This window comes from Melopsittacus undulatus, chromosome 7 (genome assembly GCF_012275295.1).
Source record: "Melopsittacus undulatus isolate bMelUnd1 chromosome 7, bMelUnd1.mat.Z, whole genome shotgun sequence".
Lineage (NCBI taxonomy): Eukaryota > Metazoa > Chordata > Aves > Psittaciformes > Psittaculidae > Melopsittacus > Melopsittacus undulatus.
The window spans coordinates 37,928,746-38,000,834 of record NC_047533.1 but is presented as its reverse complement, the minus strand read 5'-3'; the positions used below and the strand labels follow the sequence as shown (position 1 = coordinate 38,000,834).

The following is a 72,089-nucleotide window of genomic DNA, read 5'->3' as shown; positions in this document are numbered from 1 at the left end:
TTCATTTGGAAATTTGAAGTACATTAGTCAGTTACTAATTATTTATTAAACAGAATACTTGGCAGTGCAAGTTATTTTGGAAGTTTGCATTTCTGTGCTGGCTGGCAGTGTATCTCATAATAAATGTGAGCTGTTTCTCTTTGTGAGCACTTGGTGGCCTCTGTCTTCACTGTCCTTCTTCTTTTGCGCCCAGCTGTGACATGACCTTCATCTCTGTCCTGATATTGATTATTAGGTCAGAAAAGTGAAAGAAAAACAACAGATAAAAAAGAAAACAAACATCAGCTTGTACTTGCTTATGTTTTTCATGTGCAGATACAAAGAATAAGAGGAATTATTTAGTATAATCCACTTAACTAGTAGCCAATACAACAGGATGAAATCTGTAAAATAAAATTAGGACTTGAACACGTGAAAGCTTCTTAAGAGTGAAATTATGAAGAAAGACACATTTGATAGAAACTGTGAAAATTCCAGCATGGTTCATTTTATAGAACAAACTACATCAAGTCCTTTCTGTAAAGAGCAGCCTGTATTGAGGTATGCTGGATGATCTAAGGCAGCAGGTCTGTCTAGGTGTTTTGAGTTTTTTTGAATGACATAGAATGACTGGATGCCAAGGATAAAGAAAGAAAGTTACCTTTGAAATCCTAAACTATTGCTCTAATTATCTGATGTGATAATACGCTGCAACAAGAGGAACAGAAGCTGGTATTAAGGTGAACTGCAAAATGAAAAATCATTCACAGGTTTCATCTCAATCCTTCTACTAGGTCACTTAATTCCCACTCAATACAAAAACATATTTTCATTGTAACTTTTCGTTATCTTTAGAAACTAGGTATTTTCTACACAAGAAATTTTACTTCTGTGACCTCAGTTGTCAGAGAATAACATTTTTGAAGCTTTTGATAGAGAAATTTAAATGAGTTTACAAAGGATAATATTATTATAAAGCTTCTTTAAACTTATTTTATGCTGAATTTTCTTTGCAGTTTGCCCAGTGGGAACATCCAACATTCATATTGAAGAAGGTCCTTTTTCCATCTTGTTTTTCCATTCACATTTGAAATTACTTTGAAGAAGATATGACTTCTTAAAGGTAAAGAGACTATCAGAGCTGTGGAAAAAAAAAGAAATAATTTCTTAGACAGGTTTCACAGGATGCCTTAAAAATTAGAGGCATTTTAGGAAGGTCAGAATGACTTTACCAAATTATGATGTTGTCCTGAGAAGCAGGATTAGGTTCACTGAAGTTCTGTAGGCAGTTACTGTTAAAGTAGATAATATAAGGGAAACTACTTTGATATCGCTAGTACATTTCTGTAGAAAGTTGTGTAATACTTTATCCTGAATTTTATGGTGACCAAACACACTACATAATTCAAACCTCATTGACAGAGCTTGAGGGTGGTTGTAGAGTAGAAACATTGTACAATTTGTTTCTATTTGCTACCATTGGCAATCTTGCATTAGAAGTGTGTGTGTCTTGGCTAGGGAAAAGAGCGGTCTTCTTTCGTTAGGCAATAGAATTGAGCAAGAGACGGGATCTTGGTCTGTGATGGAGAAATTAGATGTTTTTTTGGAAATACACCAAAAGGTCAAGAATTTTTATGTAGCATCAAAGCCAAAGGAGTAAAGAACAGACTGATCCTTTGTAGAGGTAGCAAGATTATTCTTGGTTTTTACAGTTATTTTCAGGATGGTTATCTTCTAGGCAGGAATGAGTGTTAGATAGGGGGAAGAGCTTTCCAGGATAGGGATATCTTGTTACTGCTGCCTGCATTCTTCTGACAGTTTGACAGTTTCTGTGTACTCTGTAATACCTTAACTGTTCACACAAAGCAAAGGGAAATATTTTCACTGTACATTGCTTTTACTTTAAATGGAGAAGAGAGACCCAAAATGACTAAATGAAAAGTCTGTATGCCAAAGTACTTTGTAAAACATGCAAGAGAAGCTGCATGCATTTCAGATATGAACTTTTTAACCGAGTTTTCTTTTCTTACCCTGTAGGCAGAAGGAACAAAAAAGACTGTGCTGTCCCAGTTGTTGGGATTTCATAACAATTTTGATCCTTCTGTTTAGAAAAAAAAAAAGTCTGTAACCAGCTACAGAATGTTCCCATGCATGTCATCTGCCTGACTGTAGTCAGTTCTGGGGGTCAGGATCTGCCCTGTTTACAGTGACTGAAATTAATAGATTTTCCCAGTTTATTTGGTTTGCTTCTCGCAGAGTAAATTAATTATTCTTACTCATTTTCTTTTTTTTTTTCAATGTGGAACAAAAAAGAACAGAATTAGAATAATTATTACACAAAGAGTTCCCAGAAAGCGCAGCAAACAAAAGAAAGCCAAGATTGCAACAGATAAAATATGTCATTAGGAACATAGCTCAGAGCTATTGTGACTTTTGGCCATAAACACAGGAAATAATTTTCCTCCTGGATCCTTTTTAACTATAGCAACAAAAAAAAAATAAAAATGGAAGTCTGGTGATTGCAGGTATGGTGTGTGGGAGATACTGAAAGGCCATATACATGTCTGAGCAAAAGGATGGAGGTATCCCTGTGTTTGGGCATAGTAAAAGCTTTTGAAAAGATGAATGACTTTTGTTTGTATATGAATTAATAACTCCGAATTGTTATTTTTTTTTTAGGATGCTATCACTAATAGACCAGCATCTGAGATGGAATTACTTAACTTCTTAACAGAACTTCTTGTCTTAACAGTCAAATAACATGGAATACTGTTCTTAAGCCCTGAACAATTTGTTCACAGAATTGCTTAAAAAAATTTTCTGTTTCCTTATGTCAACATCCAGAAGTACATGCACAACCTGTAGGCATTTTAATAATGAACTGTCTAGACTGATTAAAAACCGGAGACAAGCACCATGTATATGAAAAAACCCTGCTGAGTTAATAAATCAAAACAATTTTATCTCCAGAACTTTACCTTTTTCTTCAATACCAATCAAATAGTGTATACGTATATCTCTATATGCATAGTGTATGTATTTATCTCTGCATGTGTTATTTTCTATGATTAATAGGTAATTTTCAGTTTTTATTCAGAGTTCAACCAACAGAACTTTCACTGTTTTCTCAGGAGACTTTATTAACATTTATGTTTGTATATTATATACATGCTCTTTAATCCCTCTGTAAATATACTCCTTATAAGGACTGATTTTTTGGTGCTAAAGTTTAGCTAAGTAGCTTTCTAGTGGGTTTTTGACTCAACTCCATGTTTTTCGTGTTGTATTTCACAGTTAATTTTTGCAAATTCAAACTGGCAAATGTTCAGCAAAAAATACATATTTATCACTTACTGGCCATCTCACTTTCCAGTTGCATCTTTCCTGCAGTTCACTGATTTTTCCTAAATGTTTTGAAGAAATTATATTTTATCTGCAAATATTCTCTCTTTACTATTTATTCTGCATTTAAATTAATTCATCTCCAAATCTTTGTTTGCACTACACCCTGAGGGAAAACCAGTTGCTTTCGTTTTAGATTCATACAAGCAGCTTCCGGAACAAACAGAAATGAAGTTTTCGTGAGATAAGCAGAGTTTGCACATTACAGGAACTCTTTCAATCTAGAAATCAAAGCTCCTAGAATATGAAATTACCACACTTGGAGTGAAATAGTTGTCTGTGTGGTATCTGGGAAAGGCGTTGTGGTTGGTGGTAGTCTTGCAGGTTGTTTATTTGTTTTAGTGTTTCCCAGACAAAAGGTTGTTTTTCTTTCCTCCACTAATTAACTGCTTGCTAGATGCAAAGCACAGCACTGTTTTCTTTAAAAAGGACAGGTGACTGAAGAGCTACCCGGAAGTTTGTTTTAATGCCCCATGGATATCAAGTGCCCATATGAATCTTGCCATACAAAATATCTCCATTCAAGAAAATAGTAAAAGCTCATAGACTTCTTGAAGGTAGGACTTTATCTTTAATGTCTCCCTCTTTCAGGTCCTCCCCTATATATTGCAATCATTCTTTATGGCACAATCAGGCATATAAAATAAAGAATATGCTTCAGTAATGTAAGGATGGTAACTGTAGTAAAACATAAGATAGCGGTGCAGAACGTGATGATTGCAAGAGTGAGCTTTCTATAATTTATTCAATTTTACTTATTTATCTCTTTATGGATCCCCAGCAGGATTATGGATAGTGCAAAGAAAAAGTCTGAAGTAATCAGCATTCCAGAAATCATACAGTGGACTCTGGAGGAAAGCATGCAAGTAAATTAAATAATGCATATTTAATTTCATTAGTGGTTAGACATTATGTTGATCAGAATATAAACAAAAGTTGGCAAATTTTGTCTCAAGGGAAAAAATACTGAAGCTGAAGCATTTAAATTAAAAGCAATCTACTTGGGCTTGTTGAAAGGAAAAGTTTTAAAACTTACATTTGTGATATTTCATGTCAATTTTTTTCATAATTATAAATAGTTTTTCAAAGAAATAAGTGGCAAATTTTATGCATATTTTTCATAAATTTTTAGTGACAGTATACTGGAACTTTAATCCTATTAGATTCTATGGGGAAAATGTAATTGAGATCTTGATGTTAAAAGAAGATAAAGTAGCTTACAACACAGCCTTAATTCAAGCTTGACTATTACTAGCTCTTATAATGTAAGTTTAAAGTTAAGATATTGAAGGTCTTGTTGGAAGCAGTGGGGAGTCTTCTAAACTAGCCCAAGATGCTACCTTTGACAAACTTCCCAAAGGAGTGTAAAATCATCACTGCAAGTTTCATCATGATTCTTGTGAAAAACCTTGTTTTTTTTTCCTTTAGGCTGCTTTTCCTAGAAAAGGCTCATCTACGTAACCCCTATTCAGCAAAAGCTGTATTTTTGAGGGAGAGGTTCTTGGTAAGAGTTTTGAGAAAGATTTTTGGTTTTGCTGCAGTATTAGTCATGTAAATGTTTAGGGGCTATGTCCAAACAAGAGCTGAGTAAGAGATGAAAACAGAAAACATTGCGTAATATTTCTATTGGTTTTTTTTTTTCTGTTATTTGGAATTTCAGGTTTATTTCTTGAAACCTTTGTTATTCAGTATTTGTTTTCTGTTTTGATTTCTAAATCCCTTTGCTAATTGCAGCCAGAAGCTGCTGCGTACTGTTAGCTTTTGAGAGTTCCTTTTCTTCAGTGTGGGCAGTTTGAGAGAAAGGTTTAGGATCAAGGTCAGCGGTTTGATAGACCAAGGACAGAGTAAAGGACTCCAACGAACTCCTGAATGAAAGATGTACTTGTGTACAGTCTAGCAAAGATGAGAAGGTGTGTGATTCAAAATTACCTGTCCCATTTTTCATGTTCTTGTTCTGTCTCTTGCTGAGAAGAGCTTGATGGGAGAAGACAAAAGAAAGGGCAATCTGCCTCTGCTTAATCAGCCACTTAATACTTCATCGGTTTTCCCTATCTTCAAACACATACACACACAGCTCTAGGAAGGCAGTGTCTGCAAACCTTGTAGCAGGAAGTCAGGTCTTGTAATGAATGTATTTTTTCTGCATCAATCTTTTTTACTTAAATTGAGGCTACTGATTTTATGCTGTACTATTTTTGCTGAGAATAAATTTCACATGGAAATGCCCCAGGAAGTAGGAATTTCACAAGACATTTTACTTACAATGTTTTTCTCCTGGTGTTTGGTCCACAGACCTTTCATGTTCTTCTGTAGCCCGGGCTGGTGCAAGGTTTCTAATGAGAGAAAGGATGGTCATATTTATTAAAAAATGGTTTCATAGCATGCCAGAAATCACAAATTGTTTGGAAACAAAGGATACATGGAATCCTATGATTCAAATCGTACAAGTGTAGAGAAATTGAAGAGTTTTTTATAACAAACTAGCAGCAGACAGCTAAGTCAGAGGAAAAACCTGAAGGCAAATAGAGAAAACTATAAATGTACCATTTAATTCCCCCCAAATTCCAGCAGCTCTACATTGGCAAGCACCCTTTGTGGTTTGGAAATTAAATATTATTAAAAGTTAAGCCAGTAGGCTTTTCTCCTCAGGCCAAGTGTAAGAAAGAAAAGCCAAACATGCAAGCCTGGTCATATACTTATAAATATCTTCCTGCATGGTCAGGATGTGGGCTCCTCATGCCTCCATGATCCAGTTCTAGTGCTGATGCTGGTGCTCCCTAGTTGTATGAACTGGCTCAGCCTTCTGAAAGCTGAGTCACACATATTGCGAGGTGCAAAAAAACTGTGTAGAAGCTCTTGGATTATTTGTGCCACTTTATCAGCAGCTGGCTTGTTTACAGGAACAGCTCATTGAGAAAACCTGTAATGTGACCATGATGAACTGGCAGTGAAGGAACAGGGACAATATGGTTATAGTCAGGTTCTTGGTTCGCTTTTCGCTTTTTACCTGCCATCCTAAATTTCAGCCCTATCTGTGCATTTAACCATGACCACCAAAGCTGTAGCTTTTCAGTAACCTTACTTGTGTTACTCCTGTTTTACACAAGAAACAGAAGGCAGAATATATCTGTTCCATTTCTTCTCATGGAGCCTGTATAGTTAAAAGTTATTAGATGTAAGCTGGAAAAAAGAAACCCCAAACCAATAAGCAAACACATGGAGCTATCTAAAGTATATTTCTTTTTTCAAAAACTTATGAATTACACAATCTGTGGTATAGGGGTCACATGGTTGTTACTATGTGGTTGCACATATGATAGCAGAAATTCAGCCTTTTTTCTGAATTATAATACAATGTGACCTTCAAAAACCTGCCTGGCTACTTTAAGTGTTTACAAGAGAGTAAGGAAGATAAGGTGTGCTCTGTTACATAGGTGTTTTTAAATATTAGTAGAATGAAATATTTTTTAACTCTTTCCTCAACCTTCTTGCCTTCTAAAATATATTTTCTTTCCTTCTAAAATATGTTGTACCTTGAAGCCTAATCTGTTTGCAATGCAATATGATAAATGTATGACAACTAGTGTTCATGAGAAAATAGAAATCTTATTTGAGTATCAGTTAAAAAATAGAGTTGCTACACCTACACAGTAGGGTAGTCACAGCACTTAGTTATGGAGGTCAAAGTGAGTTTCAGTTCCAAACAGGTCACGGATTCTTAAGAATAAATGATATGAGCTGAGGCAAGTAATGCTGGAAATGATGTAACAGCACAAATTATCTCTGAAATAGAAGTGTTTTGCCTTGAGCTTCCATACCTGCCAAAAAAAAATAATGTGTTTCTAGTACTCCTAGTCTCAAATAGACAAAAAAAAAAAGTCAGGATTGTGTTTATCACTGAAAATAAAATACCATACATGAAGCATTTTTTATCTTTTGGAAAAAATGAAACTCTTACTTTTCCCTTTAATGCTTAAAAATTTAAAAGCCTTTTTAATGTGATGCTAGCACAGCCAACAGCATCTTCTGAGAAGTAAAAGATTAAAGAGAAATCAGAGATATAAGAATATTTTACTAATAAAGAATTTGATCTTTTTATGTGAGGAAGCTTGCCTTATTAAAGTAATCCTTTTTAATTTGACTTCCATCTTGAAAACTGTCTGCTTTGGCAAAGCCAAAAATATTGTCTCAGAAAATGCTTCAGCATTTCAGTCCATTTTCCTGCTTGCTTTCTAAGCTTGCAGCTCTGTTTTTGCCATGATTTGTTTGCAATAGAATTAAGACCAGCCAAGGATGTACTTGTTGCATACTCTACGTTTGCTGATGGATTCCTGCCAGTACACAGGCCAAGAAAGGGAAAGGCAGACAGGTACAATAATGTCCCCAGATCTCCTAGGTAAAGTTGATATTGGAGAGTATACAGGCATTCAGGTTATGCTACTTCATTCCAGTCTGTCAAGTCTGCAGTTTCCTTAATGTAGGAATGTATTGCTGCTTAGGAAGCCCTTTGAAATGTCAGATACCTCCTTAATGACTACTACCCCTTCTCATCCTTGACCATTACACACCCTACCTCAAAGTGTAAAGACATGAAGTTGTAAGTGTGGAGGTCTCAAATATATTAAAAATAATATAATTTTTATTTTTAAAATAAAATATTTTACAAATATTTTAAAAATATCTTTAAAATATTTTAAAAGTTCAGCCTATCACTAACAGCACATGAAATTAAAAACAATGCTTTACTAGATAAGGAAGAACTGATTGTACATAGAGAGGCCCCAGTCCTCAACTATCAAATGTTTTATCTGACTCTAACCCACATCATTTAGAACAGGAAACCCAGAAAAATCTGTTTCCTCCAGATCATGTAGACATAATGGTATACAAGCTAATTAATATTCTGGATTTCAAACTGGCCTACTGGAATCCTCAAAGGCAAAATAAGACAAGAAAGCCAACGAAGCATTTCCTTTATTTTCCAGAGAAAGATAAATAGGAACAACTAAGCAAGCTCTGACAAGCTTTAAAATCTGATATGAAATTGGATGGTATTATACCACCTAAGGAGGATGCCAAAGTCATCAAATTGATAAGAGTTGGTTGTTCCACTAAATAAACCCCTGTTTTAGGAGGGAAAAAGTAACAGTGACAAGAAACTCTTTTAATCCAGAGTTTATATGCTGTCTATGAAACTATAAGATGATGGTTTAAAAAGCCTAACAACCATTTGCTTGATATTAAAGGAAGCAAAACAAATCAACTCTCAAAACTTTTTTCTTTTTTGATCTTGAGCCATTTAGTTAAGAAACAACTCCCCGAGGTGTGAAATCTGCAGGAAAACAGTGGAACAGGTCTCTGAATGTTGGAGACCAAGTACTTTGGTATTACTTCCAACTTTGGCTTAAAAAGCAAACAAACGTGCTTGAAGTTTACTACCCTTTCCCCTGTCTTTTTCCTAATTCAGCTAAGTACTTGGAGAGAATGTGCAAGACAGGTAGAATGTGTTTCCTCTCTGCATAGAGGTGGCTGTTGGTACGCAGCTTGCTAAAGCCAATGATATTTATGATGAATTGATTTTGTTATTTTAGTATATCTACCAACTTCTGCTATCAGACAAGATGCAGGATCCTGGTGGATTTTAATGCTTTTCTTTTAATAAAAAGAGTGATATATGGCAAGAGTTTGCTTTTTACCAACTTCAAGTTTTCCCCCTTTCATTGGCCATTATGTAGAAGGGTGGTTCAGGATGTAAAAAAACTACACTGATCTCTGCTCAATTCAGTGAGTACAGTTTTAAAAGTAATTTAACACAAATTTATCACTCCATTTAATTTTTGTGATATGTGAGTAGAGTTATGTATCAAACAACAGATATTCAAAACCCTCAAATACTGCCAAAGAACACAAGTTATGCAAGCGGGCATGTCACAGGCTGACTTTGTGACTCAAATCTTGGCAGCTGCCCTATAAACAAAGCTACTGAATTAGTCTGAATCTGTCTCAGCTTCTTATGCAGCTCACTTTCAATGATATGCTTTAAAGAATTACTAGAGAGTGAAAACTTGATCAAAATGCATGAATTACTACTCAGTTGAAAAATTAGAGTAGGCTTTAGAAATCCATTCATATTGGTTATATTTCAGTCTCTGAGTTTCAATCAGACAAGAATGCATGCTAAATCAAAATGCATTCCTTCTGTATTACTGTAATTTGCAGTTCTACTTTGGGACTCAGGCTGCAACTCCTGTACCACTGTTAGAATTTCTGATCAGCTATAAAAACTGATTTTGAATATCAAGCAAACATTGAGGATCCAGGATCTAATGGAGTAAGTTGCTTTGTGGATGATTAGAGGGGTGTTCACACATTCTGAGTCTTAAATTTACAAAAAATAATAGTGTGCAAGGGAAAAAGGTAAATAATTAGAAACCAGTCACTGGGAATTTTCAGGTTAGATCTTTCATCAAAGTTATAGTGTTATAGAAGTAGTTGAGTTCCAAGAAAGGGTAGTCATGCTGATTATTGTTATTTGCCAGCTTATAGAAGTGTATATCCAGAGTGTATGGAGTGTATACTCCATTTATACTCCAGAGTGCAATACCACTGAGTGTTAAGTATTCATATTTGTTGAGGATACCTCTGCAAGCATAAAATTTCCTACTTGATTGATGGCAAGCCGTCTTAAGTAGATACCTATAAACATTAAACATTTAGAATGATTGGTATACTATAGTGCTGGAGTCTTTTTAGGCAGATTTGTGCTAAACTGCACCTCTGACTATAGGCTCATTTTATGACAGTTTTTATTTTCTGTTTTCATTTCTTCTAGCATGTTGTGTGTTGGCTTCCAGAACTGGGGATTCAATCACCTCTCCCTGGACACAAGGGAAAGGGTATTTGTGGTATGTTTGGCATTTCATTTAGAAATTGAACATGAGATCTCAGTTTATGTGTATTTTCAACTACCATTAGTGAAACTTGCTGGTTTGTCATATGCTCTGGAGCAGGATTTACTTTTTGTTAGTGCCCAAGTCAATGCAAGTTAACACTTTTGCATTTTTTTTAAAGTTGTGCAGGTCAGAATCTGTGGCCCAATACATTTGGAGATGAACTTCAGTTTTCTGGGATATGCCAAAAATTAGTTTTAACTGAATGTTTATCTGGATATCCAGAATTTAAGGGAAGCTGGAGGCGAAGATCTAAGACTAAGAGAGCTAACAAAGCTGCTTTTCTCAAGAAGGCAGAGAGCCATGTCATGCAGGAGGAGTTGGAGGCAATGAGAAAATTCCAGCTTGTTTCTCTGGGGATTCTTATATAGTTCTTGCCTTCCCTGACTACAAGTTCTGTACAAAATGCTTAGTCCTCACAGGAGGATCTGGCAAAGCAGGAAAGCTCCACACCTTTAGGACCTGTATGCAGTTAATGCCTCACTGCTCTCTCACAACTTTTTGTCTATAGCACAGAGGTAGGATCTGATTCTGTTGACTTGTACACTGGTTTCAGTCTCACTGAAGTTGATGGGATCTAAGAATTTCCATGAAGCTGAGTGTGCATTTTCAAATATTGTTTTACATACAGATATTTCTGCAAAATGACTAATGCTTCAGTGCTGGAGTTCCATTTAATTTTAGAACAAAAATATTTTGTTGTAAACGTAGCACCAAGGTTTGAAATTTACAGAAATTAAATACATTTAGTTTATTTAAACAACTGTGATTGCTTTGCAAATTATCATTAATTGAAAATTCAATTTAAAAAGTCCAGTATGTTTTTAGTCCCTGTATCTGTCAAATAGACACCACAGATCTTTGTTGGCACCCTGTAATATTTTAATTTATACTCTAATGTATTTTCATGGTCGAATGTTCTAAGAAACTCTCATTGGAAGCAAAGTAACTCTCCTAAATCAAAACAACAGCAATAGTTTTGATAAGTGTCAGCTAATTTGTAAGCATTGCTTAGGGCAGTGTATTTAAAAAGCCTTACAAATGCAGAGCAGAAAAAAAACTCCATAAAGGAACAAAATATCTGTTTGAAGTGAAATTGCCAGAAGGATTTTTTACAAGGAAGCTGATTCACTTTTGTAAGAGCTGTTCCAGAATAATTTGCAGAGATTTCAGTATTCTCTGCCCATCTGTGGGTCTTTCTTGAGAACTGCAGCATTCATGTGTATGCGAGGTTAATTTTTTGTGGTCTTAATTGCAGAAATATGCCTTCAAGGTCAAACACTGTACAGGATTCTGAAATGTTAGTCATTTATGTAAATAGGAATGGCTAGATGAGCTGAAATACAACTATTTTTCTGAAGATTGTTACATTCCTATGTTCCAAAAATATCTTTATTTCCTCTTCTGTGGGTTTTGTTTGCAGCTGTGGGAAAGTGCGCTCAAAGTTCTCTTTGTGCTTTTTTTTTTTGAAAGCAAGCAGAAGTGTGCTTAGTCTCATGTCCTATAGTGAAGGGTTCAAACTGAGTAACTGAGAGCCTTATTTCCTATTCTTCTTTCTTCAGTTTCTCATGATTGTGGCTGCTAGAAAAAGCTCACACTAAAAAGACAAAAATGCTACTGAGGTACCTGGAGCCACTTCTGCAGAGCAGAGCATCATGTGAGCTAATAGACTGGCCTTACAGTTTGTCTGAAGTCAGTGAAATGAGTAATGTCTTAAGTGAGTATGTTCTTGGTGACTGCTGAAGAGGTGTAGGTGTGTTTTTGTGCAGACTGGAGTGTAGTTCACTGCTGAAATTCTTGTGTTTAAGGTGGTCCAAAGGAAAGATGCAGAGAAGGCAGTGGCAAGATCAGGGTGATATGTAAGAGATTCAATAGATATTTTGATAGATTCTGGGCTGTCACTACAATACATTGTCTGCTTCATGAGGCTAAATCTAGAGCCTTAAACCATCCTGAGCTAGATAACAGACCAGTCACCAGGTTGTCATCCTTTCCTCTTTGGCCTCTCTTCTATGTGAAAGCAAGAGGGCTAGGAACCCTATGATGAAAGTGAAAGCTGAAAAAGTGCAGTTCAGTAGCAAGAAATTAATTCTGACTCTGTAGTGGTAATAGTCTGTAAGATTTGCCCAGGAGATGCCAGTAGTGAATTAGCACAGAGATTGTGAAAGAATAAAAAGAGCTAAATAAATAACTGCTTAAAGGATGACTAAATTAAATATTTTTTATTAAGGTTAATTTTTGCTCTGAAGATCCTTTTTTTTAATCCTCTGAATTTCCGAGACTGTCTCTACATAAGTCAGAGAACATTCAAGTTTAAGTTTCATCCAGTTCATAATAATGGCCTTCCACATAAACCATGGGGTTAAGTTACTTATTTTAAAGATGTTTTAGGTTTTACCTTTTTGCATCTTATATATTTTTACTTGACCTGTTCTATTCCTGTTTATTGTCCCCTTGTATGAGCATAACTTTTCTTATTTACTGTCCTCTCAGTCTGAATTATAAATTTGACCTGACATTAAGCTGTTGCTTTTTGTACTGGAGGGATAAAAATTAATAATCTAAGTCATGTGATATGATCCTTCACTTTCATTCAACCATCTGGACTTCTGGAGCTGAAAACTGTCAACATCTCTTGACACAAAGCAAATAGACTTAGTTAAAGGGAAGTTCAAGCTGGAGAATCATCCTGTAGAAAGTTTAGAACAGTTCCAACACTGGAGGAAGGAAATCATTATCCGTCAGAAGATCCCTATCCTGCCTCAAAGCCATAGCATTAGATAAATAATGTTGTTCCTTTAAAGATTAGTCTCACATTCAAGTTTTCAGTGGAAACTAGCTTTTGATTTCATTATTTTTGGTTTGCTGTTTGAAAAGCTTATGTTCCAAGCAAGAATAAGAAATCTAGGCTTTCATATCAGGACTTTCTTAATTTAAGGAAACTACAAGAAGGACTTGTTATGGCATGGATCACCCCCTCAATAATAAAATTGATACACATATGATTTTGTAATACATGTAATACAAGTAAATTCCAGATCCTTCTGAACTGTACAGGATATAGTGTGTTATCCACATAATTATGTTGATGACTGTGGTCGTGTATTTTTTAAAAAAGATTTCCTTAAATCAAGGGGTTAAATAATACAAATAAAGTAACACTGTCACATCTCAAAGTGGTTGAAATGCTTTATGATTTGGGCCCTATGATTTTATGTAGGATCATAAACACTGAAAAAATGGAGGTCACTGGTAATATTTGTTCTTTACTCGTAAGATTCCAATTTGAAACTGTAAGGATCCAGTGAAAAGTAAACTTGTGTCACATGAGATTGAATGTTCATTACAAATAGTGATCATTATATAAGTCTAGATTATTACTTGTCATTTTCTGTTCTTGGCAATTACTGTATCTCATTTAAAATATTTATTTTTTCCTTTTGGCTGAGTTTCTCTACAAAACTGGAACAGTCATCTTAAAAGCATTGATCTCCCAGGCAAAATAAATTAAATCTTGGAAATATGTCAAGACTTTTAACTGAAGAGAAAATTTCAGAATAATCTTTGTGCAAAAATGAAACTCGCTTTCTCCCTTTAACTTGTCTTTCTACCTACTGCTTGTCTGGGTGTTTCTGCCTGTAAATCAAACATATGCTCTTGTTTTCTGGAAGACTTCCAAAGGTTGGGGGGAAGTCTTACAGGAAACCTTTCCAAAACATATTTAGGACTTGTTCTTCCGGTGCAGATAAAACCCACAGATGTGTTTTAGTACAGACTAAATGAAACTGAAAAACTGTAATACTTGGTTTGGGGCATTTTTTAATTTTATTTTTTAAATTAAAAGGTAGAAATTTGATGGCTATTTTTCCTATTAGAATTTGCATCAAGAGTTTTGCTTCATTGTAATGTCCTTGCTTCTTTCAGTGAGTTCCACATGTGTTAATAATTTGAGATTTATCTTGGTATAAATGCTTATTTGATCGAGCAAGCATGTATTGCATTCTAAGACTTCGTTATCGGATTATCATATAGAAGAGAATGGAGTATCTGCCTTTTATGAAATTTTCTGTAATGCTTTGATTTGAAAATGTGGCTTTGAGTTACAAAACTAATCCAGAAGGCCTATATATACAAGAAAGATATGGACTTAATTTTTTCCCAGATATAGCCTTAGATTTTCCAGGTGTCCTGGATTCTAATTGCATATTTTATTAATTTGATTTTGTCTTGTGTAATTATTGATATACCACATAAATGAAATCCATTATTAGAATACTGCCAATTCAAGAATTAGATTTTTGTACTAGTGCAACACCATGAGTCATTTGTGCAATGTCTAAAGTGATTGGCTGTAATTAATTCTAAATGTATTTGTTTTTGTTCCTTCAGAGAGCATACATGAGACTTTTAGTCTATTATTACTGGCATTATTATATATTTTTTCATTGATCCCTTGGAAAACTCAACTCTCCCTATTTACCAGATATTTCTTTTGGGGCATCAAGGAGTAATAACCAACAAGCATTCAAGGCAACAATGTATCATCAGTATACGTACTGACATTTAAAATATTCTCATTGTTATTTGAAGTATGTTATTAAGAGATGCTTCAGAGTTACTATCTAAATTAGTGAGGTGCTTGCTAGTTACCATAGTTTGCATATATTGTTGTCATTATGAAACCTTCCCTTGTTTATAAACTATATTGAAATGCTGCCTAACAGAGAGAGAAGAGGTAGAGGGGGGTGGCTTGAGAAAGGACGTTTGTGGCACCGGAGCTGAGCCAGGAGAGATCAGCGTCCAGAAATCTCACCACAGAGCGACAAGAGCCACTGAGGAGGGAGCCTCAAGTCCTTGACAGGACTTGCAAAGAGCTCAGCTACAGCGAGGAGGTGACTCACCGGGGGCGGAGACAGGAGGAGGGGCACCAACTGTGAGTGGTTAAAAATCTACCCAGGGAGCGCGGCGACCAGGAGCGTGGTGAACAGAGCAGGCAAACAGAGCAGGTCGAGGCAGTTTGTGCGGCAGTTCGCGTGGGCAGGCGAGTGGGATGGTGAACACTCGCTGTATGACCAGGGTCCGGACTGAGAGCTCTGCCTTGGCCCCCCCGGTGGTGGCCAGCGTAGGCACCCAGACAGAGCCGGTAAGTGGGGAGGTTGCGTTACAGAGCTTGGAGTGTAGAGAGTGCCTGCACTGGTCTGGTGAGGGAAAGGTGCAGAATGGGCAGGGCTGCGCTCGCTGCTCCCTGATGGAGGTCCTCCTGCAGCAGGTGGCTGAGCTATGGCATGCTTTCAGTAAGCTTCAAGATGCCAGGGAAGCTGAGAGGAAGCAGGACTGCTTGCTCCAGGACCAAACAACACAGGGGCATCAAGATTCCCCTCTAACTCATGGAGGAGAAAAGGAGGCTGTTGATCAGGGAAGCTGGGAATTAGTAACAAAAAAAAACAACAAAAGGAGGAAGAGAGCAATTAAAAGCAAGGGGCTTCCTCCTAAATCTGCTGTACCCACCCAGAACCGCTTTGCTGTCCTGCAGGGTGCTGATGAGGAAATGCACTTGCATCAGAAACAGTCGGCTGGTGCACTGGTACAGAAGATCTCTACTGGTGCAGCCAGGAAAAAGCGGCGGGTTGTAGTAGTAGGGGACTCTGCCTTGAAAGGGACAGAAGTGCTCATCTGTTGGCCTGACCCGGTCGCAAGGGAGGTGTGTTGCCTACCTGGGGCACAGATCAGGGATGTTGCGGAGAGGCTGCCTGCTCTAGTAAGTCCCACGGACTATTACCCGCTTCTAGTGATACATGTGGGTGCTAAGGATATAGACAGTAGTATCCTGAGGAGTATAAAGAAGGACTACAGAGCTCTGGGAGAAGTGGTCAGGGGTTCTGGAGCTCAGATAGTCTTTTCGACAGTTCTCCAAGACACAGGGGAGGACCTTCCAAAGGCAAGGAGGATTGGACAGGTTAATAAATGGTTAAAAGGGTGGTGTCATAGTCAAGGGTTTGGGTGTCTTGGACATGGGGCCCACATTTGTAGGCTAGGCCTACTGGGGGCTGGTGGAACTGCTCTGATAAAGAAAGGGAAGAGTGGTTTTGCTGGGAGGCTTGCCAGACTTGTCAAGGATGCTTTAAACTAGTTGTGTTGGGGGAGGGGGGCATCATTCCATCCCAACACACCCAGTCAGTTGCCAGCACCTCTAATAAATACTCTGAGCAATGTAGTGATATCCTAGCCACTCCAGCCACTGAGCTGGCTTCATTTGGAGCTCGGATCAGATGCCTCTATACAAATGCCCATAGCATGGGGAATAAACAAGAGGAATTAGAGATGTGGGCACATCTACGGGGCTATGATATAATAGGCATCACCGAAACATGGTGGGATGCTCCAACACTGGAGTGTTGGAATGGAGGATTATAGGCTTTTTAGAAAAGACAGGCCCGGTGGGAGGGGAGGGGGAGTTGCCCTTTATGTTAGGGATAGGCTGGAGAGTATGGAACTCTGTCTGGGGACAGGTGATCAGTTAACAGAAAGTTTGTGGGTCAGGGTTAAGGGGAAATTGGTGCTGAGACACATTACTGTGGGGATATGTTACAGAGTGTGCAGTAAGCTCACTGCCCTGGATTTCAAGAGAGCAGACTTTGGCCTCTTCAGGAACCTGCTTAGCAAGGTTCCATGGGATATAGCCCTAGAGGGCAGGGGGGCCCAAGACTCTTGGTTAATATTCAAGGATCACCTGCTACAGGCTCAGGATTGTTGCATCCTGACCAGAAGGAAGTGCAGCAGGAGGGCCAGGAGACCTCCTTGGATGGATAAGGAGCTGCTGAGAAAAATTCACAAGAAAAAAGAGGCTTATAAAAGGTGGAAACAAGGACAGGTGGCCTGGGATGAATACAGGGATGTTGTCAGGGTAGTTAGGGACCAAGTTAGGAAAGCTAAGGCCCAATTGGAGCTAAACTTGGCAAGGGATGTTAAAGATAATAGGAAGGGAATTTATAGGTATGTAGCAGCTAAAAAACAGACTAAGGACAATGTAGGCCCCTCCGGAAACTTTCTGGAGAACTGGATACACAGGACTTGGAGAAGGCTGAGGTTCTGAATGGCTTCTTTGTCTCGGTCTTCACTGGCAAATGCTCTGACCACACCAGCCAAATCTTGGAAGGTGGATGCAGGGACTGTGAAAACTTAGACCTTGGGCCCACTGTACAAGGGGATCTGGTTCGAGACCATCTTAAGAACCTGAATGTACACAAGTCCATGGGCCCTGATGAAATCCATCCACGGGTCCTGAAGGAGCTGGAGAATGAAGTTGCAAAGCCACTGGCCATCATATTTGAAAAATCATGGCAGACAGGTGAAGTTCCTGATGACTGGAAAAAAGGAAATATAACCCCCATTTACAAGAAGGGGAAAATGGATGACCCAGGGAATTACAGACCAGTCAGTCTCACCTCTGTGCCTGGCAAAATCTTGGAGCAGATTCTCTTGGAAGGCATGCTGGGGCACATGAAAAAGAGAAATGTGCTTGGTGACAGCCAGCATGGCTTCACTAGGGGAAAATCCTGCCTGACCAATTTGGTGGCCTTCTATGATGGGGCTACAAAAGTGATGGACAGGGGTGGAGCAGTTGACGTCATCTACTTGGACTTGTGCAAAGCATTTGACACTGTCCCACATGACATCCTTGTCTCTAAATTGGAGTGTCATCAACGTGATAGGTGGACCACTCGGTGGATAAAGAACTGGCTGGATGGTCGCACTCAAAGTGTTGTGGTCAATGGTTCAATGTCTGGCTGGAGACCAGTAATGAGTGGTGTCCCTCAGGGATCGGTGTTGGGACCAGTCTTGTTTAATATTTTTATCGCTGACATGGACAATGGGATTGAGTGTGCCCTCAGCAAGTTTGCCGATGACACCAAGCTGTGTGGTTCTGTTGATACGCTACAGGGAAGGAATGCCATCCAGAGGAACCTTGACACGCTTGTGAGGTGGGCTGATGCCAACCTCATAAGTTTAACTATGCCAAGTGCAAGGTCCTACACCTGGGTGGGAACAATCCCAGGCACAGCTACAGGTTGGGTAAAAGGGAAATTCATGGTAGTCCTGCGGAGAAGGACTTGGGGGTGTTAGTCAATGAGAAAATGAACATGAGCCAGCAGTGTGAACTCACAACCCAGAAAGTCAACTGTATCCTGGGCTGCATCAAGAGAAGCGTGACCAGCAGGTCAAAGGAGGTGATCTTGCCCCTCTACTCTGCTCTTGTGAGACCTCACTTGGAGTATTGTGTTCAGTTCTGGTGTCCTCAAAATAAAAAGGACATGGTACTGTTGGAACAAGTCCAGAGGAGGGCCACGAGGATGATCAGGGGACTGGAGCACCTCCCATATGAAGACAGGCTGAGAAAGTTGGGGCTGTTCAGCCTGGAGAAGAGAAGGCTGCGTGGAGACCTCATAGCAGCCTTCCAGTATCTGAAGGGGGCCTACAGCAATGCTGGGGAGGGACTATTCATTAGGGACTGTAGTGATAGGACAAGGGGTAATGGTTTGAAACTTAAACAGCAGAGGTTTAGACTGGATATAAGGAAGAAATTCTTTACTGTGAGGGTGGTGAGGTACTGGAATGGGTTGCCCAGGGAGGTTGTGAATGCTCCATCCCTGGTAGTGTTCAAGACCAGGTTGGATGAAGCCTTGGGTGATATGGTTTAGTGTGAGGTGTCCCTGCCCATGGCAGGGGGGTTGGAACTAGATGATCTTGAAGTCCTTTCCAACCCTAACTATTCTATGATTCTATGATTCTATAATTATCAGTGATAGAACCTAACTAAAGCAGCATGATGACTTTAAGTTTACATCATTTTTTCTGTCATATATTAGGAAAAGCTCTGATTTTAATGAGGCAAAAGTAGAAATTGATACAATCAAATACAGAGTACTTTTTAGTCCACAAGGATATACAGATGCCTTCAGGGATATTGGTAGTGTAGCTAGCATCATGTATGCATTCAAGATAGGCATTAAAAATAGTGTTAACATCGTGAGAAAAAGAGGTGGGGGAGAACGATGAGTAATTAATGGTATGTGTGTCTGCTTCTTTTCTTTTCCCCACAGTCTTATTACTCCCTGACTTCCATAGAAAGTAAATATTAGTGACCTCTCTTTTTCAGTTACAATGCTGAAAAAAACAGCTCTTCTGTCCATGAAATTGAAGTCAGTACTCCTAAGGAGGATAAATATTAAATGTTGCCAGCTTTCACAGGAGTTATTAAATCTTGTTATGCTATAAGCTTAAATAAATTACCATGTACATTTATTTTTTCCCAAGCACATAACCAATAGAGTATCAAGGTTTATTTCAGAAATGTAGCTGGGGATTGATCTGGATTCAGAAGGTCCAGTGATGTTCAGGAGGTAGGAAGCTCATTTTTTATTTTCATTGCCACTATATGACATATTGCATCTAAGAATACATATCATGATACCAAAATGGACAGATGTCAAACATGAAAAAAATCAGATAATTCAGGATTTAATTGAGGTTTTAATCAATCAAGGCAAGAAATTATATTTAAAGTTTTATAAAATCAGATTTAATGAGTAAGTAGACATTTCAGTCAATGCCAAAGTATTCATCCTTGTATATACAGAAAGAGAAAATTCATATGTATATATCTATAAAAGAAAACAAAAATATTACTAAACTGTTTTATAAATAGCTAAAATATAGGAAGATAAAAATCTGTAGGTTTTTCTTGTGTCATATGCAACATATTCAGTTTTGTATATAAAGGAGGAAAAAAAATTTTGCCCTGTGTTCTATTTTACATTTCATAAGAAAAATGAAATTCTTAACTCCTTATAGGTACATTTGTGTTCTAGATTCCTGAACTGAATCCCAGTTTGAAGAATTCAAGATATAAATAAGTAGACACTTATGAGAGTGAAAAGAATTATATGAAGTAAGTCAGGTCCACCAAAATATGCTTGGAGTATGTAGATCAGAACTACCAGAAGGGAAAAAAACTGGCCCTTATTACTATATAATCAAAAATCTTCAGAGCAGTGTGTTTATTCTACTGAATAAATACTATTATTAGTGCTTATAGTATTAAAATAAAATGGTAACATCTGCCCATGAAGGATTTTCTTGTCCATCTCTTTGTTATTAGGATGGGAACGTTTAAACAGTCACTGCTTTAGATACAGCACTAACCTTTTTTTCCAAAAATTATTCTTCAAAATTTTCAATATTTAAGAAAAGACCAAAATAATCAGCATAAACCAATTATTTATCTCTTTGATGTAAAAGGTGTTTGGCTGTATTGTTGAAAATGAATCCCTTGGGATGCTGTAATCTTCATAACTTCTCCATTTAGAGTATCATCTTCAATAATTGTTATCAGTCCCTCAGCTATTCTTGATGGGCTGAAAAAAAAAGTAAATTGTTATTTGAGAATCGTGATGTAATAGAACATGTGAAAAGGACAAGTATAGAAACTCAATGTAAATCTATATATCCTGGAAATTAAATGAACTGGTATTTGAATAAATTTATTTTCAAGTCAAGCAGAGGTGGTGGAGAATTTCAGGAGATAAATTCAGTCTCCTAAATCAGGACATATAGTCTAAAAGTGCAGCAGCTTTGCAAATCGTCATTTGTTTGCTCTAGTTACTGCTAAATCCCTGTGGACTTCCATCTGCCTTTTGAATCCTGTTAAAGTTTTCTCTTCCAGGGCAGTGGACAGAAGTAATCCTCACACAATCCTCTGCACCTCTTTCCTGTTGATTTATCCTATTCCTGTATTGGGACTGACATGCAAATTAGCATATGAAGAATTTTCTCACATGCTGTTTGCTATAAATAATAGGTGCAATATACTTTACATATGAAAAAGTGTGGGTGAAATAACACAACCATACAATTTCCTTTGTGCAGAAGTATCTGAGCACCTAATTGCTAGAGACTGAGAAAGTGTTTACAAAAATACTCCTTTATACTACTGGTCTTGTTCTCACATGTTTTCCTGGCTGTCTGGTTTTGGCCTTTGTTTGCAATACCATAACGGGCTAGGTAAGTCTTTGATCCAATCCACCATTGTTGCTACTATCCTCTTGTGAATTTAGTCCAGTTTTCTAAGTTCTTCGTCTGATTTCTATCTTGGTTCACTTTTTTTTTTTTTCATTTAAATTTTGTGGAAATTCAATAGAAATTATATACCCTGTATCTCACAACAAGTTTGGTTAAATGAAATTCTGGAAGTACACCAAAGGCTATTAACAACTAAACCCATCACCTTTAACTTCTGAATTTGATTTGCACTTTGCTGGTAAATAGGAATGCATAAAGGGAAATATCGCTATGTAGATAATACTCTTGAAATAGCCTTAGATATCTGTAATTTGTTCCTTGTAGAGAGAACATTTGCATAGAGAACACATTTGATAGGCTTTTATCTGAAGCAGTGTTTCCTTTTTATTTTCAGTTTGCTGAAATTGCAATTTTGTCTGCTTGTTCTTCATTAACAAAGGCAAAACCCCACTATATCTGACTTGACTTACTCCATCACGCCATAGAATCGCATCATATTTTTTATCTCATCCTTATATGAATAATATTGTCCCATATTCTCTTCTTTATCTATTGATTGGAGAATTGGTGTGTTGACGAATCCTGGACAAATTGTGTTGAGTCTTACACCATAGTTTTCCATATTAGCAGCTAACTAGGAAGAAAAAAAAGAAGTTAAGCATTTATCATCAATGTTGTAAACCAGGATCATGTAAGCAATTTTTCAAAGGATGATACTTACCACTAAGTACTTTCAGCCCTTGCCTAATAAGCAAATCTTGTTTTAACAACCAAGTTTGAAACATGTTTTCTCTAGTGATGTACTAGATTACTAGAAAAAAGAAAATCTGTTTTGCTTGGAATTTTAGCAGAAATCAACACTCTTCTTCCCATGCAGCTGGTTTTGGTTTGTTTTTTTGTTTTTTTTTGGTGTTTTGGGTTTTTCTGTTGTTTGGGGTTTTTTTGCCCTAATATTTTTGTTATTATTTTGTTTTTAGTGCTATTGGCATGTCATTAACAGTATTCTGTGGTGATGATATAAATCTGTTAAGCAAACCAAAGTAAAAAAAATTCTTCAAAATGTATACTTCCAATCTTATAAGAACTTTCTTATCGAAAGAAAACTATCTGAAATCAAATAAAAAAAAAACCAAAAACCAAACTAAAAAACAAATCACTTAAACAGAAATAGCATTTGGCCTGTACCCTTGGAACTAGATGATCTTAAGGTCCTTTCCAACCCTAACTATTCTATGATTCTATGATAACTGTGATGTTGAACCTTTCTGGCTGCTCTATTGTCCCTGCGAAGGGACAAATCTGTCACTGAGCATCTCCTCAAGAAAGTCCCTGTGAACTCCAGGAAAGAGGCAGGAGGATTGTTTTTTTTTTTTTCAGGAAGCACTTCAGGAACATGATGAAAGCAAGCAGCACAAATTGTTCTAGGAATGGTGGAACACTTTGTGGTACTACCAATGCACGTGTGTTGCAAAGAAGTCTGATCAGCATCCAGGCATATGTTGAATGCTGAATGAACTTTCTTAGTGATGGCACAAAACTTACAAATTATACATGATATAATCCAAGATAAATCATAACAAGTGTTCAGCACTGAGTTCTATTTATTTTAACACTTAACAGGAATCTTTTCTGATATTGCATAAATCACGTAATTTTCATGATATGGTAGCCTGCCTTTTTGGTCTGGAGGAGAAAAGAAACTGAAGTCCTAGATGTTTTGTATCATACCTGCCTAGCATTAGGCTGTACTGCCTTTCCTGGCAAATACAGTGATTTGCTATGTTTATTATTCTTTTTCTCCTTGACATGATCATGTTCCATAGAGACAGCTTTTACTCTAATTTTCTAGCAGACCCTTTATTTTTGAACTTAGATGGTGGTGTTTATTTTATAATGAGAAAACAAAAATAGAAAAACAGGTGTTGGGTTCATGCTCTGGCTAATATATTATATGCAACACTTATCCATCCTAATCTGTTTAGGTTAAACTAAAAAAGAATCTATTAGGATGGGGGTTGGGGCATAAAATATGGATAAACCATCCAAATGATCATTTTGGGTAGTTTATTCTTTAAATTAGATTGGAAATCTTATATAAATAGGCTATTTTTAAACTTACTCTGTGAAAGTGTAGTCATATTTGCTCCCTCCAGGTTATTTTATCATACTGCTTGTTCAAATTAACTAGAAAGTTATAGAGTCAGAGGCTAAGGCTTACTGTATGATCTTATAACATCTAACATGTCCCATTCTAAATATGTCATTTTGCATTTTCACTGTTTTAAGAGTATGAATAAATAATGGTAAACATTTTTGATTTCAAGACACTTTCTCTACACTTTAGCACCTACTTCTCATTAAAAAGTCATCAACCTGACTTAAAAATACGGAAACCAAAATGTTAAATGACTGGCATGGAGTTATGAATTTTTTTTTTATAATTTGGATTAGAATTTGACTTTTGGTCTCCTCCCATTGTCCTTAAATTACTTTACAACATCTTTTCTCCATGCTCTCAGAATCTCAGATCACTCATAAACACAGAGGACTGACTTATTTCATCTTTGTGAAAGGAAGGAACCTCCTCTGCTTCAGATATTTAATTTTCTTTAAGTAAATTAGTTCCAGTTGTGTGACAATAGAGAGGGAACATGAGAAGCTTAGAAAAGCTGCTGATACTGTTTCCAAAAACACATACTTACTGCTATTGACCGTGTGAATCCAATTACACCATGCTTTGTAGCACAATACACAGGCTGAAATGCAGCAGGCATAAGTCCTTTAAAATAAAAAGGTAGCTGAATAAAGATGCTGGATACTCCTATTTATGGTTATGTTAAATATATATAGGTCTATAACCATATATATATGGTTACGTTAAATATATACAGGTCTATACTGTACAAAATAAATGATGGATTTTGAAATACAACAAAATAGATTAGTTACAATTTTCAAATTATATTTTGTAATCTGAGATAGGCTGGGAAAATGTATGAGAAGGATAAAAATGTGAAGAGGCAAAAGAAGAGTAATAAAAAAGTATAACTTTTTAGAGGAAAAGTTATCTATAAAGTATGACTTAAAATTGAGGACAGGATCTGGAAGAAAACTCAAGGATGAGATTTTTTTAACCTTCTTTGAATCTATAAAGCACTTAAAGAATGTAAAGTATGTTAAGATTTTTTTATAAACTTTGCTAACACCCTAGGTACTGCTATGTAAACCAAACACCTGCAGTCATTTACAGTGAATTCAGGGAGGAAGTGTGGAAAAAAGGGAAATAGCAAAATCCATTTGAACTACTGTAACTGTTCTAATTTTATCTTTGTAATATATCAAAACATAAATATCTGACTTAAAGCCCTTGCTTATATTGCTTCTGTGGAATAGTTACAAAACTCAGCCTCAGATAAAACTTTTCACCTCGCTCTAATGCGAGAGATGAGAGTACGTATGCTGCACAGCTGACTGAAGCACACTCAGCTGGAACATCTACCCATGCAATACTGTTACTGCTTATTTATTTGACAATGTGGTTAATACTGTAACAAATACACCACACTCTTTTGCATAGTGGGTTTTGCTCTAGAGAGCAACTATAAACAAAGAAATTCAGACTTGATGCACCACCTGAGGCATTGTAAAATTTATTTTACTTACAATAATACTCTGATAATATGTCATAGGTTTTTTGATTATTTTTTTAAAGAGAGCAAAATTAAAAAGCAAAGCTGTTTTGCAATAAATAAATGGAAAAGTACTGAGAACTGAATGCAGAACATCAGTGCAGAGAGAGTATAGATATAAGTGAGTAAACACTGTGAATGGAATGGTAAGATGAAGGTTTCATATAGCATAAGGAAATGAAAGCAGAGATGTGGACAGAAAAGGTTTTTGAATCATTATCTAGATTGAATTAGGTTGGCTTAAAAAGATTTCATGGTAATGTACCTCCTATAGTGGGCCCTGTTCAATGAAAAAACAAGATGAAGATTTTTCAGGAGGGAACAGGAAAAAGGTAACAATGCTGGGTAATAAAATTGCTATCTTTTGTAAGTAAAAGGAGAAACAAAGAAATGACCGCTAATATTTTTAACATTTATGGTGGAAGTGGGAGAGCATAAAATCATTGTTTATAGTGGAGAAAGAAGACAGAAGTTTTGTAGGAAAATTAAGAACTTAATTCTAGAAAGACTTAGTTTCATGTAAAAAAGCTGATCAAGGGGAGATGACAGACCATAAGTGCATATGAACTTCTGCCCATTATGCCAACCATTTGCACTATAGAGTGACAGCTGAACTGAATTCACATGAATGCTGTAATTCCACCTGAAATCTAAGGTCTTGTGAATAGCAAATCACAACCTGTCATAAATTAAGAGGATAAAATTTGCCTGCATTCCTGAATGTGGCATTGTAAAACTGGATAGCGGTTTTGATGTATTAATGTTTGATTCTAATGGCCGTCATCCCAATTAATATCTCAGATATGGTTTTTTTATTCTTCATATTTCATATCTTTAAGTGACATAATGAAGAAGGGGTGTGCCTTACCTCAGTGGAGATGAAGAATACATTACCCAGCTTTAAAACTGGATTTGCCAGAAAAATTATGTATGTTCTGGAATACATTTTGTCTGAAGGAAAAAAGTTTCTAAGACAGTGCAAAGCTCTAATTACAACCCTGACAGCTTCAAGATTTTATCTTGGTTTAAATGCTACGCTGGTGATCCAGCAGCAACACTGTTATTAAGACTGCTAAATGCTAAGTAACTTAATTTAATGGCTGGTTGTTCTCTTAAACTTGTGTTTATCTGCATTGCTTGGATTAATGTGTTATGTTTCTGACTGAGAACTTGCTTTGTGAAAGTGTCTTTTGTGTTGTCTTCTGTGGGTTGTCATGGCAATATAGGCTTAATATTCCACTACTTGATGACTTTTGATAATCATCACCGTTCTTCAAATAACTGGAAACCTCAGAATATTATCACATTAAAATTATTACGATAGTAATTTTTAAAAACTCCTGAATAGTTTTACATGTTTTAAATAAAAAAGCCAAACAATCCCAATGAGGCTGCAGCTGACAGACGTCCAGAAGACAAACTACTGGGGAACACAGGGGAGGAATTTAGAGGTTTTTTTGTTTTGTTTTATTTTAAACAGAGACAAATTACTTGTTACTTGAGAGGGAAGAGAAACAAAGTCAAGAAATAAACAAAGGAAGGGCACAGCTCACAATAATGAAGTGGAATAAAGTTCAAAGACTTACACTTAAATGTCAAAAGACAGCAGGAATAACTAAGCAGGAAGGGAGGGACAAGTAATTTATTATTTTTTTTTAATCAAAGCATTAAAACCAGTTACTTTTTGACACTATTATTTTTGCTAAAGTGGAGAACCAAGAAAAAAAAAACACTAACTGACTCACTTTGAGCCAAAGCAGTGACAATGAAGACTAGTCCTAACATTCCTCACTCAGAACAATGACAGTCCTGTCTCACTTTTGTTCCTGAGTTAGTACACAAAGCCATGGTGTGGAATTTTCAGCTCTGAGCCTTTTCACGTCCCTGGGAAGAGCTGCACCTCTCTCTCTGTTAGTGGTGTGTCCTAGGGATTCCGCTAGCAAGTATTTTGGGATGAATCTTGCCTGATTCATCCCAAATGATGAGCCTGCCCTGCCTATGCAAGGATGAGTTCATAGCATATTAATTAGGCATTCATTTGTTAAAAAACCTGGATTCTATTTGCTTCTCCATGAAGATTTAATTATCTTACACAAAGTGGAATGGCAATAAAACAGACTGGAGAACATTGTGCACAAAATAACGGTGGGAGGAAGGGGATGGTGTTCAAATGGACGGTCATGGAGCAGTGTGCCCCTGGAAAGTAATAATGTGCTTCTCAATATCCCTTAGCAAGCAGAGGCAACAATGCTGCGTCACTGAACTGTTACATGAAAGGGGACAGGGAAGTTTCTTCTCCCCTGAAATGATCTTCATTGAGAACTAATTGGTGAACTGCAAATAATTTCATGATGACTGAAGGTGCTGAAGGTGCTCTTTGGTTTATGAAAATAAGGTAATCATGGGCCAGTGTCAGCTGTGCTCTTTTCTATTTTTCTAGGTTCCTGGCAGGCTGACAGAGACTAGCCCCTGGTTATACTCTAGTCCTCTTATCAAGACCACTGTACCATTTGAGACATGGTGTCAGGGTTCTCACTACAGGTGCTTATTTATCATGGTCAATTTTTTCAAATCCACAGCTTGAGAAATTAGTATTGGAGCTGGAGAATGGTATAAATTTTTATCAGCAAGCTTTGTCAAAACCAGAATTTTCTTTCAGTCCACTGAAGAGCTTTGATAAATACAGAATTAATATTTTTTCTCCAGGTATGATGTCCCACATGTTGCCCTTAGAGATTTAAATAAGTCTCTTTCTTTGAATAAGATTTGTTAGGTTTTAGATGACCTTTCTACCCTCTGCTTGCTCAATGGGTGCACTGTTAGGCAGCTTGAGACAAATGTAATTTCTGTAAACAGAAATAGTATCTTTAAATTTCATTAATTGTTGGAAGAGTGTACTTCATGTTTGCATGAGTATGGCACACAGAATGAAGAGCCATAGTGTGTTTTCTAACTTGGCTGTTGGTTTCATAGAGGCTTTGGATTCTTCAGAAAGCACAGCTTCTACGCTATGATTTTGCAACGATAAAGTTCTATTCCCAGTTATACTTTAGAAAAATATATTCACTGTAAAAACATTCCATTAAACATTTAAATATTCTCTCACTAATGTGATGAACATCAGTGCCGTGTGGCATCTTAAAGTTCTAAATTTTTCCTTGTTTATGAAAGAAATATGTGAAAATGCTGAAAAGTTTTGGCAAACTGGCAGAACTTATTTAAAAGCAAACCAAAACTGTGCTTTCCTCTGTCCTGGGAAATATTGCCAAAACAATTTGTTTTATTTTCTGTATTAGATTTGGTTTATAAAATATACTTATCAAAGACTATCATAAAACATAGAATACTTATAAGGAACATCACAAGATTTAACTGTATTTATTTAAATTAAATGTGTTTCCAAACCACATTACAGAAATTTCCTCTGTTGCCCTTAAGCAAAAGTCTGGATACAGAGTATGGAATATGCTTACAATGTTCTTTAAAGGCGAAACCCCCTTTTGAAGAAGTGGATATGTAACTAGAGAAAGAAGCTCGGGGCATGATGGTCCTACAGAGTGATGACAGAATTGATTAAATGGGTTTGTATGTCATACTCTATTCTTAAAAACAGGAAGGCGTACAAGATCATGTTCACGGTGTCAGTTATATACTGCTGTGATCTGTGTCAAAACAAAGGAGACACAGAAATCCTTGCAAACATTTTAAGCTATGTCATTTCTAGGAATTTTTTTTAACATGAACTGAGGTTTCAAGGGAATAATTTCTACATTTCCTAACCTCATTCCTGTGGATACTGCTCAGGATCCTCCTTTTTACGAAGGTTGGGATGTAGGGGAAAGACACCAGAAGCTTTTTCATGATGTTGAGCTAAAGGCCCCAGCTATATAGCTATTTACACCTTTGCTCCATTGTACTGCTGTTATAAAGTCTTGCCTTTACTCAATGATGTTAACTATATGCTTAGCTCTGTTCTTGTAATGTATATAGAACCAGGTCCCAAAGAAGCCTATTTGCTGTGGGGGGTACTTTAAGTGTTTCTTTTGCCTGAAGCTTTCTATAGGAGGAGGACAAATGGCTGCTTGCGAAACCTGAGTACTTGAAATTGAGTGCAATCAAACTGCATGTATGGCTCCTCAACAGGAAGTTATCCAGATACACTACACATGGAACAACCTCTCAAAAAACCTAGCGTGATCTTATATTAAGAGTTTTACCAATTTTTAAGACACGTATGAATACTTTTATTTGATTTTACCTGCTAGAATCCAGACAGATACAAATTCAGTTTTGCAGAATACCTTCTTGAAAATACAAAAGCTATCAAAACAAAAGTGCACGCATACATGAGTTCCTTTCCCCTTTACTTACTAGAAGTATACAGGTACCAGCCACCAAAAGATAAAAGACTAAGCTAAATTTAATCATATAAATAATCTCATTTAGTTTTATGTGTTTTTTCCCGCTGGTTGTAACTATTCTGTTAAAAGTAAAATTAATGTGCAGCTTCCTACTGCAGAAATTTTAAGTCATTTTACTCTTTGAATTTGAAATGGAGTTTACTACAATGCAAAAACCTGTGGTCATTGGCATTATCTTATATGGGGAAAAGTTGGCAGTAATGTACATTTCCCATTATCTCAGCTGTTTAGCAACATGACTTCCTCTTGAAATGAATGCACAAATATCTATAAAATAAATTTTTATAGCTTTGAGATGAAGTGGGTTAGGAGTTGGGTGCTTGCCGCATGTGCTCACATATTTCTCTCCCTTTCTTGATTAGTCCTGTCTTGTAGAGACACTGAAGGGAGGACAGTTCAGTACTGGAAAGGGTGAACACTCTGGCCTCCATCCAGCTGAATGAACAATTTAACCATCCACTTCATAGGAAGTATTTAAGTAATTCTGTGGATGTTTGGAAATACAAACCAGTAAGGCATGATTCTGTCCCCAGTTCAGATCATTGGCAAAATTCCCATGGTGAAGAACTAGAAACTAATTAATGTGTAAAGCAAATATACTGAATGTTATGTAAGCACTAAATATAATTCTTCTTGCTGTTCTGCAGGACACAAGAATATTTGCTGTCTGCAAACTGTATCTCATAAAAATCTTATAGAGAACTTGGATTGGGGGGAATAAAAATCACTCAAAAGTTTAATGATCAACAGAAGCTAGCTCTGAGAAAACACTCAAAAGTAATGTTAAGCAAGTTAATGGCAGTTTTTATTTTTTATAGTTTTTATGCAAGACTTATACCTTCAGATTGAAAATGAGAATTAGAGTCACAAAGCACAAACAGTAGTAAATAAATAAACTATACAAAATAGTGTATGTCAGCTTTTATAATGTGGTTTTCCTTCTGACCTTGGAAACAGTTGCTAAATACAAGCTATGTGAAAGGAAACATAGCAGAGAATACTTTGTTTTTGACAGATACCCATAATCATTATGGCACAATGTTAATATTAAAAAAAGGAAGCAAATAAATGCAAATTTTAATCAAATAATTAAAACAGCACTTAAGATCTTAAACAGAGAGCAGCCTTAAAATCATTTTGTGTGCATCTGAGACTAGTTAGAAAAGGAGTCAAACTATTTGCTACCTCTGACCTTTCTTAAGAAACAGCATGGGCATCTGCACTTCTGTGGAAACGTTTAATCTTTTACTTGTGCTGATGAACTCTTGTACTGCAATAGCAGTTTCCTTCAGGTTAATTTGGTTCCAATACAATGTCTATTTGAGCCAACAGAGATGAACTTACTGGCATCAGTAAGCAATGTGTTAGGCAGTATTGCAAGTGCTGGCTTAAAGGTATATGGAGGCTTTATAAAGACCCCCTCATTCATATGAGATATGTGCATATATTAAGTCAGATCCTCAAGGTCTACATGCATAATGTCAATAGGGTTTACTGGACTTCTCATTGCAAAAGCTAAGGTTTACAGAAGAATTTAATACTACTTGGAACATTCACATCTATCCACAATCAGGAACTATGTCCGCTGTTGTTTTACTGGTTTTTCATTGTTAAAACACATAGGAATACCTAGAATAAGATTACTGTCATTTGGTATTCTGCATCTATACCAAAGAGAATACTGACAATCCATGTGTAAGCTAGCATATGTATTGTTTTTTCCAGACAGTACGACAGGATCAAGAGAGAACAAACTCTTCAAAGAAGAGAAAATACAGGTTTTACCCTATACATTTTTTGACTAAGGGTGTCAGGTGCATCCTTCTCCATTCATCTGCCCTTCAGTTGTGCTTTTTTACTGTGAGCCCAGCCATTGCAATGTTGAGCATACCTACAGGAAAGGGTGCAGAATTCTGCCTCACGACTAAGTAGCAATAATCCTGACTGACTTAAAAATCATGTAATTCTACTTTTATTCCAATAAAATGAAATACGGTTCTTACATAGATAAGTAGTGAGAAATGTATGTTCTTGCTTAAGCTCAATGAACTATGACAATTTTCACTAATAAAGTAGACACAGTCTAATCTTAAGTATTCCTACAGTTGTGCTCCTATGGAGTTGAATAGAAGACACCCTATTGCTTTCTCCCTTTCTGTGAAAAAAAAAGATTATCTGATTTTTCATATTTGATAACTTCATAATAGAAAAAAATCAGATTTAAAGTACCCCTGTATTTAATTAGGTCTATACATTAGACTTAATTTTTTATACACAGTGTTGTGTACATTATCTTTTGATTCAGCAGTGTTATTTAATAGTGTTGAATAAGCATGATGAATTGAGGCTAGTTAGGTTTTCCTCAATGTGTGGCAGTATTGAATTCTGAAAAAAAAAATCTATTTACATCATGCTTAAGATTATTAAGTATGAGACTGATTTGTTTGGAAAAATACTGAATTTTTCATTGAACTGAGTTTACATAAAAGCAGATGAAGGTAGCGGTACCTTGCTATTATTTCTGTTGCTATAACGAAAACCAAATCAAAATGGGAATAAACAGAGAAGAGCCATAAAAGAGAAGAAAAAGTATGACTGATCAGTATGATGCACTTATTTTAGAAACAAACCAGTGAGTAGAAGGTGTTTACATAGAAAATATTCTCACCTGCCAAAGATGAGATATTAATAATTACTCCTCCATCACCTCCATTTCCTTTTCTCATGTATTCTAGGCCGAGGTAGGTTCCTCTAATCACAGATGTCTGAAATAGGGGAAAAAGAGATAATTATATTCAAAATATCTATCTTCTGTACTCTTGAGAAATGAAACTTGCTTTTATTGTGGTGCCTAGAACCTGTATTGCTTTTGCAATGATCTCATTTATAATTTGCAGATTATAAATGCAGCAGACTCCACAGTAAAACAACTCAATAACTTCAGAAGCACACTTGCAATAGAGAGAAATAATATCTGCTTTATTATTTTTCTTAATAAGATACTAATCAAACTAAAATGCTACAATGTGAAATGAGTGGCAGATGAACTGATCCAAATTGCATCATTTTTGTTGGGACACACTGCTCTACATTATCAAAAAAATGTATGGACTGAATCTGAAGATTCACACTAACACTAATAACTTTATTTGGCTCAAGGCACAAGGAATGTACACTTTTTAGGATCATGTGATATATTGATATCACAATATTTTAATATTATACTATTAAAAATTTGAATTTTTCTGACTGAAGTTGCCAGAGTTTTACCATTCCTCTCAAATGAAAGTTAGCCTAAACAGACAAATACAGAGAAAGTAAAAAAGTATTCTAATAGATGCAACATGTTATTAGCATAATATTTGCTGCACCATGAGATTTTAAAATATTTTTTTAACTTCATTTCTTTTTTAAAGTAAAGACTTTGAGGATGACAACTTTCTGGGGCCTGTATAATCATGATTCCTTAAGATTTGTTTCAGAGCCCTGTTGCAATGAGAAATTCTGCTGGGATTCCTCTCACTGAAATTCAGATGTTTAAACTGAGATGCCTAAAGATACACCAAGCCTGGGGTTATCAGCTTCCTGAACGAATCAAGAGAGTCTCTCCCAGAAACTAAGTTGCTTGATCTGAGATTTTATCAAGTTATAATAGAAAGTCAGCAGACAGTGCTCCTAGCGGAAGATACGAAATTTTGTGAAATGCTGCAATGTTACTGCATTAATGACGTGTTTCATAATTATTTACTGAGACTTTTAGATCTCCTTGTAATCAGTTTACAGCTTCATCTTAAAATGAACAAATGTTTGGAACATTTCTATTGTTATTGAAATATTATTTCAGCTTTCAAACACCATTTATATCTTATTACTCTTTAGTGCTATTTCCTTGACCTAAGTAAAGATGTTAAAAAGATGAAGTGATGATGAACTCAGATGAACTGAGACTTTTGACTGGAGAAGGTCTACAGAACTGCGAATTGTGGAGAGGAAAATTTCTCAAAGTAATTAAAAAAACACAGTGAAAAATCTGTATATGCCTAAGACCTAATGGAAAGTGGCTAGTTGTACTGGCAAAAAACGCTTTTAAAATCACAATATTAAGAACTTTTATATCGTTATCTAAATTCCCAATTCAAAACTGGAATAATTTTAAGATAGGTTTTACATTTGGATATTTCCTTTCATTTTTATTACCTGATATTTTTAGGCATACATGTTATAAAACATGGAGTATAACTTCTAACTTAACTTCATGCTTGTTGGTTTTAACACAAATCAGATTGGGAAGACTGCATCTCCTGCTTTATTATTATTACTTGTTCATTTTCCACCTAACCTATAGTTAGGCTGTCCATTAATAGAGATAAAAGAACCTGGGACCTCATTACCAAGTTTGCTTTGGAATTTTGATAATGAATCAGCTTTTTTCTTTTTTTATAGTTACAGCATTTTATGTGATATTTTCCTTATTAATATATTTCCTTTTAAATATATTTAATACATATTTCTAGGAAACAAGTATGTTACTTGTTTCCTAGGATAGTGTAAACAAAAATCACAAAATATTAATATTTTAAAATTCTGAAATATCATTTTAAATTTGTCTTAAACAAAAAATTCCCATGAAAACATCTTCTTGTTCCTCTCCTGGAAAGTTTTGTTTCAGGTAACATGCTTTTTTAAAATGATTTCATTAATACGAAAAGACTGTTACTGATTAAATGTTTTAACAGAAACTTTCCAAAGAACTAGCTTCTGTGGTTTGAAAAATACTAAACTAAATCTGATTTCTCTTGCATGACCTGAAAAGTAGTAGAGCCCTTATAAACATAATGCAGTGATGTTTAATGTTGTCGCATATAAATTTTAAAGGGTTAATTGAAAACCAAGATCACTAATGCCTGGTAGTGTTGCTGTAGTAGATGCTTACGCTGAACCTAAATTCATCAGCAGCTCAACTGAAATCAGATTTGGAATTAAGGGTGGGTGATTTTTTTTTATATAATAGGCTCTACACAAGACATTTTAGAATGTTTATGGAGAGTAGGTGCAGGTCCTGTCATGCCCTGGAGCAGTGGCTCAGCCTGCAAAACAGACAAAGAAAATTCCACTTAGGGTGATTACAGGATATAAATCAGTTGCAGAACAAAGTAGCTTGGAGCTCCTTGAGGATCTTCCTATTCCTCCAGCCTACTAATCCAAAGAGATAAGAGAGCTAGATGAGTCCTCGGCCAAACCACAGCTGTTAAGACAAGAAAAAAGTATCTTGACTCTACTATCACTCTCACTGTACTGCTCTTTTTTCTGTCTGGAATCCACTAACTTAGCATTTGAGCAAAAATTCCTCACTAATGAACAAATTAATTGATTCTGGAAGGTTTATTAGTTGCTGGTACCTTTATTTCACTATGAGCTGTATTGAAAAGAGACGCACATATGTAAATACAGTGTTGCATTCTGTTCTCTGTAGAACCAATCTATTTTGCAGGGACAAAGCCTGAATTAGGTAGACTTAATTTTAGAAAAGGACTTTCCTAAATTCACAGAAATTTGTTACCTTTGCCATTTATGGAAGCTAATTCTGCAATGCCATGAAAAATGTAAAAATTTGAAAGTGCTGTGTATTACCACATTTTGCCTAGTAATGTAGGATGAGACTGTCACACACCTGAACAAATCTTACATGTGTGTTTGAATTCTACTTGTGTTTGGCCATCACTTTAATACTTAAATCTCATATGACTGTGTTTTTTGACATGACCAAGTTATTGCCTGCAATTTAAAGTTTTACCAGAATAATGCGTTAAAATGTGCAAAATCTTCACATAAACAGGAGTTAATTATGATTTTGCTGTCCAATCCTTTCATGAGTCTAATTTCATTTGGGAACTGGTTTGAATATATCTGTAAAATAATTAATATGTTGCATAAGAAAACAATAAGATAGTTAAAATATGCAAAGTGCTTTGGTACTCTTGATTCAGGTAATTAGAATGTAAGCATACGGTGATACCAGTACTACTACATTTAACTGCATTTTGCAACCTATGTCAGTTTTCAGAAACCTCTGATAAAAGCATGAAAAAGGAACCTGAAAGTAATTTTTGGGATTGTCTATGTGTGGAATGTGCTAAGTGCATTTGTAAAAACAAAAAGACACTGTAATTATAGCAGTTACTATAATTATAGTGGTTCTGGAAAGCCTACATCATCAACATGAGATAAAATTAAGGAAGCTTCTTAGAACAAATTGTATTTAACCAACATACATGTGCAAGGCCCAGAAAGATGTAGGGACTTTTTTTAGGGACTTGAGGGGAAAAAAAAAATCAGATTATATTTCTGGAGTCTTTAGGCATAAGTTCTTATAAAGCTGAATGCAAGAAATGCTGTTCTTATAATGCTGGAGGACTGTAGGTAGGACTCTTGATAAGAATGTATGTGTCATAGGTCCTTGCCCTAGTCTATGCATGGGTGTGTTTGTGATGGACTTTTGAAATTATATTAGTAATATACATTTAAAATTAAATTCCTGTATGGTTGCCAAGATCTTTTTTATATACTATAATAACAAGAATGTACATTTGTAAGGGAATGAGTAGTTGAAGCTGCCATTGATCAAGCTGATATTGATCAAGTCAACACTTATCAGATGAGGAATAGATGACATTGCTGGAATATGTAAATATAAAGGTTATTAGAAATATTAACAAAGTAATGAAAAGGTGAGGTTGTTTAGCACAAAATACAGCAAAATGGTAAAAAACACTGCAACAGAAATCTCTTTTTAGTGGTTGATACTTCCCTCTGTCTCCCCCCACTTTATCATGATGTCTTTCCTTGCACTTAGAAAACTGGAATGAATACAAGTATTAATTGTTTATCATATCTCTTTTTCCTTCTGAAGTAAGTCCCAATTTTTGAGCCGCCTTCTTAGTTTCTGATGTTCAAGCTTTCTCAAGCAGTACTACCAGGGAACTTCCTTACACTCCTTTGAAATTCCCGAAGACCAGCCGGTTCTGTGAACTGTTTTAACCATAAAGAACACACCCCACACGTGTTTGTTCTGATTTATCTTGCTCTGTACTACTTTAGTTTTGTACTTTGTACTTTAAACTGAGGCAGGGAATATTTGTTGTATTGATATATAAATTATATCACTAAGATGAAGACTGGCATGTAAAGATTTTTTTTGCCCCTTTGTTCAAGTAGAAAATATATGAATAATGTGCATCAGAATGTGTGGCCATAGAAGTTATTCATGTTCTTGATGATAATACAAAGTTTATGACATCAGGGAAGCAGAGATGTTTTAAGATAAAGTTTTTTCCTATATGTTTCGTTCCTTTCTTTACAATAAGCAAAAAATATTCCTGGAACCAACCAATATAACATATTACATGCAGCAGCTGTTATTCTTTTATTGTTATCATTAAAAAGCAGAAGTACAACATGTTATGTATTAGTTTATGGAAACTACAGCAACTAAATAGAAATAAACAAGTTAGTCAACTCAAGTTTAGACTTTCTTAGAGGAAAGAATATTAAATTAAAGATAAATGATCTCTGTGTCCTTGATTTAACCCACGCGGGTGTACTTCTACTCTGCTTGATCATCTTAGACATTCTTAATCCGGTCACCAGCATGTATTGATGAAATCTTTTAACTCTTAACCATGGATTAAGTCATGAGGACATTTATGGTGAATTTATCTATACAATAATGTATAAACTATATGACCTTCCTTTTTTTATTTTTTTACCTACCTGTGCTTGGCTTCAGCCCAGTCACTGGTAAGACAAAAAAAAAAAAAAAAGAGTAGAAACAGAATCATTTAGGTTGGAAATGACCCTTAAGGCCATTGAGTCCAACCGTTAACCCAGCACTGCCAAGTCCACCTCTAAACCGTGTCCCTGAGCACCACATCTACATGTATTTTAAATACCATCAGGAACAGTGGCTCAACCATTTTCCTGGGCAACGTCTTCCAGTGCTTCACAATCCTTTTGGTGAAGAAATTTTTCCTAATATCCAGTCTAAACCTGCCCTGGCACAACTTGAGGCCTTTATCTCATGTCCAATCACTTGTTACTTGGGAGAAAAGACCAACACCCACCTCACTACAACCTCCTTTCAGGTAGTTGTAGGGTGACAAGATCTCCCCTGAGCCTCTTTTTCTCCTAGTCAAACAACCTCACTACCCTCAGCCCTTCCTCATCAGACTTGGGCTCCAGACCCTTCACCAGCTTTGTTGCCCTTCTCTGGACCTCCTCCAGCACCTATCTCTCTTGTAGTGAGGAGCCAGAACTCAGTATTGTAGGTGCAGCCTCACCAGTACCCAGTACAAGGGGACAATGACTTCCCTAGTCCTGCTGGCTATGCTATTCCTGATACAGCCCAGGATGATGTTGAGTGCCTTGGCTACCTGGGAGCAAGCTGACTCATGTTCAGCTGCTGTTAACCAACAACTCCAGGTCCTTTTTCTGCTGAGCAGTTTCCCAGCCACAATTCCCAAAGCCTGGAGCATTGTATGGGGTTGCTGTGACCCAAGCACAGGACCTGGCACTGAGCTTTGTGGAACTTCAGACAATTGACTTCAGCCCATCAATCCAACCTGCCCAGGTCCCTCTGCAGAGCCTTTCTACCATCCAGCAGACCAGCACTCCCACCCAACTTGGTGGTGTCTGCAAAACAACAGAAGAGGTTCTCAATGCCTTATGTTTGAAGTTCTTGGAATTGAAAAATAACTTAGTCATCACTCTATGTTAGGAGGTCTACCTGGACATTAAATACCTTGAAGGGATGCTGCTCAAATATGCCTTCATTTTTTTGAGGTAAATTTAAAAGTGAATCACAGACATTAAATTTTTCTGCTAATGACTATCTGTGCTTGAAAATTTGACAGGTAGATGGCTGCCTACAGTAACATATCCTGCATTAAACCAGGCACTAAAATAGAGAAATAACTCATCCAGAACACAGCTAAATTGTTCTTTCAAATTCAAGGGATCTGTACTAATTGATGTTGCATAGCACCGAGGATGCCACATTCTTGTTACTTCACAGTGTAAAATTTACTGATGTTTAATTTTCCAGAATATTTTAGAAATAAAAGAGGAGGAAATATATGCAGTTAAGTCTTAAAGAAAATGTAAAGAAAAGACAAAGGAAATTGAACAAATGTATTTCTCCTATTGAAAAAATTTTAATCTGTGGTCTAAGTTCAGTCCCTTCCAAGATATGGAAATCTGACCTTGGATAGATACTAAAGATCAAGAAAAAAAATATTAAATTCTAAATTTTCCCCCGAATACATATTTTCCTATTATTTTTTTCTGTAACTTTTCTCATATACAGCTTGTGCTACTTTTCCTGATTTTGGTTGGTTTTGTTTGTTTTTTGTTTGGCTGGGTTTTTTTTTGTTAGTTTATTTTTCATAGAGTCATTAGAATTCTAAGACTTGGGTATCTTTGTCCTTAAAACTTTCCTCAAAAACAAACTCTTAATTTTCTTATCATGAGCTTTCTTTTTTTGCATTGACAAATTGCAAACAATTAGTTCAAGAAAACTCCACTCTTACAAGCTTCCCTTTGCTACTTTCTTGATAACACACTGATGATAACACACTGTGAGGGTGGTCAGAGGTGACTTGCTGAATCACCATCAAATTAGAACTTCACATGTGGTAAACTACAAGCTAGTCAGAATTTTACTAACCTGGAATGCTAACCTTTCCTTTGGAGCTTAGCTCTCCTAGCAGTGTAGTCTAAATTAATGTTTTTCTGCTTGAGAAACAGATATTGTGGTCTCACCTGATCAGATATCAGATAATATCAAAGAACTGGTAATAGTCTGAAAATTTTACAGGTTTATTGAATGTACTGGATTTTAGTAAGTGCTCTTAAGTGGTGTGCTTGTATCAGTAATGATTTTGAAATGGCCTATATTAAAAGCTCAGATTGTATGCTTGCCTCATTGGTGAAGCAAATGAGGAGTTCTTGGTTTAAGTTTTCTTGTAATACCAACAAATGGCAATTTACTCCCTAATGCAGGCCATCCGAGTCTCACAGGTAACTAAACGTTCCAAAACATTCATATAAACAGACTGGCCTCCTGTAAGTGCAGCTGTTCTGCTTTTGGCAGCAAATTGTTACACCAACCTGGGATTCCGTTGGGTTTTACAGAAAGAGAATGTTTGGTACTAGCCCGAATACCTCTACACAGTTCTGTATGTCTTGGATAGGAAACTTAAAGGACCCACCACACACACACATATTAGTTAGTATATATGCATTTATGTGGTAATTGTTTCAATAGCTGTGCTTACTAATCCAGTAAACAATGTTCTGTGATATGGCACAGTCTGTACCAGCCAAGGGCTGCTAAATGTATTCCAGCATTAAATACTGAAGTATGAACATGTGAAAGGAGATAATGCTTACCAAGTTAATTTGTATAGTGCTTTCCCAGTCCTTCTCATTGTTCACTCCAGCATTATTAACCACAATATCCAGCCTTCCAAAATGTTCAATTACTTTTTTGAAAGCACCTATAGTAAGATCCAAGGGTGAAATTTCTTAGCACTTAACGAAAGTAAGACCTAAAAATACAATGCATGCATACAAATTAATGTTCTGTTAGTCTACCAAAATGTCTTCACTGTTCTCTTAACAACTACTGAGCAATATGCAATGATGTTCTTTGTCTAACCACTCACCAATATTAAACATATTCAGGAAAAATTAAAGAATCAAGATACCATAGTTGCCTTTTCATTCAGTTTTATAATGCCTGATAACAGGAGCTAATGAAATTTCTTAGCACCCGTACATTTTATATTAGATAGGATATTTAACACCCTAACTATATAAACATTTATAGCTTGATTTGTAATAGTTTGATATATCTGGTGAATTCAAGATTTGGCATCATCTACTTTAAATACAAAATAAAAGCCTTGTGTTTGGAACCATTTTTTTGGTTGAGTCTGAATTCAACCAATGCTTATTCAGTGATGTAACTAATATGAATCTTTCAACTACAAATAATTTAGCATAAATGGATAAATTTCTATACCTCTTACTTGTCAGGTAACTTTAATAATGTGTTTCTCAAATTCAAACCTTCTTCCTTCTATGGATGAAGATAGTGACCCATCTTCCAAAAAATTTAAAAATAAAGAACTGGGAAACTTCCACAATCACATTGTGTTCTCCCAGGTGACAGTATTTGAACTAAGATAAAAGATGTGTATGGAAAAACATGATGATGTCGTAGTGATGAGTAAAGTCATCTAGGCTGGTTCCGCTTTGACAGGATAGTTGGATGAGATGACCTCCAGATGTTCATTCTAGACTAAGATTTTCCGCTACTGCAGACATTATCTGACATGCATATACAGTTTGTTTTTTTTTCCCTCTAAATTCTGTTCCTCATCACTAAATAATTATTATGTAAACAAGACGTCCCCTTCCCCCATATTTTTTTTTAAAATATCATTTGGTGACTGAAAAAACACCCAATCTTGGAGTATTTCAGATATCCTGAAATTATGCTTGACAGGCCTTAATGAAAATACTTAATTAAAAACTAATCCCAGGACCATCTTAACTCTGACTTCTAGTCTTTGGCTATTAGGGTCAACCAGGAGCATAGCACCAGCTTTGAGACGTGTACCTTTTTGCAGCAGTTACAGGGGCTTACAAAGTTTTTTTCCTTGCACCAGATGGTCACTACTGCTACAGCCTTTTCTTTGCCTGAATGCTGCAGGTCCATCTCAGTCATCATCTTGTCATCAGAACAAGAGCTGGGCAGCTGATGGGAAAGGTTTTATTTGTTCAACTGCCTTTATTGTACAGCTTTTTCTAATATTCTTATTCTGAATACTTTAATATTACTAAAACTCTATTTTTGGCTGTCTGCCTTTTTGGCTTCTGCTATGTTTGTTGCTAATTTATTCTCTGGTTTTTCTGCTTAACTCTCCAATCACTTCTCATCTTTCCAATCGTACATCAGTATGGCCACATGAAAACCTTTGGCCTTATCAGGAGCAGAACTGATAATTTAATATAGTTCAGTGGGTAAAATAAGTACAAAATAAGTACAAAAGAGCTTCCAAATTTTGCATAGCAAAGAAATAGCATCTTTTATCAACCTCATTCTTAGCAAAATATTTTGCCTTCAAAGCCCATAATGGATAGCTGTACTTTTACCTATTATTTGTTAAATCTATGCAGTCTTAACTAATCATAGTTTTCTAGTTTACACATTGAGAAATGATCCAAATGTTTTTCAGCTGTTTTCATATCCAAATAAAGAACAGTTACCAAATTTGGAATTTTTCTCATGAAAGTTTACCTTCCTACAGTAATCCCATATGTTCCCTATAAACAGAAGAATCTCTTTATAAATCCTTTATAAAGTTATCACCTGCACATCAGTTTAAACTGACTTGTTCTTCCCCTTTCGAATAGAGACTAATCCTGTGTTTACATTGCACACTAGTTAGTGCTTATGGAATCACAAAAATTAAAAGCAGATGGTCATATAAAATACTGTATGAAGACAAATGAAAAATTAAGAGAAGGATCCATTTTAGAGGAGAGGTAAGAAAGAGTGGAAAGTAGGTACAGACACCCATGAGCTTCCTAAACATTCATAGACAGCAAAAGTACACGTATGGTGGGTTTTCAAAAGTAGGACAAGTCAGATTTTTGTGGGGAACTGTGTGAAAAAGCCACTAGAGAAAAAGACAGAGGCAAGACTTGAGAGCAGATGAAGGAGCTGAATTCCTACCCATAAGCCTTATATACCTATAGATACTAGTTCTAGTACTGCAACTTTTTTCATACCAAAAGGGCTAAAGTTAAAGAGGAACTTCTTTCATACACATGACCTTTCACATAAAGGACAAGTACAGGACTTGATGTACAGGACACTAAGAACTTTAAACACTAGAATGAAATTAATCTAAGTTTATTAAGTAGTGGCTTGTAATTACAAGTGCAAAATTATGAAAAGAAAGCAATAAAAATAACCATAACCAACAAAATCACTAAAAATGCCCCAGATACCCCAAAGAATTGTATAACAGGATTACAAATTTATGCTTCCTGTATCAAGATTAATGCAGTATCATTGCTCTCATTCTTTGCAAGAGCCTATTCTTATCCTATTCTGATTGCTTTTCTCCTACTAACTTGGTTCCAAAACCTCCCCTGCAGACCTGTTCTGCTTCCTCAAGTTCTCCACATACACCTCTGTTGGTCTTCCACCAGCCTGCCACTAAAGGAAGGGATGATCATAAGGGAGAAAGCACACTGAGGTAACACCCAACCTGCAGCACATGCTATTCCTACCTCTTGGATGCTTTTTCTTGCTCCTGGTTTACTCCTCCCACTTGCAGAAAAAGTCAATAATCAGCCTACCTGATAAAAGCTTTGCTTGTCGATTAGAGTGGGGCTCAGATTTAAAGTCCAGCACCTCTCTTACAGACAGAAAATGTAAAGCTTTGGAATTAAGCATAATCATGTTAGGTTCAAATGGTGAAGACTATTGCTGAATCCTGAACTGGTTGCAATGATTTGTGAAAGAGGAATGGATATGCTCAATCACTGCTGCTGGTGAGAAAGCAGTCAGTTAAGTGCAGTGAATAAAAGTAGAACTAAAAATGTTCACATCTAGCCTGGCAAAAAATTAATCTGGGGAACGGGCACTGACAAAAGCAATGTCAAAATCTGAATCTGAGTCACTACCTATGAATGCATCATTTAATAATGAAACTTTGAGAAGTGATGTGCCCGATATGAAATACTGCAAAGAGCACATCGACGTTATATGATACTCTAAGAGCTCACTAGGGAACACAATATATTTACTAAGTGAAAACAAATGCAGATCACGCCTGAGGGAAGCTCTTTGCCATTCTCTGCGTCTGCAAAATGTGTGTGAAATGTTATCAACCCATACTTAACACCGCGTAAAGCAGCGTGCCATCTTTTGCCAGCCCAGCTTTCAGCTACGGCAGCACACATTGAAAGTAATTGTGCTGTATGGAAAGAGCAGTGCAACCCAGAGCAGAATTTATTACCCCTGTGACGAGGGAATGCAGCTTGGAGTCGGTACTGAAGCCTCATAAAAAGCAAGTCCTTGCTTTAAAGTTTATATATATTACTCATAAAATAACAATTATCTTCTGTAGAGGCTTTCATGCAAAAATATCACACACAGCGCTCAGTGAAAATGGTTTCTTTGGCTTTTCTTTACGATGTGCCAAGTAACATAGTGAAATACATGCATGCTGGTAGCAATATTTCACATCTGCAGGTTCAAAAACAAATCCTTTTTGAGTCACTGTCAGAAGCGATTGGGAGTAGGCTGTCCTCCAGAAACCTTAATTGCACACCTATTGGTGCAGCAGCCCAGGCTCCTTCAGGTTGCTGCATGTTAAGCCAGAGCCCAGCGCTGACAGTTTCCTTCTTACCTTTCAGCTGCTCCTGGTCCGTAACGTCGCACTGGATGAACACCGTCCTCTGCGCTTCAAACTGCTCGTCCAGGGCCGCCTTGCTCTCCTGCCCAGCCTCGGAGTTGCGGTCCAGCAGGGCCACCTGAGAGAGGAAGAGCGGCGGGTGGGCAGACGGACAGACTTGACCCCCCCACCGACGAGAGACCGGGGGCTGCCGCTGCCACCCCGCACCCTGGGGTGCCGGGCGGAGGGGCAAGGCTGGAGGCGGAGGGTAGAGCAGGGACTCCTCCCGGGGCTTACCTTGGCGCCCTTGCCCAGCAGCGCCTGGACGAAAGCCCGGCCGATGCCCTGCGCCCCGCCGGTGACCAGAGCCACCTTCCCATTGACGTGCATGGCCTCCACTGCCGGCCCCGCTCCCGCCGAGCCGGAGCCAACCTAGCGCGGTGTCACCTGCCCGGTTTCCTCCCTCCTTCGCTCGCTCACTCGCTCTCTCCCTCCCTCCCTCCTGCCCTCCCTTTTTCCCTCCTCCTCCTGCCGCCGCCACGGCGGCTCATTCCCCCTCGCTCCCCTCTCGTGTAAGCCCGGAGCAGCCTGGGCGGAGGGAGCAGGGGTGGAGCAGGTCATTAGATCGTTCTCCCGAGTGCGTAGATTACCCCCGAAGTTGAAGGGCCAGAGAGGGGATCAACTTCAACCCCTGTTCAGTCCCCGGGCTGCCGGCGAGGACTGGCTCCCGCCCGACAGCCCCAGGGCAGGGCTCGGGGGCACCCGCCGCTCTCTTGGCTTGGGGGAAAAGCCTTTGCACCTCCATAAATCGCGTGAGAAGCGGCTACGAGCTCTGATAAGGGCTCTTGGCAGCTCCTAAGGCCATGTACGTTTTGGTTGGCCCAAGCTGTGTGAGCAGCGGGGTGAGGAATTAAAAGAAAGCTCAGCCTCGGAAAAAAAAACAAACATAGTACCTTTTATTCACACTTCACAATACCCTACCAGCCTTCTCCCTTTCAGTCCGTCAGTAAGTAGAATTAGTGTGTATGATAAAGCTCCAGCCATTAGAAGTTATTGATATCAGACATATTGAGATAAGTACTTTCTAGACGTTTTCAGCTCTATTGCTAACCTAATTGTACCTTAAAATATGTTTAACTACTATTGCGGTTTATAAGTCAAATTCTGTTACATGATGTGATTTATATGCAACTAAAATTTATCAATGCAATAGAAATAAGAGCAACCTTAATGGTCTAAAAGATTAAATAAATTTTCTTGTTTGCTAGCCTGTTATGAGATTCACAAATGGCATCTCATAGAAAATAACAATGTTGTGGAGTGTTGGGTAGATGGGAAAAGTCCATTGCTCCAGTCTTCAGCTGTATGAACATATGTACATCATGTATGTGTGTGTATGAACACATGGCTGTCTTTTGGGTTCTTTGTTCTTTTGCCTGGTGTACCAGTTTTAAACTTTTGCTTGTGTTTTTCAGCCCTGAAGTACTCTGACTCAGACTTCACCTCTATCATTAATGCTTGTTGCAATTTTAGCTTGCTTCTCAGCAACAGTGTGCTTATTTTGTCCATCTCTTATCCCAGCTGCCTGTTTTCTACTAAGTTGCCTTCATGTATGGAATACCTTTCTTTTGTATTACCTAGAAGAAACAAATTATATTGTTTCTAACACCAGCAAACTGTTAGTGAACCATTAAGGTAACTATGTTACCTAATTGAGTAAATTGAGTAACACAAGATCTTGTTATTATAACCTTTGTCCTTAAAAATGTGAACTAATACAATCCAGCTGCTAAATTGGACTGCAGCCATTTAGTTTTCCTAAAGATCATGATTCACTTCATAAAAGCAGTCGGAGCTGGCCTCTGGGGTTAGTGATTTGTTTGAATATGATACCTGTGTTTCTGTGAGGCCTCCAGATTGCTTTGGAGCTGTGAAATTTGTGCCACCTAAAGTGCCATGCCTAATGAGCTCTTTCCCAACCAGCTGAGCCAGCTTCCCTGATTTGTTGAGAGACAAAGTATAGTGTCAGCTCAAAGGCACATCATGAAAAAAATATTACCACATTAGGGACATAACAAAAGCCTTACAGTGGAGTCTTTCACCCTCAACCCAACCCCAAATGCCCCCTCCCCACCCTCTTTGGCCAAGTCGTGATCAACAGCTGTCATTGTCTTTATTTCTAGGACATACCAGTATTTTTTTCAAGTGCTAGGCAAAGGAAAAGATCAATAAACCCCCCCTGTGGTTCCAAACAGCTGTAGCTGGAATGACCTTTGGCAACTGCACTTTCTAAGTTGTTGGTAACTTGGCATGAATGTTGAAAACAATCTGACTCTTCTGAGATGCTGGAATTCTTTAAGAGCTGAGTGCACACAATGTTTCTGTAAAACAAATCTTACAAGCTTGTGTCCCAAAGATCAGTTTGGTTGAATGTAATGCTGGGTGTCATATATTGAAATGCTTTAAAAGTATTGTGATAAACTAACCCAGGGCTTCTAACTCTGGTTTTATTGGCTGAATGGATTCTTTCTGTGATTCCACCTATCTTCCTAAGTGGCCAGCTGGCAGAAGACAGAGCATATGCTTTGAATAACTTATTCTGTGTGTGAGAGAAGCTGATATGCTCATTTAAGAAAATGTGAGATAGTTAAAACTGAGGTTGCAATATTCAATGGTAGAGTTAAACCAAATCACAACACATTTAAGATTTTTTTTTTTTTCACTGAAAGATGCTCTAACACTTGTCCAAGGGGTTTATTATCCAACCTTGGCAAAATACATCTGAAATTAGAGACAGTGATGCTACCTAGACTGAAAAATATGACAATTATTATCTGAAATCACAAGCATGAAAAAATATTGAATGACTCTGTGAATGTTTGATTTGGGACAAATAATGGACTTTCTGTTCAAAGTTAAGAAATAACAGTAACACTAAACAATGTCTTATATGCCAAAGCTGTTCAGATGTTGAATACATGTTAACACTTGCATGTTATTTGTGTGTAGAATATGATTTCATTTACTGTTTCCTAGTAGACTTTTTGTCTAGCAATACAATGTCTTTTTCACTTTCATTTATGGCTGTGGTGCTTCCTCTTCCATTTCACTTCGTTTACTTACATTTATTCTTTTCCATGGCCCATGGCTTATGTTCCACTGTTCCACATGAACCACAGTGGCATCAAAGCATGAAGAGGTTCCAGGTGGTTTTAATCTGTTTTTGAAAAGGAGACTGGAATATGACCTCTCACAGACATATGCCACTCTGTTAATTCAAAAATAGTTTTTCAGATGCCTCATTTTTATTACCATCTTGCAAGGTGCTACTCAAGCTGCTATGAAAGCTAAATAACTGATATCACACCTGGGAATGGATCACCAGGCAATGCTTTTAGGAGAGCATTCAAACACAGTTATGCAGCATGTGCACTTTGATACGTAATTTTGGTATGTAGTACATTTCCACAACTTCTACTGAAAAGAATGGTTGGAAAACAAAGCTAGAAAAATGCCCCAAATGTCTAGCATTGTGTGGGGTAATTAAAAGATGTTTCAGGTCACATACTGAATATGGTACCAAACCTTCCTTAACAAGAAACTTAATTGTTCAGCAAATATAAGACAGTTTTCCATGTCCAAGAGTTGGTTTTTTTTTGTTTTTATAATGTGATTTCTGTGTGATCTTTCTGTATGCAATAAGGTAGAAAGGAAGCAATTACCGCATAAGAAAATGAGGTTATATAGCTATGCTTTATTGCAGATATTCTACCTAGCTATTAAAGCAAAATAACTCCAGACAGATAGACCGTCTGCCAGAAATGTCAAACTAACTTAGAGGGCAAGAAACTGAATGAACCCCAGGCTTAGAGATTTGCCAAAATGTATTTTTGCAGCATATCATATTATCTCATACTAAGTCAGTGGCTAGATTATTTTATTTATCCAGGACAATAGCAGTTCACATACTTCAGGAAAATGAGAACACAGGATACATCAAAGCAGAGTATAAAAAAATAGTTATGGAAAATCTATTACCAGAGCTCATATTGTATGAGTTCTTCAAGACATCAAGACTTCCATGGCAATGTTTGGAGGAAGACACAAAACCAAACAGCCCTGTGGTTGTCTGTCTTTTCAAAAACAGCAGGCAGGATAAGAGAAAATAGAATGTGTTTTTTGAAAATATGAGAAATAGCAATCGTAGTTAGTAGTATTGTCAGAATAGAAATAGAAGTTAATGACTTAGGAATATATGAATATAAAGGGGCTTGCTTGGCCTAGGAGTTTATGAAGGATCATAAAGCTAAGACTAGATCACTTTGCTTTATAAAGTAGAAAAGGGAAGTCACTGGAGACATTCAGAAACAGAATGAGAAACTTTTACACTTTATTTCCTGATTTGCAAGAATGCTTAGAAAGCATGCAATTTTTGTGAAAAGATTTGTCAGAGCACATGGGAAGTTTTTACAGTAAATGAGGTGAGAGAGGTGATGACTGTTTTAGATTACATTTAACCAAGAAGGAATGCTAAGAGTTAGAGAGCCTCCTGTTACTTTGGAAACACCTACTACAACTGAAAGAGAGGCTTTGGAGTGAAGAAAATTAGTTGAAAATATCTAGTGAAGAAGGGTAGGAATTAGCTGCCTAGAAAGTTAAGGATAAAGAGATTTAGGAATTCAGTCTCAGATACCTATTCAGAGAGGCTTTTATAGCTCTCCAGCATGCCTTTCCTTGGTCAAATTCCTACTGTCATGCTCAGTGTTACCATAGTCTGTATCTTAGGCATCATAATAGTACATTTTTTCAATTGGTTGTCCTGCATATAGGTCAAATAACTGGGGAATGATAAGTTGCCAGTGTTTCATTTTAAATGCTTAATGCTTTTAAAGAAAACCCCTTAAAGCAATTAAGGTAACAGCGGTCAATGAGGATACAAGTATTATTGTCTAAAACCCTTTAAAAGTCACTAGATAACTTAGGGAGTTTGGAGTTAATTCCATGCCTGAAAACCAATAACACATTTAAGAAACAATTATAGTCTACTAGAAACATGCAAACATGATCACAAATGTGTATGGACAGGGCAGTACAGGTCTTGCTAGGAAGGCAATTCTGCAAGGTGTTAAAACTCAAGTCTTGAGCCAGGCCCTAAATGCATAAGGAAGGATTCGGTATTAAAGCATGCCCTGCCCTTTCTCTATCTGATATAATTATAGGAGAACTTTTAAAACCCTGTATTTGGCACTGTCTTTAAACACCACAGCAGTATGGCAGCAGGCAGTAAAAACAAAACAAAAATATGTGAACCCCTCCCATGCCTCTTGCAACTTTGGCAACATGCTACGTAAAGGGCTGTCTACCCTCTTCATCTGATTATCAACTCATCAAGTAGTGCCAATGTCTATACATTTGGAAATTGCGCTGTGCTTAGACTCAAACTGTAAAAGGCTTCTTAAAAAGCTAGCGTGAGCAGGTTAAATCAGACCAGCCACCCTGTAAAGTAACTTGTGTGTATTAGAACTGGGTAATTCTGATGCAACTAAATTGTTGTCTATTTCCCTAAAAGATTCCAGCCACATGCATAAAAATCATGCTTTTTTATATTCGTTGAAATACTACTACTGTGCATTCTTTGACTAATATCCATTTGAAGAGAGAAAGAATGCACTTTTGGTTATGATTTAACTTCTAAAAAGCAAGAAACACCCCTCTACCTCTCTAAAAAAAAAAAAAAAAGAAAGAAAAAAGAAAGAAAGAAGGAGAAATCCCACAAAACTTTCATTCCAACTTTGGAAAATGAATTTGCAGGGAGCCTTGAATCCAGTGAGTCCTCCTTATTCTGCACTCCAAATCTCTGTAGGGGCTAACAGTGACAGTTGTCTTTCTAAGCAATGTTTTGGCTCCCTCTTTTATTTTCTTTTTTTTTTTTTTTTTATTTCACACACAATTACTGTCTAGGTGCATCAGTTTCTGGGTGGTCTGTTTCAAGGAAAAAAATATCACATACAGAACTTTTTTTGAGGTGGTGCAAAGAGTTTTGTGCTGCAGAGTCATATGTATGTTGTAGGAAAGTCAGAGAACTTCACAATTATCTTGTGCACAAAAACCTGGAAGTGCTGCAGAATACTTGTAATGTACTACAACTTACAATCTGGTCAGAATAATGATGGCATGACATTCAGAAATAATACAGAAACATGGATCAGAACTCAAAGAAAAGGTGTGAAAAAAGGAAGCAAAACAACTGATAAGTAATGTACTTTATCGAAATGACACTTTTCACTTAAGATGACATTGAGAAATTAGTTGAAAATCTCATGTCAACGCATGGCACTTTTTTATAAGAAGTTTATGATCTGAAATAATTTTTTATGCTTAGTGTTATGATATACAGGAAATTGAATCAAGAACTGAGTCACAACAACAAAAAATCATACAAAACTACCAGAATCAAGTTATTAATTTTACAAGGAAATGTAACTGTGATATGATTTGGTGAAAATAAAATAAAAAAAGCATAAATCTTTATTTCAAGTATGGTCAATGTAATCTTAAATGTAGATTTTAAAAATAACAGCAGTTATTTTAAGAAAATATGTATATTAAAATGTGAAATAAATTAGTTCTATGTCAAAAGAGAGCCCATAGCTAATACTTAAAATTTAAGCCAGTAAGTTGTTTGTAAAGTATTTTAACTATTAGAAGTTTACAGTCAATTACTGCATATTATTTCTGATAATTTAAAATGTTTACAGCTACACAGTAAACTGCATTTTCCAGTCAATACTAATATCCTTAGATGAATCTTGACTTATGTCGTGGTTTAAACCAAGTCCCCCAACTTCCGGAGAGTGAGGAAGGAGAATACAAAGAATGTAGCCCCCACGGATTGAGATAAGAATGGTTTAATAGCTAAGGCATAACACAAAACCCCTACTGCCATTACTACTACAAATAATAATGATACAGCAAACAACAAGTTAAAAGAATACAACACCCCACCAGCCACCGACCCATAACTCACTCCACCCTGCCAGGCCGAGCACCGCGTGCTCCTTCCTCCATTTTCCTCCAGAGCTCCACCCCTCCTGCTCTCTCTCTCCCAGTATGCATCCTGGGCATCACGTGCTATGGTATGGAATACCTCATTGGCTAGCCTGGGTCAGGTGTCCTGTCTCTCCTTCCTCCTGGCCTCCCCTCCTCCACCTGGCTGGCGCACGTGCTCAGAAAAGGCCCTGAACAAAAACACCCTCAAAACATGCTCGCTATCAAGCAGCTGTTCCCAGCCCAGAAGTCAAAACACAGCACTGCACCAGCTACAAGAAGGAGAAAAATGACTGCTATGGCTGAACCCATGACAACTTACAAAATGCAGAGCATTCTGGGTTTTAAGGAAGTGAGCTGTGCAGCTTGGTGAAAGGAGCAGGTTATGCTGGTATAAGCACCTTTACTTTTAATGAATGCAGTTACATTCATTCTTGAATCCATGTTAAAAGATCAAACCAAAATATTTAGTTCAAATTTATGCTGCATCTGTACATACTGAATTCATTTGTTGAGACCTACTAATTACTTCCTAACGCCACTAGGAAGAAACCGAAATCCTCAATGTAATTATTAAGCTAAGTACAAATTGGCTGTTATATTCTTGGATATCTGGAAATCTTACTAATAGGTACATTCCTCTATCATAAATATCTAGATATCTGTCTTCCATTTTATATTTCTACTATTCAAACATTCAAATAAACTTATCAATTTTGAGAATTAAAGACATCTGAAAGCCTTTTTTGCTACTGGAAAAAGTACATCTTTGACTATGTTATAAAACTCAAAACCTTCTGACATAGTTGTTGAACCACAAAAATTTTTATGTGAGGCCATATAAATAAGTCTTCCAAGATATTTCAGAAATCATATAAAAACAGAATCCACAGCCACATCAAATATGGTAACATACTTAGGTATACAATAAGGTCACCAGTATGTAATTTTAAATGACAATGCAGAAAACCTAATAGAGAATTATTGTAAAGTAAACTAGGATCTGGAATTTTTCTCTACAACCCATTAATGTAACATTATGCATTTGCATTTGCAGAGCAACCTGGGAACAGTTTGTAGAAACAAAGAAGGAAAGTAGATCACTGCCATGTTTTTCAGAAAATGACTTTTACTGAATACAAATATACAAGGAACTTTTGAACATGCATCACAGCAACTAAAAAGTGCTTAACAAAACAATGCACTTACTTCAAACTAGAAAAGTAATTTATTACAATGGTGGAGAAACCCCACTAATACCAAGGTATGCTGGATTACATAAAAACCCCATATGAGGCTTCCTCACTTAGGAAGCTGCTTTGGTTTGCAGTGTGTTTATTGTCCAGAGATGTCTCTGATGCATACTGTGCACTTCTCTGGAAGCTGAGTCAGTTTCTGACAGAAAAGTAACTGATACACTCTTTTTAATGTTTCCATGTTTTTCAATTAGTAGCTACAGTACAGAATTAATCAAAACTCAATAATTATTGGATTAATTCCATCTTGAGGTAAATCAGACAGCAGCTGACAGCAAAAATAGTTTAACCTTACTTCATCTCATATATATACATTCATAAAAAGAATGGTATAAAAATATTAAGGTCTTGTATATCTATAAACTGGGGACAATAAAAAAGATCTCAGGAAAACACTTTATTTTGTTCATGCACTGAAATCACAGCAGTGTATAAACTACTTTCTTTTCCAAATACAGTGGGGTTTTTTAAGTTTCACAAGTATAGCTCTTAATGAAAGAGAACATAAAACAATTGCTTAGAAATTATGTGGGTAAATATAAATAGGATTGGTAGCCTATTCTAAGAAGTAGTCTCACCTTTCTTATTGCAATTAGTCCACTTAAAATTCTTCATAATTCTATCATGTGAAAAGTAAGAAATTTTCATATCATACATTTTCCTTAAATCGGAAAACTGCATGTAAATGCAAGTTAAATAAGAATTGAGACTACTAAGATTTGTTTGGTTAAGTCTGTTGAACGGCAGTCAGAAATTTGAATTAGCTCTGGTCTGCCATGGAGTTCCACAATAAAGGAAGGGAAGCCTTGGAAGCTTCATAGTCTACATTGTTCATTGTTTTGGGACAATTAACAAATCTTTACCTTTTTCTGCTCCACTTTCCTGTTCATTCCTTCCTCTGATTCCCAACACTAGGTATGTCCTTCCATGCTTTTGCAGCTGTGCAAAAAGACAGTATACAAATATATCTGTCAATAATAATATCTTGTCTTGTGCTTTACAACAGCTAACTCAATTTTCATATTTATTAAATCTGATAAAAAAGTTTCATTTTGAAATATAACATTGATAATTATTTTTTACTTTCCAGTTCTGTTTTTTTTTTGTTGAACATTTCACTGCAGCATTCAGAAACCTGAATAACTACATTCAGGTTTGAAAACAGAACTCACGTATGAGAACAAATAAATTTGGGAACTGTCTTTTGGGGATAAAATGCATGATGTAATAGTATTTAATTTCCTAAACCTTTCCTTTAATTTAACATTTTGGAGATGACGTTTAGAGCTAAAACTGCATGTGTAAGAGCATACTAGAACTTTGAGGATTAAAAAAAAAAAAAGAATTAATGTATATAAAGACACTGGAATGAAAATTAGTTTGACACAGGGATATTCCATTTAAACCCAACCACATTTCTTTTGATGGTGGGATTAAATAAGGAATATATCAACAATGACAATATGAAGCAGTGGTTGCTTGGAGAAGGTGAAGATATGTGAACAGGTAAGGACATTGCCAGTTGTGTTTATATGGATTAAATATGATATCTCATATAATCTAAGTTAGCGTGCATAGGATAAGGTGATTGAAGATAATTCCTCATTCTTGTGACCTTTTGTATATTGAAACACAGAGAGTTATTGTATTTCTCCCTTGGCTTCATGCCTCTTGTACTTTGGCCATGTCATGTAGAGCTACATCTGCAAAAGGACTTCAATAGTTTTCAGACAAGTGCTCAGCCACTGCACCCTTGGGATGTTTTTGTTTTTACCAGAAAAACTGTCCCATCAACAGTGTTAATGTGTAAAGTGTAAACTGTGTTAGTCTTTGTCTAGTACATGCATAAAATCTTCTGGTCTTCTGACTGGTCCTGTATGCTGCAACATGAGCAGTGGGCACAGATCGTATTTGGCCTTTGTACATAATGCTCTGGTGATGCCTCTCTCACTAGATTATGTTGTTGTGCAACTCCTACTCTTCAAAATAATTCCATGGCAAAATATTTACCTAGTCTGTGGTTCTTTTCTTTTTCCTGTCAGGGAGAGGGGAAGGTTTAAATGCACAACTCTTTCAAGAGGCGCTATTTACTCACCTAAATTTAAGCTGTTTTAGGGCTTAAGTGCTTCTGACATTCTTGTGATACATGGCAGGCAACAGTGAAATTTCATTAGGCCAGGTACAAAGTGAAATATAAAGGCACGGACAAAGCAAATACCTTCCACTTCTTATTTCCTACTTACCGCCTTTGACCATAATTAGGTGTGTAAAATTAATGAGCTGAACAATATTGTATTAAGCTAGGCAGACTTTTCATTTGGTTACCTAATTTCTCTCCTGCATTTTATATGTACCACTGTTGATGAATTTAACAGGTCTATCGAAGTGAAACATTTATATGTTTCATAGATACTACTGAGATAAGTAGGTATGGATCTATGCCTTCATCCTTATGTGATTGAATTTTATTTCTTGGAATGGTGATTGTCAAAACCTTAGCTTTATTCTATTAAATAAAAATACCTATTTTTCATAGAATCATAGAATCATAGAATAGTTAAGGTTGGAAAGAGCCTTAAGATCATCTAGTTCCAACCCCTCTGCCATGGGCAGGGACACCTCATACTAGACCATGCCACCCAGGGCTCTGTTCACCCTGGCCTTGAACACTGCCAGGGATGGAACATTTACCAGTTCTCTGGGCAAGCTGTTCCGGTGCCTCACCACTCTCACAGTAAAGAACTTCTTCTTCATATCTAATCTGAACTCTCCCTGATTGAGTTTATACCCATTCCCCCTTGTCTTATTGCTACAGTCCCTGATGAAAAGTCCCTCTCTAGCATCCTTGTAGGCCCCCTTCAGATACTGGAAGGCTGCTATGAGGTCTCCATGCAGCCTTCTCTTCTGCAGGCTGAACAGCCCCAACATTCTCATCCTGTCTTCATACAGGAGGTGCTCCAGCTCCCTGATCATCCTCGTGGCCCTCCTCTGGACAATGAAAGCAAGCATTTTGTGAAATGCTTTATCAGTTAAGAGGGAAATATTGGTGCCATTTGAATTATTTTATGCCCTGTAACGTTACTGAATAGCAGCATAATGTCTGAGACATCAAGGATCACTTACTAGCTTTTTCAAAAGATAAGTGAAAAAAAGAATCTGAAAACTGAGAAACTAAAAAGCCAGAATAAGAATATGAGAATGAACATAAGTAAACACCCTATCAAAAAACTGTGAACCATGTAAAACCAGACTGAGTCCTGGTGACAGCTTAAGAATTTTTGTAAATGTGAAGTGTATCAGAGTGGATCATTTCACCTCTCTGGCACCCTGTACCACACCATATTTCAAGTTATTGTTCTCTGTTCAGTGTTTCAGTATTAAGAAAGCCCAAATCTCTTATGGAACCACAATTATCTTGACAAGTTTAAAAGGAAAATATAATTAGAACAAGACTGCTTTTACTTCATTACTAAGGCAAAGATTTATTTCGGCAAAATGAATGTGTTTAATTCTGAATTTGTTCTGCTATTTTTTATTTGGGCTTTTATAGTCTATAAGTTATGTTATGCTTTAATGTAGTTTCTATTATAGATAATATTTCTTGTTATATTTCAATTTTCTAGCATTTTTTGCCCAGAATTTCCCATTTCATATTCCATGAATAAGTGTGGAATTTCCTGAAATTCCTTTGCAGTGATAAAAGGAATTGTGAAATGTAAGAATTCTTCATAAAATTAAACTTAAAATTTTTATCCATTCTAGTCAGGGGTTTTTGAGGCTTATTAGACATATTTTCTGCCTGTAGAACAAATAAAGATAATACTTCTAGACTGTATTCCCATTAATGGAACCACTGATTCAATCACCCCATGATTTTTAACATCTTCCAATTATTGCCTTTTTCTTTAGTCATGAAGCTCCCACAAGGTAGAGTGACTACTGTACAAAAATTTTTTAGATATACCAGGTTAGTATGATAAAAATATCAGACTCTCAGTTTTGGAGGAAAATTTTGTGTTGGCTTGTAAATCGCAGCCTAGGTGTAAAGAACTACGTAATCCATTTCTAAGCAACTGAAACAGCAAAATCTATAATGTAATTTACAGTATTGCAGCAGAAGTCTTCAACAGAGTTTAATTAAAGTGTTCTGGTGATCTGAAGATATTCATAATCCAGCACTGAAATTAAAGAAGTCCACGTCAACAGAACTTTTCTCAGTCTGAGGATGCCAGTTGGCATTGTTATATATATATATATATATATATATACAAGAATTATATATATATACATATATATATAGTGCATATAAATCCACAGTTAATGGCCAAAATACAGAATGGTTGTTCAATCACTTCCAAGTAAGTGAAGCAATGCCAAATTATGAGGCTTCTAGTTCCAGCTGGTTGATTCAGATTACTTAAGAGATGCATTCTGTGCATAAGCTTTTTATACAGTTCATGGAGAGAGTGAAGTGGGTGATCTGAAAGGGAAACTTTTCTGCTGAGCTGCTTAGAGCTTACAAGTAAGAATTCTAAGCATCACATAGGGCTGAGCCCTGTGCTTTGGGTGTCTCTTCATTTGGCTCCAGCACCCCTTCTCAGCACCAGAGTCTAACTATAATTAAATATTTAGCTATTTAAAAAGACAAATGTTAATCGTGGTGGAATCATAACCATATGAACAATGCAACTATACTGTGGAACCCATTGCCATTAACACCAAATTACCATCAATGAAGGTGACATAGCAACATGTGGATGAATTACAATACATACATGTTCTCTTTTGTTCTAGTTACTCTCAAAGAATATGTGGATCTTTGCTCAGAACAAGTACATTCATGTTTTTGGTATTATGTCAGTACTATAATGTTTACTATGGTAACTAAATCTATTCCACATATTTCCCAGCACATTTTTTTCAAGATAAAAGATACTATTTTTGAAGAATGTTTGATTTTTCTCACTTAATTTATATTCTAGTCTTTTTATATCAATATGCATTCAATAATCAAAACGTATTTTTGTGTGTGTGTACATATATACATAACCTGCATACTTTTCTATACCTAGCAAATAGTGTGGTTCTCCATGTCACTAATTTCTATTTGGAAAAGAAATTAGCCCATTTCAAACTACCCAAACTGGTATAACTTGGCAAAAGGGCAACAGTATTTACAGAGTGAGTTTGTGTTTTTCTTCCTGGCTTAGATGACATTAGGTGGGGCTGATAGAGTTCAGTGCCAAGAAAAGCATACGTATTTATCTCAAAGTGCCTTTTAATTAACTTATTCTGTTTCCATACCTTAAAAGAAATATTCTTGTTTAGATGAGAAGAAATAAATCTTTATATCAGACAAGCTTGAGTTATTTTATGGCTCTGATAATTCTAAGGACTGAGATTCTGGTATGATCATGATCACACACACTAAAGACCATTCCACCACAGAACTTATAATATGGTTTAAACCGACAGACAACCAATATTTTATAGGGAATGAAGAAATATAATAGCACTGAATATTTACTTATTTATTAGACTTTTTGCTTGTACAAGTAAACTTGATTATTGCTTTTTATTTATGTCTATCTTCTGCAGGGGAGAAATATGTTCTCTTGAAGTCAGTTATGTGTGGGCTTCCCACATATAAGGCACAAAAGTCAGCTCTCCATATGTTCAGTCAGGGATGGCTAGTGAGTGCAAATGATACTGATAGGCTGGAGCCTTCGGGTTTCCTGTTGGTAGTTTTTCTGAGATAAGTTTTAGCAGCATTGGGCCTGTGGATGGAACATTTGTTTGCTCAAAGTTTTTAAAGTACCTTTTACACATGAAAAGTGAGGGTGGATCTTGGCACCACTGTAGTTTCTTTTTCCATATCTCTCTTGGCCTTTTTTGAGTTTCTGGGCTCTAGCTCAAAGTTACTAACCACATCTGGCATCTGGTTCATAAAAAGTTCAAGGCAAGATGTCTCAACAGTCAGCAAAGATGTCCAAAAATGTAGAGACTAACTACGTGTAAATTCAGAATCATACACTAGGAATCTAGGAGTCAAGACAAATCAAATATTGCATGACTAAATGTAATCCAATGAAGCTAATCCACACATGAATTATTTCATGCTGATTCACTTAGGTATATGACTAATCAGGCAGAGCTAACAGTAGCAAACTCAAAAGGGAGAGAGAGCTAGAGAAATCAGCAAAGATGGAGAAAATATTAGTAACTGGGAAAACACTTGGCTTAACGCTTTTAATTTATTGCACAAGTTCATTGCATAGCTTCCTCCTTTTGCACTGAGAACAAATAATCAGCCTAAACAATCAGGGATATGTCTGTACTTAGCCTTTTGCCCTACATCTTTCAAGCATTAGTTGAAAGTGAGGAAGCAGTCCTCATGGTAGCTGATACAGTACTACTAGCACCAGTAACTCTTAGCATGTCCAACTGCAGATAGTATGGTGGTCAAAAATAATAGTAGTAGTAGCAGCAGCTTTCCCATAGCAGACCTATACAGTTTCTCCTGATACTAGAATTATTCTAGTTTAAATCAAGATTCAGGGAGTTTTAGGCCAAGATACACAAAAATATGAAAGTGCTAAAGGTGGATATGTAGATGGTTAAGCATGTAAATTCAAGACTATGATTCTCAAAAGTCTTGTTGAACAGTGTTAGGGACTATATTTTTAGCAGTACAACTCCTCTAATGCAGAAGGTTCCACTCTTTTCAGCGACTGCTAACTCATTAAGATGAAGACTGGCAGCTGTTTGAAACAAATCTAATTCTAATAGAATATGGGGGTAGGGGTTTCAAAACTTTCCATAGAATGAATTAACCAAAATCCGTATCTCCCTAGAAAATGTCTTATGCACTGTGAGGCTGTACGGTGATACTGTTTCAGTATGAGGGACTGCCCATAGCTTGAAACTAGGGCACTAGAAGTTTCTCGTGAAGTATTCCTGTGTATTTTAACCTAAATGATCATTTTATGTAGCTGCAGAAATGGTCAGGCTCCTGTAAGGTACTTCTGGCTTTTATTTGTTGCTAAGTTTTAAGTTTAAAAATATACTGATATGATTCATTTAAACTCTAAACTAAATAATTCCTTGCAAAGGCTGCTTTCTCCCCCTGTGGGGAATCCTGAAAAATCCTGAAATTATCAGCTCTAGTAATAAAATACATCTTGTCATAGCTGGGGATTTATTCTTACATCTAGATATTGCTAAAAACGTCTTCAGGAAGATCACAGAATGAAATAAGAGGGATAGTTGCAAAAGTAAAGCAGAAAGATTATGACTCTATTGAATTCTTATTTGTTCTTTTAACCAAGCAGTTGTATTAACAGGATATGTCAGTTATCACAACATTAACTGGTTGTGACTAGTGTATAAAAAGTTCTTTTTTTTTTTAGAAAAAGTGATGTAAATACAGCTGAATGTCAGCTTCATTTGAGATAAGTGTTGTTTTTTTTTCTGGAATCAGACAGCATTTTTGGATTACAGAATCCAAATGAACTTTCAGTGCTGTATTTATGGAAGCACATGGAGTCAGAATTAATACAGAATTAAAGAAAAAGAAAAAAAGAAGCAGAACTAGAGAGAAAGAGATAGAAAATTAGAAAAGGAAATAAACACACAATATGCAGTAACCACAGTTTAGAACAATTTAGTGCCACATAAAGCTGAAATACAGATGGAGTATTCTGTGACAGGGAAGTTGCAATTAAACACCCGTTTCTTCCAAATTTCCAAAACAAATTAGATCTGTGTATAATGCCCAGATGTTTAAGAAACTAGGCTATCCAAACATGTCAGAAAACATCAACTTCATATTCAGATTGCAAGAAGTTTTCATGATTGTAAATTATCTTTAGTAGAGTCACTGACAAATAAACAGTAGTCAGCAAAAATGCAGATTTACCTCTTACAACTGTTTTTTTTTTCCTTTAGTTCACAGCCAACAGAAAGCATGCCATCGGTTTTGTCTACAAAACCCATGTCTATTATGTATTCCTAAATTAGGCCAATGTCCTGATTTTTGATCAGTGGCTATTGTGGCTATCTTCTGTTCCCTCAGAACTCTTGACAGAAAGCACCAAAATAGTTGTTGCTCAAAGGGCAAGTATTGAACTGAGTCTTTGACTTGCACTATACTCTGCAATATAACCTTTAGTTTAGAGACAATAATGGGAAGGATTCTGCTGCTTAGTCATAGGCATCCACATAATTTTAGAAGCTTTAAGGAATCTTAGATACCCACTGACAGATATAAGGCACTCAAGAAACACAAATTTTGTGGAGCAGCAGTGAAAATGTAATCATGAACATAACCCTGAGACACCAGTCTGCCCTAATGTAACAAGTGGAGATCTCCTGTAAGTTAGTGAGTTTGTCTGTGGCATAAAAACTGTCATATCCTATTGATAGTCTCAACAATCCTGAGATCCATGAATTGTGCTGAGGAGACAGAGCACATATGTGTGTCATACACATGCATAGGTGGAGACAAGGAGTTAACGAGTTCACAGTAATGTGAAATGTTTGTGATCACATAAGTGATTAATTATCAAGCCATCACAAAGTAATTTGAGATTAAGTCTAGCTGTGTCTCACCTCAGAGCAACTCATGCTAAAGGTATCCTAGCCATGGAATAATAGAAGGTGATAAGTGAGAAATAATTTGAATATTTTGGCTGTCATATCAGGATGTTTACAGCTACAGAGTATGAAATGAATTATTACCAGAGGGTGACTCCAAGAAGAGATATTTGTATTTGGAAGATGAAAGATTAAAAAAATGTTGTTTCAGGCACACAGGAGTCTGTTATTTATTTCAGTTTACGTAATGAATTCATTACTAGCATTTAATTTAACTGTGGTGTCTATATGGCAATAGTTGTTATATAGATCCTTTACTGCACAAGTACAATCAAGTGGCTATTGGTTTACAAGTCTTTAGCAAGATTTTAGCTCCTCAGTGTGTTCCTAAATGATAGCACTATTGTATTCCCCCTGAATACACAACAGATTTTTCAGGCAGTCACAGAATAGTCTGAAGAGCAGATCTCTGAGGTATTATGAATCTATTCTGCATGTTGCAAGAAGTTTTCAATAACATTGGTCCGAATTTCTTATGAATGGCATTTTTTCCACAGAAAATACTGGTAAACTGAAGCCACATAATTTGTATTGGTTTGTGTAAAATTTCCAGTAGCATGCTCAAGCTAATTGAAAAATGTGTTGCCTATTGTGGCTTTACTATTCCATGCTGGGTTTACTTCAGGAAGTTTTACTTATGTTATATGCTATTGCATGTGTCTGTTGACTGTGTAAGTTCACACTGATGATACATGTGGCTCACTGTAGCAAACTGAAATAACATTAGAAGTCTGCCCCTTATTGTAGTTGTAAGTTTGTCCATTTAAAACTGTGCCAGTTTACGGGGAAAGGGCTTCCCAGAGGAACAGAACTAGAAGCAGCAGTCACTGAAGAGGATTCCATAGAAGAGCAGGCTGGTCGCATAAATAAGTATACCTTTTGAATGATGAACAAGAGGATTGAGAGTTATTAATTTTCTTAGTCTCAAGAAGGAAATAGAACTTTCTCTGATAATGCAATATTGCTGTTTGATCTGGCAACCTCACAGTTCCTGAAGGCATAAGCTGCATTTATGGTTCTAGGAACAGCAGTACAGGCTGTTCACAGACAGCATTCCTCCCAGCGGTAATTTAGAGGGAGAAACAGAAAGAAGTCCTCTATGTTTGGAAGCTTGTTAAATGGAAAAGCTAATCTGGAAGTTTTGCAACATGAATCCCAAGAATCAGCAAATATGTATTAGCCAAACTCTGACCCTGAGGCACAGCCCATCACTTTGAGAATATTAATTGTGTAGAACAGCATCTCTAATCAGTCTAATAGAAGTTATCTGAGATAACTTCTCCAAAGTCTCAGCTGTTGTTTGCTATTTCCCAGAGATTACCAATTAATTCTGTAAGTGGTCTGTTTTCTATTTTGGCAAGAATATTGGGATTTTTGTGTTTTATTTTTTTCACATCACTTAGCCAGAGGAGTTCCCTACTAGGAGATCAGGTAGCATATTACTTGGTAGAAACCATCTGCAGTTGTAATTGTTAAAATCTGTCGGCTTTTGAACCCAAACCTTCTGAATAACACAATGGCCATTTGATGGTTGTATAGATGTTTTGGCTGTAATCCCAAAAGGGTGGGGACATTAGGCATAATAAAACAAATTATAAACAACCACAGAACAAATATTCCCAAGGAGGTTACTTCAGGTGAAAAGGAGGTAAGCACTGTACCTGCTAGCAATCTAAATATATCACTGCTGCTTCTTGTGATTTCGTCAGCTCATTCCAGCAGCATGGCTGAACAGACTTTAGCAAGTCTTTTCAGAGGCAGCAAAAATATCATTGCAAACACCCTGGAGTCATGAACTTCGTCATGTAATGTGTGTAGATGCTGATCACAGTTATGGTTTCTTCTTAGGAAGAACAGAGACATTAGAGGTTTTATTGCTACTGCTGCTCCAGTGACAGGTTCCCCATAGTCTGAGAAATGAGAAGATTCCTAAAATGTATGTAGACCCATTTTCCAGGTGGTTATTGTCACTTTAAAACTCAAAGTGAGTTATATTTGTCTTATAGCAAATGGGCACTTCTGTGCATTCAGAAGCTGAAACTGATGCATCAGTTGCTACTTCATTTCTTTCATCAGGAAGCAGCAATACAAGGGAAAACAAGTAAAAAAAAAGCTTGTCAGACATCTCTGAAATCTGTGTGTTTAAGACAGTATCTGCATCAGACAGAATTAACCTTCAAATTTTGCTACAAAACCCATGTTGAATTCTTTTTGGTTGTATCTGTCTTGATAAACATATGCCTCTTCTTTTTAATCCTGTAGATGGGATGATAAAAGTGGCTTAAAAAGGTGTGTTCCTCTAACTTTTTTAACCTAGAAGCTCTTTTTCTGGTTTTGAAACAATCATGTACATGACTGTATGCACTGCATCATGTAATTGCACACTGTCAAGTCAAAGCAAATTCATGCACCACCCTGTAATTGTGAAAATGAAAACAACATCCACAACTATGAAAAAAAGTTCAGGAAATAGAAATCCTACATAAACCAAATTAACATTAAAAAACAACTACAAAATCACTGCTAAATAGTGTAATTGAACTCTTCGTGCTTACACTGTTCTTATACAAACCAAAGGAATGGTTTGGTCTAAAAATTAGTCTTGTGAAACATTCTTTAAGGAATGTAAACTTTCTGTTAATACAAATTTTGTCACCATTTTGTCCGTCTGGCATTACTTCTTGATAATTCGTATTTAATATGTAATGTATGAGAATTTAAAAATTATATATAATTCATGACTGTAGTGATAGGACAAGGAGTAATGGGTTAAAACTTAAACAGGGGAAGTTTAGACTGGATATAAGGAAGAGATTCTTTACTGTAAAGGTGGTGAGGCACTGGAATGGGTTGCCCAGGGAAGTTGTGAATGCTCCATCCCTGGCAGTGTTCAAGGCCAGGTTGGACAGAGCCTTGAGTAACATAGTTTAGTGTGAGGTGTCCCTGCCCATGGCAGGGGGGTTTGAACTAGATGATCTTAAGGTCCTTTCCAACACTAACTATTCTATGATTCTATGATTCAATGTTTTGAAACAAAGGCTGAATTGGCTTCAGCTTTGCTTCTCTAGCAAAATCTGCTTGTTTACAAAACCACATTCTCTAAGTTAAGACAAAGGGCAGATAACCTCCAAGATCTTGCAGAGCTGTACAGAAAATAACAGGAACTAAACTGTCCAATATTGCAAACACCGTTGTTGCTGCTTGAGAATATGGTCATAATGTGCATTTCAAAAATGAAAGCAATAGCCCTCTTTATGGAAATTAGGAGTGTGTTTCTTTGGAAGATGTCTGGTGTTAGAAGATATGCTTTCAGTCAAAAGCATCCTAGACCACAACGAAAGGGTCTGAAAGGTTGTACATTAAAGAAGTCAGACATATTGATGTGACAGTTCTGAACAAAAAGCCATGGTGACCACAGAAGGTGTGGTTGATGTAAATGTAGAATGTTTCTTCACTAATGTGAAGAAACTCAAGAAAAGACTCAGTATTTGACCTAGGAGACTAAAGTGTCTTCTAGCATAAACTGACAAAAGCAGTCATCCTTATTTTGCCTTTAAGCTTGCACGAATACACAAGGAAACACAGCTTTATTGGTTTTAAGTTGTTGCTGTGCAAATTCTAGCTGATTAGCTGCAGTTTTTGGAAGATCTAATGGCAGCGCCTGAGGTATAACTCCATAATAGGTTACTATTACATTATTACAAAATTCCATAGAGAATCAGATCAAAAGGCCAGTATTCGTTGATGGTAGCAATGAACATTTTGATATAAGAAACAAGGCACTGCAGAATTGTTCTTTCCCTGTTAGGCATATAAGGATTTAAAATGTAAGGGAAAACAGCCCAGACTCAAACTCAGAGCTCCCATTTAAAAAGCTGTTATGCATCTCCATGCCTCAGACAGTGCTTCCAAGTAAGTCATTCCTTGGCCATTGGACTGACCTGGAAGTTTCTGTCAACGTGTCAAAATATGCAGCTGCAAGAAGTTGTGGTGACTAAGATACGGAAAAGGAAACAAAAAATAACTTCTCTGTTTTGGCGGCTGAACCAGAAAATTAAAAGAAACAAATATTTTCTATTGAATCAAGATATGTTTTGTTGTTTGCTGTACTGAAAGCAGCTTGATACTTAATTTCCTCACCCACTTCTTAGCAAAACACTTCGTTCAAAATGAACACTTTCCTGGTTTTGTTAGAAAAGCCAAAGTAAGGAAGAAGTGTATTCACAAAACCAGCGAAAGTTCATGATTCCTTTTGCTGGGTGGCTAGGGTTATTTAGACATAGAGTCAGGGATCTGGTGTTTTGTTCTCTTGGAGAGATTTTGAAATCATGCTGTTTACCTCCTGAAAGAGCATCCTGACTACCTGAGGGCTGAATGGCTGTCTTAACTACTGTTTTGGTCTGTTCTATGGAAACGACAGAAAGAAAAGTGTGAGACAAAAAGTAGGAAGGAGAAGGGTGGCTCTATTTTGTCATCTATAGGAATGAGGCACGTTGATTCCAATTTCTGCAGTGTTTTAATTGTTACTGTTTGTAAGGATAGGTAGAGCACACCTATCACTGAGAAGGATGTTAATTTAAAGGGTGGGAGTTACAAATGATCAGCAAGTTGTAAAGTAAGTTTTCCCAGCTTTAATCTCAAATAGGCTTCTCTACACAGGCTGGTGCTTGCAACTCATATGCTCAGAGTTTGGGAACTAAATATTGTATTTCTTTTCATCCTTTCCTGATTTCTAAGGTATGAAAACGTGAAAAATTTTTAGTAATTTCACTGTATTCAGTATCTAACAAATACCCTACCAATCTAAAACATTTTACCAGAAGAAAGAATCTTGCTACTGTGGATTGGTTTACAATGTTTGTTTATATTTCACTGTACTTGGGCACTGCCAAGTTTGGTTGTTGATTTTGTTGTTTTTTTTTTTTTTTGTCTGTCTCTAAATGCTTATTATTGTATGAGCAAGCATTATGCTTAATCCTGTTGTGGTTAAATGAGAAGATTTAGCAATTTCATTCCATGCTTTCATCTTTAACTGTTCATAGCCATTCATTCATGTCTCTTGCTACTGTTTGATCTGCCCAGAAGAAGTTCAGTCCAGAATGTCACCTATATGGACTTTCATTAAGGGTTATGGACACATTATTTGGGGGCTGTTAACAAAAAGATTTGCTGTAAGTTGCATCATCTTAGTTAGAAGTAGTTAAGGAGGAGAAATTTAAGGGATTATTGATGATCACTACATGGATACAAATTGCTATTGAGATGGCACAATAAAAAAAGGCAAATGTGACTTTGAAAAATTCCCCACCAGGAGAATTCCAGGAGAAGAAGAGTCAACAAGTGGGTTGATGGTGTTAGGCTTTGGTGTGCAGTCATCTGGGATAGTCAAAACTCCAGTCACACACATAGCGAAAAATGAACTGAAACTAGTTCATTTGCAGAGAAGGTGGGTAGGGTGAAAGGAGGAATGGGGAATCTGATTAATGAGAGGAGGTGGAAGGGTGTGACTTGTTTAAATTTGCAAAAGGAAGGCTGAGAGGGGATTAGATTGCTCTCCTCAGGGATAAACACCATGAGGGAACAGATCTGTTTAAGTTAAAGAACAATGTTGGCACAAGAACAAATAAGTATAGGCTGACCCTGAAAAATCTTGGGCTGGATGTTAAAAGAATATTGCTAACTATTAATAAATGTTCTTCAAGTAATCATAAGCATCTTGCAAGGATGACCAGCACACATCTGTACCTGAAGCGAAGGGATTTGCATCTCCGAGGATGGATAATCCAAAAGAAGGAGAAATTCTAACCCTGTAGATTTATTTCTTTGTCACCAGCTCATTTCCTTTTAAATGTGGCTTACTGAATGAATCTGATGTTGTGTTGCTTTTATTAGCAGAGGGCCAGGTGTAAAGACTCTCTCAGCACATATTCCCAGCACAAGTTCCTTATAAGCTCCTAAAATTTAACTGTTAGAAGTTAAATTCTTCTGTACTGCAATATATGCCAACTCAAGAGCTAACTTGATGCAGCATTTACTTGCTGATCCACTACTGATCTGCCATGTGTATCAGGTCATAACAAAGCCCATTAATCTGTGGATGACCTGACCTTAGGTTCACTGGAACCCAGGGTTTCTTTGGTATTTATAGATAATAAATCTATTTTTTAAAAAACAGCAAATGATTTTTGCCAACAGGGATTTGCCATCAAGCTTTGTTATGACATTTGTGAAGAGAAAGTGAAGAGGTTTTGAAAATTACATCACTTACAATGGACTATTTACTTTTGGCTGTCACTAATGGAAGATTTAGCACTCTGCCCAAGTTATATTGCAGAACATTAGGGGTTATGAACTTAAAAGCACCTGTTTTTCTATGTAGTAGACTAATATGAGATGTACTGTCATATACTGTAATGTTTTGCTTGCATGTAAAGCCTCTGCTCTGCTGACAGCATTATAGTGAAGACTTTTTTGCTAAGATATCTTCACTTTTGTAGGGAACAGAGACATAAAGCCAAACACTGGGCATAAAAAAAAAGCTAAGATAAGGTCTATTGGGAATGGTATATTTATATAGAGGAAAATAAAATGTAGTTCTGGAAGAAAATAAAGATTAAAGCCTCTAGGTACTAGCTTCTTCTTGATTTAACGTATCACTGAGTTCTTAGTCATGCTTTTGTAACTCAGAGTTAACACTTCCTAAAATTTAAATCATGTCCTTGCACTACATGGTTTTACAATTCAGTAAATCAATCGAGCAAACATTACATCGAGCATAAACCAATGGTTAAAGAAGCAAAATAAATTTAGATTATTACAAGGATCAACACAATTTTTAGAGTGACAGCAAGTAATAAAACTTGGCTTGTGCAGCAAGGAATAGCCTATTTTCAAAAAATGTGTTTTCACAGAAAAGTGGTAGATGTTTTTACTGTATTTTAAAAATATTGTAGTTTCTTGATGCAGATAGCTCAGTGATCACAAAGATTAGCCTGTTTTGCTAGAAATGCAAGCCTCACATTTGACTTGCTTTGTTTACTAAAAATGACAGCAACTTTTCCTATGGTAGGCATATTTTAAGATGTGTCTCCCATGGCGGTTTGTTTGTGTTTAATAATGTACGAACTGACTCTGCATCTTTCCTCAAAGTTTTAAAAACTGCATGGTCTGGATTTTCTCCCTGGCCATCTCTTTTCACAGAAACCACCTCTATTCTACAAGATCTGTTTAAAATCTGTGAAACGGTTCGAGAGCTTATGGGAGAAACTAAACAGTCATAAAAATATACACTGGTAACATATTCACATCACTCTTGTTTCCATAGAACATCATCTTAAAGATAAAAAGAAATGCCTTCAAAGTATTGCCTGTTGTCCTGCTATCTTATGATACTTCTGGTAGCCATATTGATAATTTTAATAGCCTGCTGTCCATATTTTGAAAATGCAAAAGTAAACTCAACAACAAATGAGAAATTACCTTTAATCTTTTGAAATGAATAACTTTAGAACTTTAAGCATTTGATTGTACTTTAGCACCTAAGTCTTGTCCTCACAGAAACTGTGAGCTAGAGTGGGAGAGCAGAAGAAAGGAAGCAAAGGAAAGATGGTAAGTGAAAATTAGTTTTAAATGCTCAATCTTAATTGAATGAGTAAATTGAAAAACAGTGTACATCTTTTGTGGCAATTTGGAGTGTTTAGTACCCATAAACACAGACGTGAATTTAACTGAGGGGGAGGATACCATTCTCCTAAGACATGAAGCTACCAAATTCTGCTGCCAAAATGACACCATATGTAATTCTAGCACTACGCTGTGACTTCTGTTTGATGCTTGACCCTTCACAAAGATAAATGGAGCAAAGATGGGATGTTGACAGCATATAAGTAATGTTTCCCTTTTGTCTGTTGCAGACTGGCTAGCATCATCCAACATAAACCAGGGAACAGCCTTTAGTCTAGTTCTGTCTTTTTTTGTAGATGTCCTTGAAGCCATAAATGTTTTTTCAAAAGTTCATTCTTTACTGTTAAGGTGGTGAGGCACTGAACAGGTTGCCCAGAGAACTGGTAAATGTTCCACCCCTGGCAGTGTTCAAGGCCAGGTTGGACAGAGCCTTGGGTGACATGGTTTAGTGTGAGGTGTCCCTGCCCATGGCAGGGGGGTTGGAACTAGATGATATTAAGGTCCTTTCCAACCCAAACCATTCCATAATCCTATGATTTTAATACTGTGCTATTAAAATATTTATATGCTTTTATTTAAATGCAGATGCTTACCCAAAGGTACTTCCAGTTAACTGTAGTACATTCAGCATTGATTGTACATCAAGAAAATACAGACAGTCTTCTTATAGACCTTAGTGGAGATGCTCATCTAGAAAATGTACTACTTTACTGATGAAATGACAACTGTGTTTTTAAAATGGGATATTCAGGTCAGAAAGGAAATCAAGTGGAAGCTGAGGAAAACACAGTATTAAGCAAAAAAGAGCAAGTTGTCCAGAATAACCCCTGTTCCTTTCATTGACTGTAGCTGAAATACGCATCAGATATTGGGGTGCTTGTTGTCTTAACATTCCTGAATGTGCCATGGACATAGAGTGTGAAATGGGTTCCTGGAAATAATTTTTTGGCCTCTATAAGAAATTTTTCATTGTATCTAAGTTGACTGGTGCACTGTGTTTTGTGTGTCTTCTTGTGTGTGTGTCATTGAAAAGAATTAATAAGAATAACAAAGAGTAATAAGAGAACTGAAAATTTATGATTCTGCTGCAATGTGTGGCCAGAGTCCTCTGGGAAGAGCTCTGAGAGATTTCATGTGAGCTGGCAGTGTTTGTTGGACACAACAGCCTAAAGGAAACAATACAGACTGAAAGTCATATTAGTCTGAGCTTCCCCTCACATGTGCCCTTTTGCTTCTTCATATGAGAAGTGAGAATCTTCCCAGGGGAACTAAATTACAGAACTTAAGCTGAAAAGTATCAGGTCTGAATTTTGGCATGCAGACATTTCTCTGGGACATGTTCACTATGTGGGCTGAAAACGATCTTCAGTTAAGTCAGTAAAAGGCAGTTTTCACTTTAAAATCCATCCCAAGTATCCCGATTCACAAGGTAATTTATTGTTAGGACTCATGCTAAAGGTGTTTTCTGCTAGAGGCAAATACAAAACAAATATAGAACAAGTACACTAGTAAAGGAAGTTTTAGAGACAAACTTTAAAGATCTTCCTGTTCTTCCCTAAGATCTGGAAGAACAAACTGTAACTCCTGCACCTGCCCTGCGCTCTGTGTATCATCTCAGCACATGTGCTATCTGTTAAACCCTGACTCAGAGACAAAGCTGTCTTTAGGCCTGCAACAGTGTTTAGATGACTGCTTAGCAGTTTTCTATTTCAAACAGATATTTAGAAGGCAGACTGACACAGAATGTACTGTTCAAGATTCAGTTTACAAGACACATCATTTGTTAGTATCTTAGTATCATTAATTTTTCAGTTTAAAGTAGGTTAGACAAATCAGTAGTGATATCTAGACCAAAAACCCCCAGAAGCCTAAGTAGCTAATATTAAGTGGATTGCTTGCTTCTAGGACTTCTCTGAGACTGTGTAAAGCAGGCCCCACATCACCAGTATACCTTAGCCACTGGATATTGCAAGAAGTATAAGGAATTGGCCTAACACCAATATTCCCTTTTATGTATTTATTTATTTTTTGAAGGTAGGAGCCACTTTTTGTAACTGTCCTGTTGCTTCCATATACCCCAGAGACTATCCACCCATGTCTGGTGCTGCTTTCCCACCAAGGTGCTGTGTTTGTGTCCAGCCAGGGGAAACCTTCACCCCTTACCAATCCCTCTGGCACTGGGGTTAAATGACGCTGCAGCTGACCATGATACCCTCTTTGGGAGTGCCTCATCCCTATTTGTCTATCCAGTAAGTTTCAATGTCTGTGGATCACATGACAGTGAGGTGATGGGAAGGGTTTGGTCCCTATGGGTACTGGGGGAGCTCAGGGGAGCCCCTGTAGCTCTTGGCTGATATGCAGAAATTGAGTTTGAACATGATAAGGGTAACTGCTCGTCACATGCACAAGCACAGGGTGTCATTTTCATGAGTAAATGGTTGTGTTTAGTAACCAATGCCTTTTTAAAGCTCTGATCTTTGAGAAAAAGTCCTCACTAACCCACATGTTCATGTAACTTTATAAAGGGAAGGGAGTGGGTATGTACTGACAGAAGCATGTCTACAGTCACAGGGAGAGCAAGCTGTGGAAACTGGGGAGCAGGGAGATCCACTGAGGTGGAAGGGACAGGCTATATGAATACAGGGACCAGTAGATACCAAGAAGGAAAAGCAACAGGTTGCCACAGATCAGAGACCACAGCAAAAATACTCTGCCCTAAGCTTTCACATATATTATAGAGACATGTTCAATCCACATAATTGCTGAAGTGCACTGGATTTTAGTGGGTAACTTGGAAGTCATAGGTGAACAAATACGGTAACTAAGTATCTGTGATCTACTTGTCCTTGCACCCAGCAGCCTTTCTGTCAGGAACCTGGAAAAATGCCTGTTGTAAAAATTGCAACCATCCCTGGGATACTTTAGGGACTTTCAAACTTAGCATACGTTGTAAGGTTTCCGATAACCTCAAGATTTCTTGCGATTCCTTAGTAGACTATTGTTTGTTTTTGCTACTGCTGTTCTGGTACCAAAAGGTCATAGAGAACTCTGTTTAGCAGGCATACCCAGCTAATTTGCTGGGAACACACCCATTCCCTGATAAAATCACCCACAGCTGCTACTATTCCCCCCCCTTCTCACTCCTCCTTCCCCCCCCCCCCCCCCCCCCAAGTAACAACAAATATTGTCAAGGTAAAGAATATTTCTTTCTTTTGCAGCCACACCCAGCATACTGTAACCATGACTCAGTCCTGAGTTCATCCGATGCAGCAAAGTTACTGGCCTAATTTTGCAAAGGTAAGAATAAACAACCATATTTCCAGCTGGCAGTGTAACAGGCTTGAATATTTCTTTCCAAGACAAAATATACAAAAAATAGACTGCAGAATATCCTACTTTTCTCCTTAAAATGTCTGAATATGACTGATGATGTGAATCTCATTTATAGTTGTTTAAA

General features: G+C 36.8%; 1 protein-coding gene across 5 annotated transcripts; it reads right to left on the bottom strand.

Moving 5' to 3' along the window:
- Positions 1–19,294: 19,294 nt before the first annotated feature.
- HPGD (15-hydroxyprostaglandin dehydrogenase) lies at positions 19,295–44,470 on the bottom strand. 5 transcript variants are annotated; one of them, XM_005145527.2, is made up of 7 exons: positions 44,289–44,470; positions 44,007–44,130; positions 39,967–40,073; positions 32,189–32,285; positions 24,113–24,189; positions 21,881–22,044; positions 19,295–20,746 (listed from the first exon to the last, which is right to left on the bottom strand). In XM_005145527.2, the coding sequence occupies exons 1-7, from the start codon at positions 44,379–44,381 to the stop codon at positions 20,611–20,613; spliced, it is 798 nt and encodes a 265-aa protein (XP_005145584.1). In that variant the 5' UTR covers positions 44,382–44,470; the 3' UTR covers positions 19,295–20,610. The 5 variants fall into 5 exon arrangements, with proteins under 5 accessions (XP_005145584.1, XP_030901674.1, XP_030901672.1 ...); XM_031045814.1 differs by lacking the exon at positions 44,289–44,470 and adding an exon at positions 37,291–37,314 and having other exon boundaries at positions 39,967–40,124; positions 44,007–44,040; XM_031045812.1 differs by lacking the exon at positions 44,289–44,470 and having other exon boundaries at positions 39,967–40,124; positions 44,007–44,033.
- Between the last annotated feature and the right edge of the window lie 27,619 nt (positions 44,471–72,089).

Coding starts and splice junctions, on each gene's coding strand:
- HPGD (XM_005145527.2), bottom strand. CDS start 44,381: ATGCACGTCAATGGGAAGGTGGCTCTGGTCACCGGCGGGGCGCAGGGC. Junction 44,131..44,288: donor TGCTGGGCAAGGGCGCCAAG/GTAAGCCCCGGG, acceptor TTCCTCTCTCAG/GTGGCCCTGCTGGACCGCAA. Junction 40,074..44,006: donor GGACCAGGAGCAGCTGAAAG/GTAAGAAGGAAA, acceptor ATCTTACTATAG/GTGCTTTCAAAAAAGTAATT.